The sequence below is a fragment of the Nannobrachium achirus genome, assembly GCF_963921795.1.
Source record: "Nannobrachium achirus genome assembly, chromosome: 13".
NCBI classification, from domain to species: domain Eukaryota; kingdom Metazoa; phylum Chordata; class Actinopteri; order Myctophiformes; family Myctophidae; genus Nannobrachium; species Nannobrachium achirus.
Genome location: NC_137833.1, coordinates 65,834,784 through 65,906,872, shown reverse-complemented (window position 1 = coordinate 65,906,872; position 72,089 = coordinate 65,834,784).

The window sequence follows — 72,089 nt, the reverse complement described above, 5'->3', positions numbered from 1 at the left end:
CCAGAAGAAAAAGAAATAGAGAATTCAAACTCTGCTTAGAGGATAATTTAGACCATTTTTGCCTAGCTAGGAAGTCCAGGAAGCTTTGCTTTTCTGCAGTGCACAAGTTAGGAGTATCTGTAACTCCAGAAGAAAAAGAGATAGAGAATTCAAACTCTGCTTAGAGGATAATGTAGACCATTTTGGCCTAGCTAGGAAGTCCAGGAAGCTTTGCTTTTCTGCAGTGCACAAGTTAGGAGTATGTGTAACTCCAGAAGGAAAAGAGATAGAGAATTCAAACTTTGCTTAGAGGATAATTTAGACCATTTTGGCCCAGCTAGGAAGTCATTGAGCTTTGCTTTTCTGCAGTGCGCAAGTTAGGAGTATGTGTAATTCCAGAAGAAAAAGAGATAGAGAATTCAAACTCTGCTTAGAGGATAATTTAGACCATTTTGGCCTAGCCAGGAAGTCCAGGAAACTTTGCTTTTCTGCAGTGCACAAAAGTCACTTTCAGAGTTAGGAGTATGTGTAACTCCAGAAGAAAAAGAGATAGAGAATTCAAACTTTGCTTAGAGGATAATTTAGACCATTTTTGCCTAGCTAGGAAGTCCAGGAAGCTTTGCTTTTCTGCAGTGCACAAGTTAGGAGTATGTGTAACTCCAGAAGAAAAAGAGATAGAAAATTCAAACTCTGCTTAGAGGATAATTTAGACCATTTTGGCCTAGCTCGGAAGTCCAGGAAGCTTTGCTTTTCTGCAGTGCACAAAAGTCAATTTCAGAGTTAGGAGTATGTGTAACTCCAGAAGGAAAAAAGATAGAGAATTCAAACTACGCATAGAGGATAATTTAAACCATTTTGGCCCAGCTAGGAAGTCCAGGAAGCTATGCTTTTCTGCAGTGCACAAAAGTCAATTTCAGAGTTAGGAGTATGTGTAACTCCAGAAGGAAAAGAGATAGAGAATTCAAACTACGCTTAGAGGATAATTTAGACCATTTTGGACCAGCTAGGAAGTCATCGAGCTTTGCTTTTCTGCAGTGCACAAGTTAGGAGTATGTGTAACTCCAGAAGAAAAAGAGATAGAGAATTCAAAATCTGCTTAGAGGATATTTAGACCATTTTGGCCTAGCTAGGAAGTCCAGGAAACATTGCTTTTCTGCAGTGCACAAAAGTCAATTTCAGAGTTAGGAGTATGTGTAACTCCAGAAGAAAAAGAGATAGAGAATTCAAACTCTGCTTTGAGGATAATTTAGACCATTTTGGCCTAGCTAGGAAGTCCAGGAAGCTTTGCTTTTCTGCAGTGCACAAGTTAGGAGTATCTGTAACTCCAGAAGAAAAAGAGATAGAGAATTCAAACTCTGCTTAGAGGATAATGTAGACCATTTTGGCCTAGCTAGGAAGTCCAGGAAGCTTTGCTTTTCTGCAGTGCACAAGTTAGGAGTATGTGTAACTCCAGAAGGAAAAGAGATAGAGAATTCAAACTCTGCTTAGAGGATAATTTAGACCATTTTTGCCTAGCTAGGAAGTCCAGGAAGCTTTGCTTTTCTGCAGTGCACAAGTTAGGAGTATGTGTAACTCCAGAAGAAAAAGAGATAGAAAATTCAAACTCTGCTTAGAGGATAATTTAGACCATTTTGGCCTAGCTAGGAAGTCCAGGAAGCTTTGCTTTTCTGCAGTGCACAAAAGTCAATTTCAGAGTTAGGAGTATGTGTAACTCCAGAAGAAAAAAAGATAGAGAATTCAAACTACGCATAGAGGATAATTTAAACCATTTTGGCCCAGCTAGGAAGTCCAGGAAGCTTTGCTTTTCTGCAGTGCACAAAAGTCAATTTCAGAGTTAGGAGTATGTGTAACTCCAGAAAAAAAGAGATAGAGAATTCAAACTACGCTTAGAGGATAATTTAGACCATTTTGGACCAGCTAGGAAGTCATCGAGCTTTGCTTTTCTGCAGTGCACAAGTTAGGAGTATGTGTAACTCCAGAAGAAAAAGAGATAGAGAATTCAAAATCTGCTTAGAGGATATTTAGACCATTTTGGCCTAGCTAGGAAGTCCAGGAAACTTTGCTTTTCTGCAGTGCACAAAAGTCAATTTCAGAGTTAGGAGTATGTGTAACTCCAGAAGAAAAAGAGATAGAGAATTCAAACTCTGCTTTGAGGATAATTTAGACCATTTTGGCCTAGCTAGGAAGTCCAGGAAGCTTTGCTTTTCTGCAGTGCACAAGTTAGGAGTATCTGTAACTCCAGAAGAAAAAGAGATAGAGAATTCAAACTCTGCTTAGAGGATAATGTAGACCATTTTGGCCTAGCTAGGAAGTCCAGGAAACTTTGCTTTTCTGCAGTGCACAAAAGTCACTTTCAGAGTTAGGAGTATGTGTAACTCCAGAAGAAAAAGAGATAGAGAATTCAAACTACGCTTAGAGGATAATTTAGACCATTTTGGCCTAGCTAGGAAGTCCAGGAAGCTTTGCTTTTCTGCAGTGCACAAGTTAGGAGTATGTGTAACTCCAGAAGAAAAAGAGATAGAGAATTCAAACTCTGCTTAGAGGATAATTTAGACAATTATGGCCTAGCTAGGAAGTCCAGGAAGCTTTGCTTTTATGCAGTGCACAAGTTAGGAGTATCTGTAACTCCAGAAGAAAAAGAGATAGAGAATTCAAACTCTGCTTAGAGGATAATGTAGACCATTTTGGCCTAGCTAGGAAGTCCAGGAAGCTTTGCTTTTCTGCAGTGCACAAGTTAGGAGTATCTGTAACTCCAGAAGAAAAAGAGATAGAGAATTCAAACTCTGCTTAGAGGATAATGTAGACCATTTTGGCCTAGCTAGGAAGTCCAGGAAACTTTGCTTTTCTGCAGTGCACAAAAGTCACTTTCAGAGTTAGGAGTATGTGTAACTCCAGAAGAAAAAGAGATAGAGAATTCAAACTACGCTTAGAGGATAATTTAGACCATTTTGGCCTAGCTAGGAAGTCCAGGAAGCTTTGCTTTTCTGCAGTGCACAAGTTAGGAGTATGTGTAACTCCAGAAGAAAAAGAGATAGAGAATTCAAACTCTGCTTAGAGGATAATTTAGACAATTTTGGCCTAGCTAGGAAGTCCAGGAAGCTTTGCTTTTCTGCAGTGCACAAGTTAGGAGTATCTGTAACTCCAGAAGAAAAAGAGATAGAGAATTCAAACTCTGCTTAGAGGATAATGTAGACCATTTTGGCCTAGCTAGGAAGTCCAGGAAACTTTGCTTTTCTGCAGTGCACAAAAGTCACTTTCAGAGTTAGGAGTATGTGTAACTCCAGAAGAAAAAGAGATAGAGAATTCAAACTCTGCTTAGAGGATAATTTAGACCATTTTTGCCTAGCTAGGAAGTCCAGGAAGCTTTGCTTTTCTGCAGTGCACAAGTTAGGAGTATCTGTAACTCCAGAAGAAAAAGAGATAGAGAATTCAAACTCTGCTTAGAGGATAATGTAGACCATTTTGGCCTAGCTAGGAAGTCCAGGAAGCTTTGCTTTTCTGCAGTGCACAAGTTAGGAGTATGTGTAACTCCAGAAGAAAAAGAGATAGAGAATTCAAACTACGCACAGAAGATAATTTAGACCATTTTGGCCCAGCTAGGAAGTCATTGAGCTTTGCTTTTCTGCAGTGCGCAAGTTAGGAGTATGTGTAATTCCAGAAGAAAAAGAGATAGAGTATTCAAACTCTGCTTAGAGGATAATTTAGACCATTTTGGCCTAGCTAGGATGTCCAGGAAACTTTGCTTTTCTGCAGTGCACAAAAGTCACTTTCAGAGTTAGGAGTATGTGTAACTCCAGAAGAAAAAGAGATAGAGAATTCAAACTCTGCTTAGAGGATAATTTAGACCATTTTTGCCTAGCTAGGAAGTCCAGGAAGCTTTGCTTTTCTGCAGTGCACAAGTTAGGAGTATGTGTAACTCCAGAACGAAAAGAGATAGAGAATTCAAACTTTGCTTAGAGGATAATTTAGACCATTTTGGCCCAGCTAGGAAGTCAGGGAGCTTTGCTTTTCTGCAGTGCACAAAAGTCACTTTCAGAGTTAGGAGTATGTGTAACTCAAGAAGAAAAAGAGATAGAGAATTCAAACTACGCATAGAGGATAATTTAAACCATTTTGGCCCAGCTAGGAAGTCCAGGAAGCTTTGCTTTTCTGCAGTGCACAAAAGTCAATTTCAGAGTTAGGAGTATGTGTAACTCCAGAAGGAAAAGAGATAGAGAATTCAAACTTTGCTTAGAGGATAATTTAGACCATTTTTGCCTAGCTAGGAAGTCCAGGAAGCTTTGCTTTTCTGCAGTGCACAAGTTAGGAGTATGTGTAACTCCAGAAGAAAAAGAGATAGAGAATTAAAACTCTGCTTAGAGGATAATGTAGACCATTTTGGCCTAGCTAGGAAGTCCAGGAAACTTTGCTTTTCTGCAGTGCACAAGTTAGGAGTATCTGTAACTCCAGAAGAAAAAGAGATAGAGAATTCAAACTCTGCTTAGAGGATAATGTAGACCATTTTGGCCTAGCTAGGAAGTACAGGAAACTTTGCTTTTCTGCAGTGCACAAAAGTCACTTTCAGAGTTAGGAGTATGTGTAACTCCAGAAGAAAAAGAGATAGAGAATTCAAACTACGCTTAGAGGATAATTTAGACCATTTTGGACCAGCTAGGAAGTCATCGAGCTTTGCTTTTCTGCAGTGCACAAGTTAGGAGTATGTGTAACTCCAGAAGAAAAAGAGATAGAGAATTCAAACTCTGCTTTGAGGATAATTTAGACCATTTTGGCCTAGCTAGGAAGTCCAGGAAGCTTTGCTTTTCTGCAGTGCACAAGTTAGGAGTATGTGTAACTCCAGAAGAAAAAGAGATAGAGAATTCAAACTCTGCTTAGAGGATAATTTAGACCATTTTGGCCTAGCTAGGAAGTCCAGGAAGCTTTGCTTTTCTGCAGTGCACAAGTTAGGAGTATCTGTAACTCCAGAAGAAAAAGAGATAGAGAATTCAAACTCTGCTTAGAGGATAATGTAGACCATTTTGGCCTAGCTAGGAAGTACAGGAAACTTTGCTTTTCTGCAGTGCACAAAAGTCACTTTCAGAGTTAGGAGTATGTGTAACTCCAGAAGAAAAAGAGATAGAGAATTCAAACTACGCTTAGAGGATAATTTAGACCATTTTGGCCTAGCTAGGAAGTCCAGGAAGCTTTGCTTTTCTGCAGTGCACAAGTTAGGAGTATGTGTAACTCCAGAAGAAAAAGAGATAGAGAATTCAAACTCTGCTTAGAGGATAATGTAGACCATTTTGGCCTAGCTAGGAAGTCCAGGAAACTTTGCTTTTCTGCAGTGCACAAAAGTCACTTTCAGAGTTAGGAGTATGTGTAACTCCAGAAGAAAAAGAGATAGAGAATTCAAACTCTGCTTAGAGGATAATTTAGACCATTTTTGCCTAGCTAGGAAGTCCAGGAAGCTTTGCTTTTCTGCAGTGCACAAGTTAGGAGTATCTGTAACTCCAGAAGAAAAAGAGATAGAGAATTCAAACTCTGCTTAGAGGATAATGTAGACCATTTTGGCCTAGCTAGGAAGTCCAGGAAGCTTTGCTTTTCTGCAGTGCACAAGTTAGGAGTATGTGTAACTCCAGAAGGAAAAGAGATAGAGAATTCAAACTACGCACAGAGGATAATTTAGACCATTTTGGCCCAGCTAGGAAGTCATTGAGCTTTGCTTTTCTGCAGTGCGCAAGTTAGGAGTATGTGTAATTCCAGAAGAAAAAGAGATAGAGAATTCAAACTCTGCTTAGAGGATAATTTAGACCATTTTGGCCTAGCCAGGAAGTCCAGGAAACTTTGTTTTTCTGCAGTGCACAAAAGTCACTTTCAGAGTTAGGAGTATGTGTAACTCCAGAAGAAAAAGAGATAGAGAATTCAAACTTTGCTTAGAGGATAATTTAGACCATTTTTGCCTAGCTAGGAAGTCCAGGAAGCTTTGCTTTTCTGCAGTGCACAAGTTAGGAGTATGTGTAACTCCAGAAGAAAAAGAGATAGAGAATTAAAACTCTGCTTAGAGGATAATGTAGACCATTTTGGCCTAGCTAGGAAGTCCAGGAAACTTTGCTTTTCTGCAGTGCACAAAAGTCACTTTCAGAGTTAGGAGTATGTGTAACTCCAGAAGAAAAAGAGATAGAGAATTCAAACTACGCTTAGAGGATAATTTAGACCATTTTGGCCTAGCTAGGAAGTCCAGGAAGCTTTGCTTTTCTGCAGTGCACAAGTTAGGAGTATGTGTAACTCCAGAAGAAAAAGAGATAGAGAATTCAAACTCTGCTTAGAGGATAATTTAGACAATTTTGGCCTAGCTAGGAAGTCCAGGAAGCTTTGCTTTTCTGCAGTGCACAAGTTAGGAGTATCTGTAACTCCAGAAGAAAAAGAGATAGAGAATTCAAACTCTGCTTAGAGGATAATGTAGACCATTTTGGCCTGGCTAGGAAGTCCAGGAAGCTTTGCTTTTCTGCAGTGCACAAGTTAGGAGTATCTGTAACTCCAGAAGAAAAAGAGATAGAGAATTCAAACTCTGCTTAGAGGATAATGTAGACCATTTTGGCCTAGCTAGGAAGTCCAGGAAACTTTGCTTTTCTGCAGTGCACAAAAGTCACTTTCAGAGTTAGGAGTATGTGTAACTCCAGACGAAAAAGAGATAGAGAATTCAAACTACGCTTAGAGGATAATTTAGACCATTTTGGCCTAGCTAGGAAGTCCAGGAAGCTTTGCTTTTCTGCAGTGCACAAGTTAGGAGTATGTGTAACTCCAGAAGAAAAAGAGATAGAGAATTCAAACTCTGCTTAGAGGATAATTTAGACAATTTTGGCCTAGCTAGGAAGTCCAGGAAGCTTTGCTTTTCTGCAGTGCACAAGTTAGGAGTATCTGTAACTCCAGAAGAAAAAGAGATAGAGAATTCAAACTCTGCTTAGAGGATAATGTAGACCATTTTGGCCTAGCTAGGAAGTCCAGGAAACTTTGCTTTTCTGCAGTGCACAAAAGTCACTTTCAGAGTTAGGAGTATGTGTAACTCCAGAAGAAAAAGAGATAGAGAATTCAAACTCTGCTTAGAGAATAATTTAGACCATTTTTGCCTAGCTAGGAAGTCCAGGAAGCTTTGCTTTTCTGCAGTGCACAAGTTAGGAGTATCTGTAACTCCAGAAGAAAAAGAGATAGAGAATTCAAACTCTGCTTAGAGGATAATGTAGACCATTTTGGCCTAGCTAGGAAGTCCAGGAAGCTTTGCTTTTCTGCAGTGCACAAGTTAGGAGTATGTGTAACTCCAGAAGAAAAAGAGATAGAGAATTCAAACTACGCACAGAAGATAATTTAGACCATTTTGGCCCAGCTAGGAAGTCATTGAGCTTTGCTTTTCTGCAGTGCGCAAGTTAGGAGTATGTGTAATTCCAGAAGAAAAAGAGATAGAGTATTCAAACTCTGCTTAGAGGATAATTTAGACCATTTTGGCCTAGCTAGGATGTCCAGGAAACTTTGCTTTTCTGCAGTGCACAAAAGTCACTTTCAGAGTTAGGAGTATGTGTAACTCCAGAAGAAAAAGAGATAGAGAATTCAAACTCTGCTTAGAGGATAATTTAGACCATTTTTGCCTAGCTAGGAAGTCCAGGAAGCTTTGCTTTTCTGCAGTGCACAAGTTAGGAGTATCTGTAACTCCAGAAGAAAAAGAGATAGAGAATTCAAACTCTGCTTAGAGGATAATGTAGACCATTTTGGCCTAGCTAGGAAGTCCAGGAAGCTTTGCTTTTCTGCAGTGCACAAGTTAGGAGTATGTGTAACTCCAGAACGAAAAGAGATAGAGAATTCAAACTACGCACAGAGGATAATTTAGACCATTTTGGCCTAGCTAGGATGTCCAGGAAACTTTGCTTTTCTGCAGTGCACAAAAGTCACTTTCAGAGTTAGGAGTATGTGTAACTCCAGAAGAAAAAGAGATAAAGAATTCAAACTCTGCTTAGAGAATAATTTAGACCATTTTTGCCTAGCTAGGAAGTCCAGGAAGCTTTGCTTTTCTGCAGTGCACAAGTTAGGAGTATCTGTAACTCCAGAAGAAAAAGAGATAGAGAATTCAAACTCTGCTTAGAGGATAATGTAGACCATTTTGGCCTAGCTAGGAAGTCCAGGAAGCTTTGCTTTTCTGCAGTGCACAAGTTAGGAGTATGTGTAACTCCAGAAGAAAAAGAGATAGAGAATTCAAACTGCGCACAGAAGATAATTTAGACCATTTTGGCCCAGCTAGGAAGTCATTGAGCTTTGCTTTTCTGCAGTGCGCAAGTTAGGAGTATGTGTAATTCCAGAAGAAAAAGAGATAGAGTATTCAAACTCTGCTTAGAGGATAATTTAGACCATTTTGGCCTAGCTAGGATGTCCAGGAAACTTTGCTTTTCTGCAGTGCACAAAAGTCACTTTCAGAGTTAGGAGTATGTGTAACTCCAGAAGAAAAAGAGATAGAGAATTCAAACTCTGCTTAGAGGATAATTTAGACCATTTTTGCCTAGCTAGGAAGTCCAGGAAGCTTTGCTTTTCTGCAGTGCACAAGTTAGGAGTATCTGTAACTCCAGAAGAAAAAGAGATAGAGAATTCAAACTCTGCTTAGAGGATAATGTAGACCATTTTGGCCTAGCTAGGAAGTCCAGGAAGCTTTGCTTTTCTGCAGTGCACAAGTTAGGAGTATGTGTAACTCCAGAACGAAAAGAGATAGAGAATTCAAACTACGCACAGAGGATAATTTAGACCATTTTGGCCTAGCTAGGATGTCCAGGAAACTTTGCTTTTCTGCAGTGCACAAAAGTCACTTTCAGAGTTAGGAGTATGTGTAACTCAAGAAGAAAAAGAGATAGAGAATTCAAACTTTGCTTAGAGGATAATTTAGACCATTTTGGCCCAGCTAGGAAGTCAGGGAGCTTTGCTTTTCTGCAGTGCACAAAAGTCACTTTCAGAGTTAGGAGTATGTGTAACTCAAGAAGAAAAAGAGATAGAGAATTCAAACTACGCATAGAGGATAATTTAAACCATTTTGGCCCAGCTAGGAAGTCCAGGAAGCTTTGCTTTTCTGCAGTGCACAAAAGTCAATTTCAGAGTTAGGAGTATGTGTAACTCCAGAAGGAAAAGAGATAGAGAATTCAAACTACGCTTAGAGGATAATTTAGACAATTTTGGCCTAGCTAGGAAGTCCAGGAAGCTTTGCTTTTCTGCAGTGCACAAGTTAGGAGTATCTGTAACTCCAGAAGAAAAAGAGATAGAGAATTCAAAATCTGCTTAGAGGATATTTAGACCATTTTGGCCTAGCTAGGAAGTCCAGGAAACTTTGCTTTTCTGCAGTGCACAAAAGTCAATTTCAGAGTTAGGAGTATGTGTAACTCCAGAAGAAAAAGAGATAGAGAATTCAAACTCTGCTTTGAGGATAATTTAGACCATTTTGGCCTAGCTAGGAAGTCCAGGAAGCTTTGCTTTTCTGCAGTGCACAAGTTAGGAGTATGTGTAACTCCAGAAGAAAAAGAGATAGAGAATTCAAACTGCTTAGAGGATAATTTAGACAATTTTGGCCTAGCTAGGAAGTCCAGGAAGCTTTGCTTTTCTGCAGTGCACAAGTTAGGAGTATCTGTAACTCCAGAAGAAAAAGAGATAGAGAATTCAAACTCTGCTTAGAGGATAATGTAGACCATTTTGGCCTAGCTAGGAAGTCCAGGAAGCTTTGCTTTTCTGCAGTGCACAAGTTAGGAGTATGTGTAACTCCAGAAGGAAAAGAGATAGAGAATTCAAACTACGCACAGAGGATAATTTAGACCATTTTGGCCCAGCTAGGAAGTCATTGAGCTTTGCTTTTCTGCAGTGCGCAAGTTAGGAGTATGTGTAATTCCAGAAGAAAAAGAGATAGAGAATTCAAACTCTGCTTAGAGGATAATTTAGACCATTTTGGCCTAGCCAGGAAGTCCAGGAAACTTTGTTTTTCTGCAGTGCACAAAAGTCACTTTCAGAGTTAGGAGTATGTGTAACTCCAGAAGAAAAAGAGATAGAGAATTCAAACTTTGCTTAGAGGATAATTTAGACCATTTTTGCCTAGCTAGGAAGTCCAGGAAGCTTTGCTTTTCTGCAGTGCACAAGTTAGGAGTATGTGTAACTCCAGAAGAAAAAGAGATAGAGAATTAAAACTCTGCTTAGAGGATAATGTAGACCATTTTGGCCTAGCTAGGAAGTCCAGGAAACTTTGCTTTTCTGCAGTGCACAAAAGTCACTTTCAGAGTTAGGAGTATGTGTAACTCCAGAAGAAAAAGAGATAGAGAATTCAAACTACGCTTAGAGGATAATTTAGACCATTTTGGCCTAGCTAGGAAGTCCAGGAAGCTTTGCTTTTCTGCAGTGCACAAGTTAGGAGTATCTGTAACTCCAGAAGAAAAAGAGATAGAGAATTCAAACTCTGCTTAGAGGATAATGTAGACCATTTTGGCCTAGCTAGGAAGTCCATGAAGCTTTGCTTTTCTGCAGTGCACAAGTTAGGAGTATCTGTAACTCCAGAAGAAAAAGAGATAGAGAATTCAAACTCTGCTTAGAGGATAATGTAGACCATTTTGGCCTAGCTAGGAAGTCCAGGAAACTTTGCTTTTCTGCAGTGTACAAAAGTCACTTTCAGAGTTAGGAGTATGTGTAACTCCAGAAGAAAAAGAGATAGAGAATTCAAACTACGCTTAGAGGATAATTTAGACCATTTTGGCCTAGCTAGGAAGTCCAGGAAGCTTTGCTTTTCTGCAGTGCACAAGTTAGGAGTATGTGTAACTCCAGAAGAAAAAGAGATAGAGAATTCAAACTCTGCTTAGAGGATAATTTAGACCATTTTGGCCTTGCTAGGAAGTCCAGGAAACTTTGCTTTTCTGCAGTGCACAAAAGTCACTTTCAGAGTTAGGAGTATGTGTAACTCCAGAAGAAAAAGAGATAGAGAATTCAAACTCTGCTTAGAGGATAATGTAGACCATTTTGGCCTAGCTAGGAAGTCCAGAAACTTTGCTTTTCTGCAGTGCACAAAAGTCACTTTCAGAGTTAGGAGTATGTGTAACTCCAGAAGAAAAAGAGGTAGAGAATTCAAACTCTGCTTAGAGAATAATTTAGACCATTTTTGCCTAGCTAGGAAGTCCAGGAAGCTTTGCTTTTCTGCAGTGCACAAGTTAGGAGTATCTGTAACTCCAGAAGAAAAAGAGATAGAGAATTCAAACTCTGCTTAGAGGATAATGTAGACCATTTTGGCCTAGCTAGGAAGTCCAGGAAGCTTTGCTTTTCTGCAGTGCACAAGTTAGGAGTATGTGTAACTCCAGAAGAAAAAGAGATAGAGAATTCAAACTACGCACAGAAGATAATTTAGACCATTTTGGCCCAGCTAGGAAGTCATTGAGCTTTGCTTTTCTGCAGTGCGCAAGTTAGGAGTATGTGTAATTCCAGAAGAAAAAGAGATAGAGTATTCAAACTCTGCTTAGAGGATAATTTAGACCATTTTGGCCTAGCTAGGATGTCCAGGAAACTTTGCTTTTCTGCAGTGCACAAAAGTCACTTTCAGAGTTAGGAGTATGTGTAACTCCAGAAGAAAAAGAGATAGAGAATTCAAACTCTGCTTAGAGGATAATTTAGACCATTTTTGCCTAGCTAGGAAGTCCAGGAAGCTTTGCTTTTCTGCAGTGCACAAGTTAGGAGTATCTGTAACTCCAGAAGAAAAAGAGATAGAGAATTCAAACTCTGCTTAGAGGATAATGTAGACCATTTTGGCCTAGCTAGGAAGTCCAGGAAGCTTTGCTTTTCTGCAGTGCACAAGTTAGGAGTATGTGTAACTCCAGAACGAAAAGAGATAGAGAATTCAAACTACGCACAGAGGATAATTTAGACCATTTTGGCCTAGCTAGGATGTCCAGGAAACTTTGCTTTTCTGCAGTGCACAAAAGTCACTTTCAGAGTTAGGAGTATGTGTAACTCCAGAAGAAAAAGAGATAAAGAATTCAAACTCTGCTTAGAGGATAATTTTGACCATTTTGGCCTAGCTAGGAAGTCCAGGAAACTTTGCTTTTTTGCAGTGCACAAAAGTCACTTTCAGAGTTAGGAGTATGTGTAACTCAAGAAGAAAAAGAGATAGAGAATTCAAACTTTGCTTAGAGGATAATTTAGACCATTTTGGCCCAGCTAGGAAGTCAGGGAGCTTTGCTTTTCTGCAGTGCACAAAAGTCACTTTCAGAGTTAGGAGTATGTGTAACTCAAGAAGAAAAAGAGATAGAGAATTCAAACTACGCATAGAGGATAATTTAAACCATTTTGGCCCAGCTAGGAAGTCCAGGAAGCTTTGCTTTTCTGCAGTGCACAAAAGTCAATTTCAGAGTTAGGAGTATGTGTAACTCCAGAAGGAAAAGAGATAGAGAATTCAAACTACGCTTAGAGGATAATTTAGACCATTTTGGACCAGCTAGGAAGTCATCGAGCTTTGCTTTTCTGCAGTGCACAAGTTAGGAGTATGTGTAACTCCAGAAGAAAAAGAGATAGAGAATTCAAAATCTGCTTAGAGGATATTTAGACCATTTTGACCTAGCTAGGAAGTCCAGGAAACTTTGCTTTTCTGCAGTGCACAAAAGTCAATTTCAGAGTTAGGAGTATGTGTAACTCCAGAAGAAAAAGAGATAGAGAATTCAAACTACGCTTAGAGGATAATTTAGACCATTTTGGCCTAGCTAGGAAGTCCAGGAAGCTTTGCTTTTCTGCAGTGCACAAGTTAGGAGTATGTGTAACTCCAGAAGAAAAAGAGATAGAGAATTCAAACTCTGCTTAGAGGATAATTTAGACAATTTTGGCCTAGCTAGGAAGTCCAGGAAGCTTTGCTTTTCTGCAGTGCACAAGTTAGGAGTATCTGTAACTCCAGAAGAAAAAGAGATAGAGAATTCAAACTCTGCTTAGAGGATAATGTAGACCATTTTGGCCTGGCTAGGAAGTCCAGGAAGCTTTGCTTTTCTGCAGTGCACAAGTTAGGAGTATCTGTAACTCCAGAAGAAAAAGAGATAGAGAATTCAAACTCTGCTTAGAGGATAATGTAGACCATTTTGGCCTAGCTAGGAAGTCCAGGAAACTTTGCTTTTCTGCAGTGCACAAAAGTCACTTTCAGAGTTAGGAGTATGTGTAACTCCAGAAGAAAAAGAGATAGAGAATTCAAACTACGCTTAGAGGATAATTTAGACCATTTTGGCCTAGCTAGGAAGTCCAGGAAGCTTTGCTTTTCTGCAGTGCACAAGTTAGGAGTATGTGTAACTCCAGAAGAAAAAGAGATAGAGAATTCAAACTCTGCTTAGAGGATAATTTAGACAATTTTGGCCTAGCTAGGAAGTCCAGGAAGCTTTGCTTTTCTGCAGTGCACAAGTTAGGAGTATCTGTAACTCCAGAAGAAAAAGAGATAGAGAATTCAAACTCTGCTTAGAGGATAATGTAGACCATTTTGGCCTAGCTAGGAAGTCCAGGAAACTTTGCTTTTCTGCAGTGCACAAAAGTCACTTTCAGAGTTAGGAGTATGTGTAACTCCAGAAGAAAAAGAGATAGAGAATTCAAACTCTGCTTAGAGAATAATTTAGACCATTTTTGCCTAGCTAGGAAGTCCAGGAAGCTTTGCTTTTCTGCAGTGCACAAGTTAGGAGTATCTGTAACTCCAGAAGAAAAAGAGATAGAGAATTCAAACTCTGCTTAGAGGATAATGTAGACCATTTTGGCCTAGCTAGGAAGTCCAGGAAGCTTTGCTTTTCTGCAGTGCACAAGTTAGGAGTATGTGTAACTCCAGAAGAAAAAGAGATAGAGAATTCAAACTACGCACAGAAGATAATTTAGACCATTTTGGCCCAGCTAGGAAGTCATTGAGCTTTGCTTTTCTGCAGTGCGCAAGTTAGGAGTATGTGTAATTCCAGAAGAAAAAGAGATAGAGTATTCAAACTCTGCTTAGAGGATAATTTAGACCATTTTGGCCTAGCTAGGATGTCCAGGAAACTTTGCTTTTCTGCAGTGCACAAAAGTCACTTTCAGAGTTAGGAGTATGTGTAACTCCAGAAGAAAAAGAGATAGAGAATTCAAACTCTGCTTAGAGGATAATTTAGACCATTTTTGCCTAGCTAGGAAGTCCAGGAAGCTTTGCTTTTCTGCAGTGCACAAGTTAGGAGTATCTGTAACTCCAGAAGAAAAAGAGATAGAGAATTCAAACTCTGCTTAGAGGATAATGTAGACCATTTTGGCCTAGCTAGGAAGTCCAGGAAGCTTTGCTTTTCTGCAGTGCACAAGTTAGGAGTATGTGTAACTCCAGAACGAAAAGAGATAGAGAATTCAAACTACGCACAGAGGATAATTTAGACCATTTTGGCCTAGCTAGGATGTCCAGGAAACTTTGCTTTTCTGCAGTGCACAAAAGTCACTTTCAGAGTTAGGAGTATGTGTAACTCCAGAAGAAAAAGAGATAAAGAATTCAAACTCTGCTTAGAGAATAATTTAGACCATTTTTGCCTAGCTAGGAAGTCCAGGAAGCTTTGCTTTTCTGCAGTGCACAAGTTAGGAGTATCTGTAACTCCAGAAGAAAAAGAGATAGAGAATTCAAACTCTGCTTAGAGGATAATGTAGACCATTTTGGCCTAGCTAGGAAGTCCAGGAAGCTTTGCTTTTCTGCAGTGCACAAGTTAGGAGTATGTGTAACTCCAGAAGAAAAAGAGATAGAGAATTCAAACTGCGCACAGAAGATAATTTAGACCATTTTGGCCCAGCTAGGAAGTCATTGAGCTTTGCTTTTCTGCAGTGCGCAAGTTAGGAGTATGTGTAATTCCAGAAGAAAAAGAGATAGAGTATTCAAACTCTGCTTAGAGGATAATTTAGACCATTTTGGCCTAGCTAGGATGTCCAGGAAACTTTGCTTTTCTGCAGTGCACAAAAGTCACTTTCAGAGTTAGGAGTATGTGTAACTCCAGAAGAAAAAGAGATAGAGAATTCAAACTCTGCTTAGAGGATAATTTAGACAATTTTGGCCTAGCTAGGAAGTCCAGGAAGCTTTGCTTTTCTGCAGTGCACAAGTTAGGAGTATCTGTAACTCCAGAAGAAAAAGAGATAGAGAATTCAAACTCTGCTTAGAGGATAATTTAGACCATTTTTGCCTAGCTAGGAAGTCCAGGAAGCTTTGCTTTTCTGCAGTGCACAAGTTAGGAGTATCTGTAACTCCAGAAGAAAAAGAGATAGAGAATTCAAACTCTGCTTAGAGGATAATGTAGACCATTTTGGCCTAGCTAGGAAGTCCAGGAAGCTTTGCTTTTCTGCAGTGCACAAGTTAGGAGTATGTGTAACTCCAGAAGAAAAAGAGATAGAGAATTCAAACTACGCACAGAAGATAATTTAGACCATTTTGGCCCAGCTAGGAAGTCATTGAGCTTTGCTTTTCTGCAGTGCGCAAGTTAGGAGTATGTGTAATTCCAGAAGAAAAAGAGATAGAGTATTCAAACTCTGCTTAGAGGATAATTTAGACCATTTTGGCCTAGCTAGGATGTCCAGGAAACTTTGCTTTTCTGCAGTGCACAAAAGTCACTTTCAGAGTTAGGAGTATGTGTAACTCCAGAAGAAAAAGAGATAGAGAATTCAAACTCTGCTTAGAGGATAATTTAGACCATTTTTGCCTAGCTAGGAAGTCCAGGAAGCTTTGCTTTTCTGCAGTGCACAAGTTAGGAGTATCTGTAACTCCAGAAGAAAAAGAGATAGAGAATTCAAACTCTGCTTAGAGGATAATGTAGACCATTTTGGCCTAGCTAGGAAGTCCAGGAAGCTTTGCTTTTCTGCAGTGCACAAGTTAGGAGTATGTGTAACTCCAGAACGAAAAGAGATAGAGAATTCAAACTACGCACAGAGGATAATTTAGACCATTTTGGCCTAGCTAGGATGTCCAGGAAACTTTGCTTTTCTGCAGTGCACAAAAGTCACTTTCAGAGTTAGGAGTATGTGTAACTCCAGAAGAAAAAGAGATAAAGAATTCAAACTCTGCTTAGAGAATAATTTAGACCATTTTTGCCTAGCTAGGAAGTCCAGGAAGCTTTGCTTTTCTGCAGTGCACAAGTTAGGAGTATCTGTAACTCCAGAAGAAAAAGAGATAGAGAATTCAAACTCTGCTTAGAGGATAATGTAGACCATTTTGGCCTAGCTAGGAAGTCCAGGAAGCTTTGCTTTTCTGCAGTGCACAAGTTAGGAGTATGTGTAACTCCAGAAGAAAAAGAGATAGAGAATTCAAACTGCGCACAGAAGATAATTTAGACCATTTTGGCCCAGCTAGGAAGTCATTGAGCTTTGCTTTTCTGCAGTGCGCAAGTTAGGAGTATGTGTAATTCCAGAAGAAAAAGAGATAGAGTATTCAAACTCTGCTTAGAGGATAATTTAGACCATTTTGGCCTAGCTAGGATGTCCAGGAAACTTTGCTTTTCTGCAGTGCACAAAAGTCACTTTCAGAGTTAGGAGTATGTGTAACTCCAGAAGAAAAAGAGATAGAGAATTCAAACTCTGCTTAGAGGATAATTTAGACCATTTTTGCCTAGCTAGGAAGTCCAGGAAGCTTTGCTTTTCTGCAGTGCACAAGTTAGGAGTATCTGTAACTCCAGAAGAAAAAGAGATAGAGAATTCAAACTCTGCTTAGAGGATAATGTAGACCATTTTGGCCTAGCTAGGAAGTCCAGGAAGCTTTGCTTTTCTGCAGTGCACAAGTTAGGAGTATGTGTAACTCCAGAACGAAAAGAGATAGAGAATTCAAACTACGCACAGAGGATAATTTAGACCATTTTGGCCTAGCTAGGATGTCCAGGAAACTTTGCTTTTCTGCAGTGCACAAAAGTCACTTTCAGAGTTAGGAGTATGTGTAACTCAAGAAGAAAAAGAGATAGAGAATTCAAACTTTGCTTAGAGGATAATTTAGACCATTTTGGCCCAGCTAGGAAGTCAGGGAGCTTTGCTTTTCTGCAGTGCACAAAAGTCACTTTCAGAGTTAGGAGTATGTGTAACTCAAGAAGAAAAAGAGATAGAGAATTCAAACTACGCATAGAGGATAATTTAAACCATTTTGGCCCAGCTAGGAAGTCCAGGAAGCTTTGCTTTTCTGCAGTGCACAAAAGTCAATTTCAGAGTTAGGAGTATGTGTAACTCCAGAAGGAAAAGAGATAGAGAATTCAAACTACGCTTAGAGGATAATTTAGACAATTTTGGCCTAGCTAGGAAGTCCAGGAAGCTTTGCTTTTCTGCAGTGCACAAGTTAGGAGTATCTGTAACTCCAGAAGAAAAAGAGATAGAGAATTCAAAATCTGCTTAGAGGATATTTAGACCATTTTGGCCTAGCTAGGAAGTCCAGGAAACTTTGCTTTTCTGCAGTGCACAAAAGTCAATTTCAGAGTTAGGAGTATGTGTAACTCCAGAAGAAAAAGAGATAGAGAATTCAAACTCTGCTTTGAGGATAATTTAGACCATTTTGGCCTAGCTAGGAAGTCCAGGAAGCTTTGCTTTTCTGCAGTGCACAAGTTAGGAGTATGTGTAACTCCAGAAGAAAAAGAGATAGAGAATTCAAACTGCTTAGAGGATAATTTAGACAATTTTGGCCTAGCTAGGAAGTCCAGGAAGCTTTGCTTTTCTGCAGTGCACAAGTTAGGAGTATCTGTAACTCCAGAAGAAAAAGAGATAGAGAATTCAAACTCTGCTTAGAGGATAATGTAGACCATTTTGGCCTAGCTAGGAAGTCCAGGAAGCTTTGCTTTTCTGCAGTGCACAAGTTAGGAGTATGTGTAACTCCAGAAGAAAAAGAGATAGAGAATTCAAACTACGCACAGAAGATAATTTAGACCATTTTGGCCCAGCTAGGAAGTCATTGAGCTTTGCTTTTCTGCAGTGCGCAAGTTAGGAGTATGTGTAATTCCAGAAGAAAAAGAGATAGAGTATTCAAACTCTGCTTAGAGGATAATTTAGACCATTTTGGCCTAGCTAGGATGTCCAGGAAACTTTGCTTTTCTGCAGTGCACAAAAGTCACTTTCAGAGTTAGGAGTATGTGTAACTCCAGAAGAAAAAGAGATAGAGAATTCAAACTCTGCTTAGAGGATAATTTAGACCATTTTTGCCTAGCTAGGAAGTCCAGGAAGCTTTGCTTTTCTGCAGTGCACAAGTTAGGAGTATCTGTAACTCCAGAAGAAAAAGAGATAGAGAATTCAAACTCTGCTTAGAGGATAATGTAGACCATTTTGGCCTAGCTAGGAAGTCCAGGAAGCTTTGCTTTTCTGCAGTGCACAAGTTAGGAGTATGTGTAACTCCAGAACGAAAAGAGATAGAGAATTCAAACTACGCACAGAGGATAATTTAGACCATTTTGGCCTAGCTAGGATGTCCAGGAAACTTTGCTTTTCTGCAGTGCACAAAAGTCACTTTCAGAGTTAGGAGTATGTGTAACTCCAGAAGAAAAAGAGATAAAGAATTCAAACTCTGCTTAGAGAATAATTTAGACCATTTTTGCCTAGCTAGGAAGTCCAGGAAGCTTTGCTTTTCTGCAGTGCACAAGTTAGGAGTATCTGTAACTCCAGAAGAAAAAGAGATAGAGAATTCAAACTCTGCTTAGAGGATAATGTAGACCATTTTGGCCTAGCTAGGAAGTCCAGGAAGCTTTGCTTTTCTGCAGTGCACAAGTTAGGAGTATGTGTAACTCCAGAAGAAAAAGAGATAGAGAATTCAAACTGCGCACAGAAGATAATTTAGACCATTTTGGCCCAGCTAGGAAGTCATTGAGCTTTGCTTTTCTGCAGTGCGCAAGTTAGGAGTATGTGTAATTCCAGAAGAAAAAGAGATAGAGTATTCAAACTCTGCTTAGAGGATAATTTAGACCATTTTGGCCTAGCTAGGATGTCCAGGAAACTTTGCTTTTCTGCAGTGCACAAAAGTCACTTTCAGAGTTAGGAGTATGTGTAACTCCAGAAGAAAAAGAGATAGAGAATTCAAACTCTGCTTAGAGGATAATTTAGACCATTTTTGCCTAGCTAGGAAGTCCAGGAAGCTTTGCTTTTCTGCAGTGCACAAGTTAGGAGTATCTGTAACTCCAGAAGAAAAAGAGATAGAGAATTCAAACTCTGCTTAGAGGATAATGTAGACCATTTTGGCCTAGCTAGGAAGTCCAGGAAGCTTTGCTTTTCTGCAGTGCACAAGTTAGGAGTATGTGTAACTCCAGAACGAAAAGAGATAGAGAATTCAAACTACGCACAGAGGATAATTTAGACCATTTTGGCCTAGCTAGGATGTCCAGGAAACTTTGCTTTTCTGCAGTGCACAAAAGTCACTTTCAGAGTTAGGAGTATGTGTAACTCAAGAAGAAAAAGAGATAGAGAATTCAAACTTTGCTTAGAGGATAATTTAGACCATTTTGGCCCAGCTAGGAAGTCAGGGAGCTTTGCTTTTCTGCAGTGCACAAAAGTCACTTTCAGAGTTAGGAGTATGTGTAACTCAAGAAGAAAAAGAGATAGAGAATTCAAACTACGCATAGAGGATAATTTAAACCATTTTGGCCCAGCTAGGAAGTCCAGGAAGCTTTGCTTTTCTGCAGTGCACAAAAGTCAATTTCAGAGTTAGGAGTATGTGTAACTCCAGAAGGAAAAGAGATAGAGAATTCAAACTACGCTTAGAGGATAATTTAGACAATTTTGGCCTAGCTAGGAAGTCCAGGAAGCTTTGCTTTTCTGCAGTGCACAAGTTAGGAGTATCTGTAACTCCAGAAGAAAAAGAGATAGAGAATTCAAAATCTGCTTAGAGGATATTTAGACCATTTTGGCCTAGCTAGGAAGTCCAGGAAACTTTGCTTTTCTGCAGTGCACAAAAGTCAATTTCAGAGTTAGGAGTATGTGTAACTCCAGAAGAAAAAGAGATAGAGAATTCAAACTCTGCTTTGAGGATAATTTAGACCATTTTGGCCTAGCTAGGAAGTCCAGGAAGCTTTGCTTTTCTGCAGTGCACAAGTTAGGAGTATGTGTAACTCCAGAAGAAAAAGAGATAGAGAATTCAAACTGCTTAGAGGATAATTTAGACAATTTTGGCCTAGCTAGGAAGTCCAGGAAGCTTTGCTTTTCTGCAGTGCACAAGTTAGGAGTATCTGTAACTCCAGAAGAAAAAGAGATAGAGAATTCAAACTCTGCTTAGAGGATAATGTAGACCATTTTGGCCTAGCTAGGAAGTCCAGGAAGCTTTGCTTTTCTGCAGTGCACAAGTAGGGAGTATGTGTAACTCCAGAAGGAAAAGAGATAGAGAATTCAAACTACGCACAGAGGATAATTTAGACCATTTTGGCCCAGCTAGGAAGTCATTGAGCTTTGCTTTTCTGCAGTGCGCAAGTTAGGAGTATGTGTAATTCCAGAAGAAAAAGAGATAGAGAATTCAAACTCTGCTTAGAGGATAATTTAGACCATTTTGGCCTAGCCAGGAAGTCCAGGAAACTTTGTTTTTCTGCAGTGCACAAAAGTCACTTTCAGAGTTAGGAGTATGTGTAACTCCAGAAGAAAAAGAGATAGAGAATTCAAACTTTGCTTAGAGGATAATTTAGACCATTTTTGCCTAGCTAGGAAGTCCAGGAAGCTTTGCTTTTCTGCAGTGCACAAGTTAGGAGTATGTGTAACTCCAGAAGAAAAAGAGATAGAGAATTAAAACTCTGCTTAGAGGATAATGTAGACCATTTTGGCCTAGCTAGGAAGTCCAGGAAACTTTGCTTTTCTGCAGTGCACAAAAGTCACTTTCAGAGTTAGGAGTATGTGTAACTCCAGAAGAAAAAGAGATAGAGAATTCAAACTACGCTTAGAGGATAATTTAGACCATTTTGGCCTAGCTAGGAAGTCCAGGAAGCTTTGCTTTTCTGCAGTGCACAAGTTAGGAGTATCTGTAACTCCAGAAGAAAAAGAGATAGAGAATTCAAACTCTGCTTAGAGGATAATGTAGACCATTTTGGCCTAGCTAGGAAGTCCATGAAGCTTTGCTTTTCTGCAGTGCACAAGTTAGGAGTATCTGTAACTCCAGAAGAAAAAGAGATAGAGAATTCAAACTCTGCTTAGAGGATAATGTAGACCATTTTGGCCTAGCTAGGAAGTCCAGGAAACTTTGCTTTTCTGCAGTGTACAAAAGTCACTTTCAGAGTTAGGAGTATGTGTAACTCCAGAAGAAAAAGAGATAGAGAATTCAAACTACGCTTAGAGGATAATTTAGACCATTTTGGCCTAGCTAGGAAGTCCAGGAAGCTTTGCTTTTCTGCAGTGCACAAGTTAGGAGTATGTGTAACTCCAGAAGAAAAAGAGATAGAGAATTCAAACTCTGCTTAGAGGATAATTTAGACCATTTTGGCCTTGCTAGGAAGTCCAGGAAACTTTGCTTTTCTGCAGTGCACAAAAGTCACTTTCAGAGTTAGGAGTATGTGTAACTCCAGAAGAAAAAGAGATAGAGAATTCAAACTCTGCTTAGAGGATAATGTAGACCATTTTGGCCTAGCTAGGAAGTCCAGAAACTTTGCTTTTCTGCAGTGCACAAAAGTCACTTTCAGAGTTAGGAGTATGTGTAACTCCAGAAGAAAAAGAGGTAGAGAATTCAAACTCTGCTTAGAGAATAATTTAGACCATTTTTGCCTAGCTAGGAAGTCCAGGAAGCTTTGCTTTTCTGCAGTGCACAAGTTAGGAGTATCTGTAACTCCAGAAGAAAAAGAGATAGAGAATTCAAACTCTGCTTAGAGGATAATGTAGACCATTTTGGCCTAGCTAGGAAGTCCAGGAAGCTTTGCTTTTCTGCAGTGCACAAGTTAGGAGTATGTGTAACTCCAGAAGAAAAAGAGATAGAGAATTCAAACTACGCACAGAAGATAATTTAGACCATTTTGGCCCAGCTAGGAAGTCATTGAGCTTTGCTTTTCTGCAGTGCGCAAGTTAGGAGTATGTGTAATTCCAGAAGAAAAAGAGATAGAGTATTCAAACTCTGCTTAGAGGATAATTTAGACCATTTTGGCCTAGCTAGGATGTCCAGGAAACTTTGCTTTTCTGCAGTGCACAAAAGTCACTTTCAGAGTTAGGAGTATGTGTAACTCCAGAAGAAAAAGAGATAGAGAATTCAAACTCTGCTTAGAGGATAATTTAGACCATTTTTGCCTAGCTAGGAAGTCCAGGAAGCTTTGCTTTTCTGCAGTGCACAAGTTAGGAGTATCTGTAACTCCAGAAGAAAAAGAGATAGAGAATTCAAACTCTGCTTAGAGGATAATGTAGACCATTTTGGCCTAGCTAGGAAGTCCAGGAAGCTTTGCTTTTCTGCAGTGCACAAGTTAGGAGTATGTGTAACTCCAGAACGAAAAGAGATAGAGAATTCAAACTACGCACAGAGGATAATTTAGACCATTTTGGCCTAGCTAGGATGTCCAGGAAACTTTGCTTTTCTGCAGTGCACAAAAGTCACTTTCAGAGTTAGGAGTATGTGTAACTCCAGAAGAAAAAGAGATAAAGAATTCAAACTCTGCTTAGAGGATAATTTTGACCATTTTGGCCTAGCTAGGAAGTCCAGGAAACTTTGCTTTTTTGCAGTGCACAAAAGTCACTTTCAGAGTTAGGAGTATGTGTAACTCAAGAAGAAAAAGAGATAGAGAATTCAAACTTTGCTTAGAGGATAATTTAGACCATTTTGGCCCAGCTAGGAAGTCAGGGAGCTTTGCTTTTCTGCAGTGCACAAAAGTCACTTTCAGAGTTAGGAGTATGTGTAACTCAAGAAGAAAAAGAGATAGAGAATTCAAACTACGCATAGAGGATAATTTAAACCATTTTGGCCCAGCTAGGAAGTCCAGGAAGCTTTGCTTTTCTGCGGTGCACAAAAGTCAATTTCAGAGTTAGGAGTATGTGTAACTCCAGAAGGAAAAGAGATAGAGAATTCAAACTACGCTTAGAGGATAATTTAGACCATTTTGGACCAGCTAGGAAGTCCAGGAAGCTTTGCTTTTCTGCAGTGCACAAGTTAGGAGTATGTGTAACTCCAGAAGAAAAAGAGATAGAGAATTCAAAATCTGCTTAGAGGATATTTAGACCATTTTGGCCTAGCTAGGAAGTCCAGGAAACTTTGCTTTTCTGCAGTGCACAAAAGTCAATTTCAGAGTTAGGAGTATGTGTAACTCCAGAAGAAAAAGAGATAGAGAATTCAAACTCTGCTTTGAGGATAATTTAGACCATTTTGGCCTAGCTAGGAAGTCCAGGAAGCTTTGCTTTTCTGCAGTGCACAAGTTAGGAGTATGTGTAACTCCAGAAGAAAAAGAGATAGAGAATTCAAACTCTGCTTAGAGGATAATTTAGACAATTTTGGCCTAGCTAGGAAGTCCAGGAAGCTTTGCTTTTCTGCAGTGCACAAGTTAGGAGTATCTGTAACTCCAGAAGAAAAAGAGATAGAGAATTCAAACTCTGCTTAGAGGATAATGTAGACCATTTTGGCCTAGCTAGGAAGTACAGGAAACTTTGCTTTTCTGCAGTGCACAAAAGTCACTTTCAGAGTTAGGAGTATGTGTAACTCCAGAAGAAAAAGAGATAGAGAATTCAAACTACGCTTAGAGGATAATTTAGACCATTTTGGCCTAGCTAGGAAGTCCAGGAAGCTTTGCTTTTCTGCAGTGCACAAGTTAGGAGTATGTGTAACTCCAGAAGAAAAAGAGATAGAGAATTCAAACTCTGCTTAGAGGATAATGTAGACCATTTTGGCCTAGCTAGGAAGTCCAGGAAACTTTGCTTTTCTGCAGTGCACAAAAGTCACTTTCAGAGTTAGGAGTATGTGTAACTCCAGAAGAAAAAGAGATAGAGAATTCAAACTCTGCTTAGAGGATAATTTAGACCATTTTTGCCTAGCTAGGAAGTCCAGGAAGCTTTGCTTTTCTGCAGTGCACAAGTTAGGAGTATCTGTAACTCCAGAAGAAAAAGAGATAGAGAATTCAAACTCTGCTTAGAGGATAATGTAGACCATTTTGGCCTAGCTAGGAAGTCCAGGAAGCTTTGCTTTTCTGCAGTGCACAAGTTAGGAGTATGTGTAACTCCAGAAGGAAAAGAGATAGAGAATTCAAACTACGCACAGAGGATAATTTAGACCATTTTGGCCCAGCTAGGAAGTCATTGAGCTTTGCTTTTCTGCAGTGCGCAAGTTAGGAGTATGTGTAATTCCAGAAGAAAAAGAGATAGAGAATTCAAACTCTGCTTAGAGGATAATTTAGACCATTTTGGCCTAGCCAGGAAGTCCAGGAAACTTTGTTTTTCTGCAGTGCACAAAAGTCACTTTCAGAGTTAGGAGTATGTGTAACTCCAGAAGAAAAAGAGATAGAGAATTCAAACTTTGCTTAGAGGATAATTTAGACCATTTTTGCCTAGCTAGGAAGTCCAGGAAGCTTTGCTTTTCTGCAGTGCACAAGTTAGGAGTATGTGTAACTCCAGAAGAAAAAGAGATAGAGAATTAAAACTCTGCTTAGAGGATAATTTAGACTATTTTGGCCTAGCTAGGAAGTCCAGGAAACTTTGCTTTTTTGCAGTGCACAAAAGTCACTTTCAGAGTTAGGAGTATGTGTAACTCCAGAAGAAAAAGAGATGGAGAATTCAAACTACGCTTAGAGGATAATTTAGACCATTTTGGCCCAGCTAGGAAGTCAGGGAGCTTTGATTTTCTGCAGTGTACAAAAGTCACTTTCAGAGTTAGGAGTATGTTTAACTCCAGAAGAAAAAGAGATAGAGGATTCAAACTACGCTTAGAACATAATTTAGACCATTTTTGCCTAGCTAGGAAGTCCAGGAAGCTTTGCACAAGTTAGGAGTATCTGTAACTCCAGGAGAAAAAGAGATAAAGAATTCAAACTCTGCTTAGAGGATAATTTAGACCATTTTGGCCTAGCTAGGAAGTCCAGGAAACTTTGCTTTTTTGCAGTGCACAAAAGTCACTTTCAGAGTTAGGAGTATGTGTAACTCAAGAAGAAAAAGAGATAGAGGATTCAAACTACGCTTAGAGCATAATTTAGACCATTTTGGCCCAGCTAGGAAGTCAGGGAGCCTATATTTTCTGCAGTGTACAAAAGTCACTTTCAGAGTTAGGAGTATGTGTAACTCCAGAAGGAAAAGAGATAGAGAATTCAAACTACACACAGAAGATAATTTAGACCATTTTGGCCCAGCTAGGAAGTCATTGAGCTTTGCTTTTCTGCAGTGCATAAGTTAGGAGTATGTGTAATTCCAGAAGAAAAAGAGATAGAGAATTCAAACTCTGCTTAGAGGATAATTTAGACCATTTTGGCCTAGCCAGGAAGTCCAGGAAACTTTGTTTTTCTGCAGTGCACAAAAGTCACTTTCAGAGTTAGGAGTATGTGTAACTCCAGAAGAAAAAGAGATAGAGAATTCAAACTTTGCTTAGAGGATAATTTAGACCATTTTTGCCTAGCTAGGAAGTCCAGGAAGCTTTGCTTTTCTGCAATGCACAAGTTAGGAGTATGTGTAACTCCAGAAGAAAAGAGATAGAAAATTCAAACTCTGCTTAGAGGATAATTTAGACCATTTTGGCCTAGCTAGGAAGTCCAGGAAACTTTGCTTTTTTGCAGTGCACAAAAGTCACTTTCAGAGTTAGGAGTATGTGTAACTCCAGAAGAAAAAGAGATAGAGAATTCAAACTACGCTTAGAGGATAATTTAGACCATTTTGGCCCAGCTAGGAAGTCAGGGAGCTTTGCTTTTCTGCAGTGCACAAAAGTCACTTTCAGAGTTAGGAGTATGTGTAACTCAAGAAGAAAAAGAGATAGAGGATTCAAACTACGCTTAGAGCATAATTTAGACCATTTTGGCCCAGCCAGGAAGTCAGGGAGCTTTGATTTTCTGCAGTGTACAAAAGTCACTTTCAGAGTTAGGAGTATGTTTAACTCCAGAAGAAAAAGAGATAGAGGATTCAAACTACGCTTAGAGCATAATTTAGACCATTTTGGCCCAGCTAGGAAGTCAGGGAGCTTTGATTTTCTGCAGTGTACAAAAGTCACTTTCAGAGTTAGGAGTATGTTTAACTCCAGAAGGAAAAGAGATAGAGAATTCAAACTACGCATAGAGGATAATTTAGACCATTGTGGCCCAGCTAGGAAGTCATCGAGCTTTGCTTTTCTGCAGTGCACAAGTTAGGAGTATGTGTAATTCCAGAAGAAAAAGAGATAGAGAATTCAAACTCTGCTTAGAGGATAATTTAGACCATTTTGGCCTAGCTAGGAAGTCCAGGAAGCTTTGTTTTTCTGCAGTGCACAAAAGTCACTTTCAGAGTTAGGAGTATGTGTAACTCCAGAAGAAAAAGAGATAGAGAATTCAAACTCTGCTTAGAGGATAATTTAGACCATTTTTGCCTAGCTAGGATGTCCAGGAAGCTTTGCTTTTCTACAGTGCACAAGTTAGGAGTATGTGTAACTCCAGAAGAAAAAGAGATAGAGAATTCAAACTCTGCTTAGAGGATAATTTAGACCATTTTGGCCTTGCTAGGAAGTCCAGGAAACTTTGCTTTTCTGCAGTGCACAAAAGTCACTTTCAGAGTTAGGAGTATGTGTAACTCCAGAAGAAAAAGAGATAGAGAATTCAAACTCTGCTTAGAGGATAATGTAGACCATTTTGGCCTAGCTAGGAAGTCCAGAAACTTTGCTTTTCTGCAGTGCACAAAAGTCACTTTCAGAGTTAGGAGTATGTGTAACTCCAGAAGAAAAAGAGGTAGAGAATTCAAACTCAAACTAAAAAAATTATATTACATTATTTTAATTTATATTTTAATTTTTTTTTTTTAATTTTTTTTCAATTTATTTTTTAATTTTGATTTATATGATTTTAATTTATTTATTTTATAAAATAAATGAATACTTTAATTTAAAAAAGATATAATTAAATTAAATTGAATCATTAAGACCATTTATATCATATAAGAAATATTATTTAATATAATAAAATATTATAAAGTTCTTAGATATATTTTTAAAAAATTATATTATTTTAATTTATTTTTCAATTTATTTTTTTAATTTTGATTTATATGATTTTAATTAATTTATTTTATAAAATAAATATTATTTAAATAATTATGTAATTAAATTAAATTGAATAAATTTAATTTAATTGAATTAAATTAAATTGAATCATTAAGACCATTTATATCATATAAGAAATATTATTTAATATAATAAAATATTATAAAGTTCTTAGATATATTTTTAAACAAATATATTATTTTAATTTATTTTAATGTATTTTTTAATTTATTTTTCAATTTATTTTTTTAATTTTAATTTATATGATTTTAATGTATTTATTTTATAAAATAAATTAATACTTTAATTTAAAAAATTATATAATTAAATTAAATTGAATACATTTAATTTAATTAAATTAAATTAAATTGAATCATTAAGACCATTTATAAGAAATATTATTTAATATAGTAAAATATTATAAAGTTCTTAGATATATTTTTAAAAAATTATATTATTTTAATTTATTTTTTAATAAATTTTTTTAATTTATTTTTCAATTTATTTTTTATTTTTGATTTATATGATTTTAATTAATTTATTTTATAAAATAAATTAATACTTTAATTTAAAAAATTATATAATTAAATTAAATTGAATAAATTAAATTAAATTAAATTAAATTAAATTAAATTGAATCATTAAGACCATTTATATCATATAAGAAATATTATTTAATATAGTAAAATATTATAATTATCTATATACCGATAGATAGATAGGTCGATATATAGATAAGGGTACTCCCTTATCTATATATCGATAGATAGATAGATAGGTCGATATATAGATAAGGGTACTCCCTTATCTATATATCTAGATAGATAGGTCGATATATAGATAAGGGTAGTCCCTTATCTATATATCGATAGATAGATAGGTCGATATATAGATAAGGGAGTACCCTTATCTATATATCGACCTTATCTATATATCGACCTATCTATCTAGATATATAGATAAGGGAGTACCCTTATCTATATATCGACCTATCTATCTATCGATATATAGATAAGGGAGTATCCTTATCTATATATCGACCTATCTATCTATCGATATATAGATAAGGGAGTACCCTTATCTATATATCGACCTATCTATCTATTGATATATAGATAAGGGAGTACCCTTATCTATATATCGACCAGGGAGTACCCTTATCTATATATCGACCTATCTATCTAGATATATAGATAAGGGAGTACCCTTATCTATATATCGACCTATCTATCTATCGATATATAGTTAAGGGAGTACCTTTATCTATATATCGACCTATCTATCTAGATATATAGATAAGGGAGTACCCTTATCTATATATCGACCTATCTATCTATCGATATATAGATAAGGGAGTACCCTTATCTATATATCGACCTATCTATCTATCGATATATAGATAAGGGAGTACCCTTATCTATATATCGACCTATCTATGTATCGATATATAGATAAGGGAGTACCCTTATCTATATATCGACCTATCTATCTAGATATATAGATAAGGGAGTACCCTTATCTATATATCGACCTATCTATCTAGATATATAGATAAGGGAGTACCCTTATCTATATATCGACCTATCTATCTATCGATATATAGATAAGGGAGTACCCTTATCTATATATCAACCTATCTATCTAGATATATATATAAGGGAGTACCCTTATCTATATATCGACCTATCTATCTATCGATATATAGATAAGGGAGTACCCTTATCTATATATCGACCTATCTATCTATCGATATATAGATAAGGGACTACCCTTATCTATATATCGACCTATCTATCTAGATATATAGATAAGGGAGTACCCTTATCTATATATCGACCTATCTATCTATCGATATATAGATAAGGGAGTACCCTTATCTATATATCGACCTATCTATCTAGATATATAGACCAGTAAGACTCCCTAATCGGGAGATAAGCGACCGTTGGTCGCTTATCTCCACAAATAGGCCAAAAGTTTGTTTTACCAATTATCAAGACATACGGGCAGTTGACAGTTTGCCATGGTTACTCATTGAAGTTGAATCTCCATATATGGAGATAACCTACGCATCACACTAAGTCTGACCTCACCAGCCCATATTTGGGCATGAGCAACTTATGTCTCCATATATGGAGATATGATGACATCAGGGGCGCTGGAAGTGGGGTGCTGAGGGAGCTGCAGCTCCCCTGGTGGTGGGGAGGGGAAAAAAAAGAAAAGAAAAAAAAAAAAAAAAACGTTTTTTCTTTTTTTTTTCTTTTTTTTTTTTTAAATAAGCCTATATATACACACACACACAGAGCTATATTAAAACAATAATGTATTTGACTTTGGGGAATAAAATATGTTGAAAAAAGGTATTTGATTATCACATGGTGACCTAATCACATGGTCACCTTGCCACTTCCGGTCAGAAGGGAAGTCAAATTTAAATCCCGCTTTGATGGCACACCAAAGTCTATTTATTTGAGAACTAGAAACTGTCTATAGGCTCATTGTTGCAAACTAACACCGTTGTATATGGGGAACAAAAAACTGTAGAAAACTGTTACAAAAATAATACCCGATTTTGTAGTGTGTGCGTGAGTGACTGTGTGTGTGCATGCGTGCTGTGTGTTGCACTGTGTGCTAAAATAACTAGTAACTATATAGCTCCTTGTTACACCGTTGTGCGGGGAATAAGCACCCGAAACTGTAATAAAAATAACCCAAAACCGGATAAAAAACGTGAATTTTTCGGCCGCACGCATGAACTCCTCCAGGCTCAGCTCCCCTTGGGATTTGGGAGTTCCAGCGCCCCTGGATGACATCACACAGTCCTCAGCCGATGATGTGGCGTGATGTCATACAATACACAAACGAGCCCTACAGTATAAAGGGGCAATTCTTGCCAGGAAAGAAGCATTTCTTCGACTCAGACCTTATCGCCAGGGTTGGCTTATAGCAGCTGTCGGTAGGACCATATATGGATTCTGTTAGTGTGGATCTCCTAACAGGGCATCATCTGGGATACAATCCCTTTTATGCCCATATATGGAGATCCCTAACAGAATCTTCATGCCCATATATGGAGATCCCTAACAGAATCCCTTTTATGCCCATATATGGAGATCCCTAACAGCATCCCTTTTATGCCCATATATGGAGATCACTAACAGAATCGCTTGTATGCCCATATATGGAGATCCCTAACAGAATCCCTTTTATGCCCATATATGGAGATCCCTAACAGAATCCCTTTTATGCCCATATATTATGGAGAAATCCCTGCTCTGAGTATCTGACATCAGTGTGATGTCACCTGTTTATGCCCATATATGGAGATCCCTGCTCTGCGTATCTGGTTGCTATGGTAAACAGTTGGTTGCTAGGGTAAAAAAAACATGGTTGCTATGGTAAACAGTTGGTTGCTAGGGTAAACAGTTGGTTGCTAGGGTAAAACCATGGTTGCTAAGGTGGTTGCTAACGTACACTAACAAACCAGCAACAACAGACTGTTGCCACAGCAACGTACACAAAGGTTTGTGTACACATGTGGTGTGATGTCATACTGATGCGGAGATATGAGCAGGGCAAAGGTGTGACGTGTGACGTGTGACCGACGGACGGACGGACGGACGGACGGACGGACGGACGGCCGGTGGAGGTTTTCATAGTAAACTGCTCCCTGACGGTCGCAATAACCCTTATCTATATATCGACCTATCTATCTATCGATATATAGATAAAGGAGTACCCTTATCTATATATCGACCTATCTATCTATCGATATATATCTATATATCGACCTATCTATCTATCGATATATAGATAAGGGAGTACCCTTATCTAGATATCGACCTATCATTCTATCGATATATAGATAAGGGAGTAAGTACCCTTATCTATATATCGACCTATCTATCTAGATATATAGACCAGTAAGACTCCCTAATCGGGAGATAAGCGACCGTTGGTCGCTTATCTCCACAAATAGCCCATCTAGTTTGCCCATCTAGTTTGCCTGTGTCCATTTATGCCCATATATCTGATGACATTGGGACAATGATCTCCATATATGGGCATAAAACTTATGTTAATTAGTAAAGCCTGGGGATCTCCATATATGGGCATGAGGGGTACCCTAAAAGGGCATCATCTGGGAATAGCAAATATAGTTATCCTAGAAAGTGAAAATCTTACATCAAAGGCCATAACTACCTACCTACCACCATACTGCATTCCTCATTAAACTACCTACCAGTAAGATGCCTATAGGGAGAAAAGCAAAGGGCGAGGTTGCACCATTTCTTGGTCTTCTGGCCAGTGATGTATATCGGACCATTTAACCATATATGGAGACATCTGGTACCCAAAGATATTCACAGATATGGGCTTAATATTGATGACATAAGGGATCTCCATATATGGGCGTAAAAGGGATTTGGTTCCCCTGGCATCACAGGGATCTCCATATATGGGCATAAAATGGATTTGGTTACCCTGGCAACACGGGGATCTCCATATCTCCATATATGGGCATAAAAGGGATTTGGTTCCCCTGGCATCACAGGGATCTCCATATATGGGCATAAAAGGGATTTGGTTCCCCTGACATTACAGTGATGTCAGTGGCTGGTTCTACAGAGGGGATCTCCATTTATGGGCATAAAAGGGAATGTATGTATGATGATGTCAGATATACTAGACGTCATAGGACTTTCACATAACGAATAACTGAGTAAGCATGTAAACCCGTAAAATCTATATTTGGGCATGGCTGATTTATGACCTCATCATGATGACACGAGCAAACACAGCTGAATTGTATAAATGATCAGTGCAGAAACCAACAGAAGTATTTGACCAAGACTCTTCGATTTAAACATCAACAAAGGTGTGACGTTTGTTGATGGTCACAAAGGTGTGACGGACGGACGGACGGACGGCCGGTGGAGGTTTTCATAGTAAACTGCTCCCTGACGGTCGCAATAAGGGAGTACCCTTATCTATATATCGACCTATCTATCTAGATATATAGATGAGGGAGTACCCTTATCTATATATCGACCTTTCTATCTATCGATATATAGATAAGGGAGTACCCTTATCTATATATCGACCTATCTATCTAGATATATAGATAAGGGAGTACCCTTATCTATATATCGACCTATCTATCTATCGATATATAGATAAGGGAGTAAGTATCCTTATCTATATATCGACCTATCTATCTAGATATATAGATAAGGGAGTACCCTTATCTATATATCGACCTATCTATCTTGTACCCTTATCTATATATCGACCTATCTATCTATCGATATATAGATAAGGGAGTACCCTTATCTATATATCGACCTATCTATCTATCGATATATAGATAAGGGAGTACCCTTATCTATATATCGATCTATCTATCTATCGATATATAGATAAGGGTACTCCCTTATCTATATATCGATCTATCTATCTATTGATATATGGATAAGGGAGTACCCTTATCTATATATCGACCTATCTATCTATCGATATATAGATAAGGGAGTACCCTTATCTATATATCGACCTATCTATCTAGATATATAGATAAGGGAGTACCCTTATCTATATATCGACCTATCTATCTAGATATATAGATAAGGGAGTACCCTTATCTATATATCGACCTATCTATCTATCGATATATAGATAAGGGAGTACCCTTATCTATATATCGACCTATCTATCTATCGATATATAGATAAGGGAGTACCCTTATCTATATATCGATCTATCTATCTATCAATATATGGATAAGGGAGTACCCTTATCTATATATCGACCTATCTATCTATCGATATATAGATAAGGGACTACCCTTATCTATATATCGACCTATCTATCTATCGATATATAGATAAGGGAGTACCCTTATCTATATATCGACCTATCTATCTATCGATATATAGATAAGGGAGTACCCTTATCTATATATCGACCTATCTATCTAGATATATAGATAAGGGAGTATCCTTATCTATATATCGACCTATCTATCTAGATATATAGATAAGGGAGTACCCTTATCTATATATCGACCTATCTATCTATCGATATATAGATAAGGGAGTACCCTTATCTATATATCGACCTATCTATCTATCGATATATAGATAAGGGAGTACCCTTATCTATATATCGATCTATCTATCTATTGATATATGGATAAGGGAGTACCCTTATCTATATATCGACCTATCTATCTATCGATATATAGATAAGGGAGTACCCTTATCTATATATCGACCTATCTATCTATCGATATATAGATAAGGGAGTACCCTTATCTATATATCGATCTATCTATCTATCGATATATAGATAAGGGTACTCCCTTATCTATATATCGATCTATCTATCTATTGATATATGGATAAGGGAGTACCCTTATCTATATATCGACCTATCTATCTAGATATATAGACCAGTAAGACTCCCTAATCGGGAGATAAGCGACCGTTGGTCGCTTATCTCCACAAATAGGCCAAAAGTTTGTTTTACCAATTATCAAGACATACGGGCAGTTGACAGTTTGCCATGGTTACTCATTGAAGTTGAATCTCCATATATGGAGACATAAGTTGCTCATACCATAGCAACCATGTTTTTTACAGGGCCTGGGATTGATGACATCAGAAATCTCCATATATGGGCATGAAAGGGATTTTGTTTCTGGAAATATGTCTGTGGGGTGCCACATTTGGAATAAAACACTTACATCACACATCTGGATATCCATACAGCCCATCTAGTTTGCCTGTGTCCATTTATGCCCATATATCTGATGACATTGGGACAATGATCTCCATATATGGGCATAAAACTTATGTTAATTAGTAAAGCCTGGGGATCTCCATATATGGGCATGAGGGGTACCCTAAAAGGGCATCATCTGGGAATAGCAAATATAGTTATCCTAGAAAGTGAAAATCTTACATCAAAGGCCATAACTACCTACCTACCACCATACTGCATTCCTCATTAAACTACCTACCAGTAAGATGCCTATAGGGAGAAAAGCAAAGGGCGAGGTTGCACCATTTCTTGGTCTTCTGGCCAGTGATGTATATCGGACCATTTAACCATATATGGAGACATCTGGTACCCAAAGATATTCACAGATATGGGCTTAATATTGATGACATAAGGGATCTCCATATATGGGCGTAAAAGGGATTTGGTTCCCCTGGCATCACAGGGATCTCCATATATGGGCATAAAATGGATTTGGTTACCCTGGCAACACGGGGATCTCCATATCTCCATATATGGGCATAAAAGGGATTTGGTTCCCCTGGCATCACAGGGATCTCCATATATGGGCATAAAAGGGATTTGGTTCCCCTGACATTACAGTGATGTCAGTGGCTGGTTCTACAGAGGGGATCTCCATTTATGGGCATAAAAGGGAATGTATGTATGATGATGTCAGATATACTAGACGTCATAGGACTTTCACATAACGAATAACTGAGTAAGCATGTAAACCCGTAAAATCTATATTTGGGCATGGCTGATTTATGACCTCATCATGATGACACGAGCAAACACAGCTGAATTGTATAAATGATCAGTGCAGAAACCAACAGAAGTATTTGACCAAGACTCTTCGATTTAAACATCAACAAAGGTGTGACGTTTGTTGATGGTCACAAAGGTGTGACGGACGGACGGACGGACGGCCGGTGGAGGTTTTCATAGTAAACTGCTCCCTGACGGTCGCAATAAGGGAGTACCCTTATCTATATATCGACCTATCTATCTAGATATATAGATGAGGGAGTACCCTTATCTATATATCGACCTTTCTATCTATCGATATATAGATAAGGGAGTACCCTTATCTATATATCGACCTATCTATCTAGATATATAGATAAGGGAGTACCCTTATCTATATATCGACCTATCTATCTATCGATATATAGATAAGGGAGTAAGTATCCTTATCTATATATCGACCTATCTATCTAGATATATAGATAAGGGAGTACCCTTATCTATATATCGACCTATCTATCTTGTACCCTTATCTATATATCGACCTATCTATCTATCGATATATAGATAAGGGAGTACCCTTATCTATATATCGATCTATCTATCTATCGATATATAGATAAGGGTACTCCCTTATCTATATATCGATCTATCTATCTATTGATATATGGATAAGGGAGTACCCTTATCTATATATCGACCTATCTATCTAGATATATAGATAAGGGAGTACCCTTATCTATATATCGACCTATCTATCTATCGATATATAGATAAGGGAGTACCCTTATCTATATATCGACCTATCTATCTAGATATATAGATAAGGGAGTACCCTTATCTATATATCGACCTATCTATCTATCGATATATAGATAAGGGAGTACCCTTATCTATATATCGATCTATCTATCTATTGATATATGGATAAGGGACTACCCTTATCTATATATCGACCTATCTATCTATCGATATATAGATAAGGGACTACCCTTATCTATATATCGACCTATCTATCTATCGATATATAGATAAGGGAGTACCCTTATCTATATATCGACCTATCTATCTAGATATATAGATAAGGGAGTATCCTTATCTATATATCGACCTATCTATCTAGATATATAGATAAGGGAGTACCCTTATCTATATATCGACCTATCTATCTATCGATATATAGATAAGGGAGTACCCTTATCTATATATCGACCTATCTATCTATCGATATATAGATAAGGGAGTACCCTTATCTATATATCGATCTATCTATCTATCGATATATGGATAAGGGAGTACCCTTATCTATATATCGACCTATCTATCTATCGATATATAGATAAGGGAGTACCCTTATCTATATATCGACCTATCTATCTATCGATATATAGATAAGGGAGTACCCTTATCTATATATCGATCTATCTATCTATCGATATATAGATAAGGGTACTCCCTTATCTATATATCGATCTATCTATCTATTGATATATGGATAAGGGAGTACCCTTATCTATATATCGACCTATCTATCTATCGATATATAGATAAGGGAGTACCCTTATCTATATATCGACCTATCTATCTATCGATATATAGATAAGGGAGTACCCTTATCTATATATCGATCTATCTATCTATCGATATATAGATAAGGGAGTACCCTTATCTATATATCGACCTATCTATCTATCGATATATAGATAAGGGAGTACCCTTATCTATATATCGACCTATCTATCTAGATATATAGATAAGGGAGTACCCTTATCTATATATCGACCTATCTATCTATCGATATATAGATAAGGGAGTACCCTTATCTATATATCGACCTATCTATCTAGATATATAGATAAGGGAGTACCCTTATCTATATATCGACCTATCTATCTAGATATATAGATAAGGGAGTACCCTTATCTATATATCGACCTATCTATCTATCGATATATAGATAAGGGAGTACCCTTATCTATATATCGACCTATCTATCTATCGATATATAGATAAGGGAGTACCCTTATCTATATATCGACCTATCTATCTATTGATATATGGATAAGGGAGTACCCTTATCTATATATCGACCTATCTATCTAGATATATCGACCTATCTATCTATCGATATATAGATAAGGGAGTACCCTTATCTATATATCGACCTATCTATCTATCGATATATAGATAAGGGAGTACCCTTATCTATATATCGATCTATCTATCTATTGATATATGGATAAGGGAGTACCCTTATCTATATATCGACCTATCTATCTATCGATATATAGATAAGGGACTACCCTTATCTATATATCGACCTATCTATCTATCGATATATAGATAAGGGAGTACCCTTATCTATATATCGACCTATCTATCTATCGATATATAGATAAGGGAGTACCCTTATCTATATATCGACCTATCTATCTAGATATATAGATAAGGGAGTATCCTTATCTATATATCGACCTATCTATCTAGATATATAGATAAGGGAGTACCCTTATCTATATATCGACCTATCTATCTATCGATATATAGATAAGGGAGTACCCTTATCTATATATCGACCTATCTATCTATCGATATATAGATAAGGGAGTACCCTTATCTATATATCGATCTATCTATCTATCGATATATGGATAAGGGAGTACCCTTATCTATATATCGACCTATCTATCTATCGATATATAGATAAGGGAGTACCCTTATCTATATATCGACCTATCTATCTATCGATATATAGATAAGGGAGTACCCTTATCTATATATCGATCTATCTATCTATCGATATATGGATAAGGGAGTACCCTTATCTATATATCGACCTATCTATCTATCGATATATAGATAAGGGAGTACCCTTATCTATATATCGACCTATCTATCTATCGATATATAGATAAGGGAGTACCCTTATCTATATATCGATCTATCTATCTATCGATATATAGATAAGGGTACTCCCTTATCTATATATCGATCTATCTATCTATTGATATATGGATAAGGGAGTACCCTTATCTATATATCGACCTATCTATCTATCGATATATAGATAAGGGAGTACCCTTATCTATATATCGACCTATCTATCTATCGATATATAGATAAGGGAGTACCCTTATCTATATATCGATCTATCTATCTATCGATATATAGATAAGGGAGTACCCTTATCTATATATCGACCTATCTATCTATCGATATATAGATAAGGGAGTACCCTTATCTATATATCGACCTATCTATCTAGATATATAGATAAGGGAGTACCCTTATCTATATATCGACCTATCTATCTATCGATATATAGATAAGGGAGTACCCTTATCTATATATCGACCTATCTATCTAGATATATAGATAAGGGAGTACCCTTATCTATATATCGACCTATCTATCTAGATATATAGATAAGGGAGTACCCTTATCTATATATCGACCTATCTATCTATCGATATATAGATAAGGGAGTACCCTTATCTATATATCGACCTATCTATCTATCGATATATAGATAAGGGAGTACCCTTATCTATATATCGACCTATCTATCTATCGATATATAGATAAGGGAGTACCCTTATCTATATATCGACCTATCTATCTAGATATATAGATAAGGGAGTATCCTTATCTATATATCGACCTATCTATCTAGATATATAGATAAGGGAGTACCCTTATCTATATATCGACCTATCTATCTATCGATATATAGATAAGGGAGTACCCTTATCTATATATCGACCTATCTATCTATCGATATATAGATAAGGGAGTACCCTTATCTATATATCGATCTATCTATCTATTGATATATGGATAAGGGAGTACCCTTATCTATATATCGACCTATCTATCTATCGATATATAGATAAGGGAGTACCCTTATCTATATATCGACCTATCTATCTATCGATATATAGATAAGGGAGTACCCTTATCTATATATCGATCTATCTATCTATCGATATATAGATAAGGGTACTCCCTTATCTATATATCGATCTATCTATCTATTGATATATGGATAAGGGAGTACCCTTATCTATATATCGACCTATCTATCTAGATATATAGACCAGTAAGACTCCCTAATCGGGAGATAAGCGACCGTTGGTCGCTTATCTCCACAAATAGGCCAAAAGTTTGTTTTACCAATTATCAAGACATACGGGCAGTTGACAGTTTGCCATGGTTACTCATTGAAGTTGAATCTCCATATATGGAGACATAAGTTGCTCATACCATAGCAACCATGTTTTTTACAGGGCCTGGGATTGATGACATCAGAAATCTCCATATATGGGCATGAAAGGGATTTTGTTTCTGGAAATATGTCTGTGGGGTGCCACATTTGGAATAAAACACTTACATCACACATCTGGATATCCATACAGCCCATCTAGTTTGCCTGTGTCCATTTATGCCCATATATCTGATGACATTGGGACAATGATCTCCATATATGGGCATAAAACTTATGTTAATTAGTAAAGCCTGGGGATCTCCATATATGGGCATGAGGGGTACCCTAAAAGGGCATCATCTGGGAATAGCAAATATAGTTATCCTAGAAAGTGAAAATCTTACATCAAAGGCCATAACTACCTACCTACCACCATACTGCATTCCTCATTAAACTACCTACCAGTAAGATGCCTATAGGGAGAAAAGCAAAGGGCGAGGTTGCACCATTTCTTGGTCTTCTGGCCAGTGATGTATATCGGACCATTTAACCATATATGGAGACATCTGGTACCCAAAGATATTCACAGATATGGGCTTAATATTGATGACATAAGGGATCTCCATATATGGGCGTAAAAGGGATTTGGTTCCCCTGGCATCACAGGGATCTCCATATATGGGCATAAAATGGATTTGGTTACCCTGGCAACACGGGGATCTCCATATCTCCATATATGGGCATAAAAGGGATTTGGTTCCCCTGGCATCACAGGGATCTCCATATATGGGCATAAAAGGGATTTGGTTCCCCTGACATTACAGTGATGTCAGTGGCTGGTTCTACAGAGGGGATCTCCATTTATGGGCATAAAAGGGAATGTATGTATGATGATGTCAGATATACTAGACGTCATAGGACTTTCACATAACGAATAACTGAGTAAGCATGTAAACCCGTAAAATCTATATTTGGGCATGGCTGATTTATGACCTCATCATGATGACACGAGCAAACACAGCTGAATTGTATAAATGATCAGTGCAGAAACCAACAGAAGTATTTGACCAAGACTCTTCGATTTAAACATCAACAAAGGTGTGACGTTTGTTGATGGTCACAAAGGTGTGACGGACGGACGGACGGACGGCCGGTGGAGGTTTTCATAGTAAACTGCTCCCTGACGGTCGCAATAAGGGAGTACCCTTATCTATATATCGACCTATCTATCTAGATATATAGATGAGGGAGTACCCTTATCTATATATCGACCTTTCTATCTATCGATATATAGATAAGGGAGTACCCTTATCTATATATCGACCTATCTATCTAGATATATAGATAAGGGAGTACCCTTATCTATATATCGACCTATCTATCTATCGATATATAGATAAGGGAGTAAGTATCCTTATCTATATATCGACCTATCTATCTAGATATATAGATAAGGGAGTACCCTTATCTATATATCGACCTATCTATCTTGTACCCTTATCTATATATCGACCTATCTATCTATCGATATATAGATAAGGGAGTACCCTTATCTATATATCGATCTATCTATCTATCGATATATAGATAAGGGTACTCCCTTATCTATATATCGATCTATCTATCTATTGATATATGGATAAGGGAGTACCCTTATCTATATATCGACCTATCTATCTAGATATATAGATAAGGGAGTACCCTTATCTATATATCGACCTATCTATCTATCGATATATAGATAAGGGAGTACCCTTATCTATATATCGACCTATCTATCTAGATATATAGATAAGGGAGTACCCTTATCTATATATCGACCTATCTATCTAGATATATAGATAAGGGAGTACCCTTATCTATATATCGACCTATCTATCTATCGATATATAGATAAGGGAGTACCCTTATCTATATATCGACCTATCTATCTATCGATATATAGATAAGGGAGTACCCTTATCTATATATCGATCTATCTATCTATTGATATATGGATAAGGGACTACCCTTATCTATATATCGACCTATCTATCTATCGATATATAGATAAGGGACTACCCTTATCTATATATCGACCTATCTATCTATCGATATATAGATAAGGGAGTACCCTTATCTATATATCGACCTATCTATCTAGATATATAGATAAGGGAGTATCCTTATCTATATATCGACCTATCTATCTAGATATATAGATAAGGGAGTACCCTTATCTATATATCGACCTATCTATCTATCGATATATAGATAAGGGAGTACCCTTATCTATATAGCGACCTATCTATCTATCGATATATAGATAAGGGAGTACCCTTATCTATATATCGATCTATCTATCTATCGATATATGGATAAGGGAGTACCCTTATCTATATATCGACCTATCTATCTATCGATATATAGATAAGGGAGTACCCTTATCTATATATCGACCTATCTATCTATCGATATATAGATAAGGGAGTACCCTTATCTATATATCGATCTATCTATCTATCGATATATAGATAAGGGTACTCCCTTATCTATATATCGATCTATCTATCTATTGATATATGGATAAGGGAGTACCCTTATCTATATATCGACCTATCTATCTATCGATATATAGATAAGGGAGTACCCTTATCTATATATCGACCTATCTATCTATCGATATATAGATAAGGGAGTACCCTTATCTATATATCGATCTATCTATCTATCGATATATAGATAAGGGAGTACCCTTATCTATATATCGACCTATCTATCTATCGATATATAGATAAGGGAGTACCCTTATCTATATATCGACCTATCTATCTAGATATATAGATAAGGGAGTACCCTTATCTATATATCGACCTATCTATCTATCGATATATAGATAAGGGAGTACCCTTATCTATATATCGACCTATCTATCTAGATATATAGATAAGGGAGTACCCTTATCTATATATCGACCTATCTATCTAGATATATAGATAAGGGAGTACCCTTATCTATATATCGACCTATCTATCTATCGATATATAGATAAGGGAGTACCCTTATCTATATATCGACCTATCTATCTATCGATATATAGATAAGGGAGTACCCTTATCTATATATCGACCTATCTATCTATTGATATATGGATAAGGGAGTACCCTTATCTATATATCGACCTATCTATCTAGATATATCGACCTATCTATCTATCGATATATAGATAAGGGAGTACCCTTATCTATATATCGACCTATCTATCTATCGATATATAGATAAGGGAGTACCCTTATCTATATATCGATCTATCTATCTATTGATATATGGATAAGGGAGTACCCTTATCTATATATCGACCTATCTATCTATCGATATATAGATAAGGGACTACCCTTATCTATATATCGACCTATCTATCTATCGATATATAGATAAGGGAGTACCCTTATCTATATATCGACCTATCTATCTATCGATATATAGATAAGGGAGTACCCTTATCTATATATCGACCTATCTATCTAGATATATAGATAAGGGAGTATCCTTATCTATATATCGACCTATCTATCTAGATATATAGATAAGGGAGTACCCTTATCTATATATCGACCTATCTATCTATCGATATATAGATAAGGGAGTACCCTTATCTATATATCGACCTATCTATCTATCGATATATAGATAAGGGAGTACCCTTATCTATATATCGATCTATCTATCTATCGATATATGGATAAGGGAGTACCCTTATCTATATATCGACCTATCTATCTATCGATATATAGATAAGGGAGTACCCTTATCTATATATCGACCTATCTATCTATCGATATATAGATAAGGGAGTACCCTTATCTATATATCGATCTATCTATCTATCGATATATAGATAAGGGTACTCCCTTATCTATATATCGATCTATCTATCTATTGATATATGGATAAGGGAGTACCCTTATCTATATATCGACCTATCTATCTATCGATATATAGATAAGGGAGTACCCTTATCTATATATCGATCTATCTATCTATCGATATATAGATAAGGGAGTACCCTTATCTATATATCGACCTATCTATCTATCGATATATAGATAAGGGAGTACCCTTATCTATATATCGACCTATCTATCTAGATATATAGATAAGGGAGTACCCTTATCTATATATCGACCTATCTATCTATCGATATATAGATAAGGGAGTACCCTTATCTATATATCGACCTATCTATCTAGATATATAGATAAGGGAGTACCCTTATCTATATATCGACCTATCTATCTAGATATATAGATAAGGGAGTACCCTTATCTATATATCGACCTATCTATCTATCGATATATAGATAAGGGAGTACCCTTATCAATATATCGACCTATCTATCTATCGATATATAGATAAGGGAGTACCCTTATCTATATATCGACCTATCTATCTATTGATATATGGATAAGGGAGTACCCTTATCTATATATCGACCTATCTATCTAGATATATAGATAAGGGAGTACCCTTATCTATATATCGACCTATCTATCTATCGATATATAGATAAGGGAGTACCCTTATCTATATATCGACCTATCTATCTATCGATATATAGATAAGGGAGTACCCTTATCTATATATCGATCTATCTATCTATCGATATATAGATAAGGGTACTCCCTTATCTATATATCGATCTATCTATCTATTGATATATGGATAAGGGTACTCCCTTATCTATATATCGATCTATCTATCTATTGATATATGGATAAGGGAGTACCCTTATCTATATATCGACCTATCTATCTATCGATATATAGATAAGGGAGTACCCTTTTCTATATATCGACCTATCTATCTATCGATATATAGATAAGGGAGTACCCTTATCTAGATATCGACCTATCTATCTATCGATAAATAGATAAGGGAGTACCCTTATCTATATATCGACCTATCTATCTAGATATATAGATAAGGGAGTACCCTTATCTATATATTAACCTATCTATCTATAGATATATAGATAAGGGAGTACCCTTATTTATATATCGACCTATCTATCTATCGATATATAGATAAGGGAGTACCCTTATCTAGATATCGACCTATCTATCTATCGATATATAGATAAGGGAGTACCCTTATCTAGATATCGACCTATCATTCTATCGATATATAGATAAGGGAGTACCCTTATCTATATATCGACCTATCTATCTAGATATATAGATAAGGGAGTACCCTTATCTATATATCGACCTATCTATCTATCGATATATAGATAAGGGAGTACCCTTATCTATATATCGACCTATCTATCTAGATATATAGATAAGGGAGTACCCTTATCTATATATCGACCTATCTATCTATCGATATATAGATAAGGGAGTACCCTTATCTATATATCGACCTATCTATCTATCGATATATAGATAAGGGAGTACCCTTATCTATATATCGACCTATCTATCTATCGATATATAGATAAGGGAGTACCCTTATCTATATATCGACCTATCTATCTATCGATATATAGATAAGGGAGTACCCTTATCTATATATCGACCTATCTATCTAGATATATAGATAAGGGAGTACCCTTATCTATATATCGACCTATCTATCTATCGATATATAGATAAGGGAGTACCCTTATCTATATATCGACCTATCTATCTATCGATATATATATAAGGGAGTACCCTTATCTATATATCGACTTATCTATCGATATATAGATAAGGGAGTACCCTTATCTATATATCGACCTATCTATCTATCGATATATAGATAAGGGAGTACCCTTATCTATATATCGACCTATCTATCTATCGATATATAGATAAGGGAGTACCCTTATCTATATATCGACCTATCTATCTATCGATATATAGATAAGGGAGTACCCTTATCTATATATCGACCTATCTATCTCGATATATAGATAAGGGGTACCCTTATCTATATATCGACCTATCTATCTATCGATATATAGATAAGGGAGTACCCTTATCTATATATCGACCTATCTATCTATCGATATATAGATAAGGGAGTACCCTTATCTATTTATCGACCATCTAGATATATAGATAAGGGAGTACCCTTATCTATATATTGACCTATCTATCTATCGATATATAGATAATATATAGGCTCAGGTGGCACTGCACACCAAACATTTGGTCTGAAGGCTGCAGAACTCAATGACTGTCTGATGCGTTAAAATGTAAATTATTTCTGTTAGATTGCATTGTTCCCTTTGTTGAAGATTCGGTCATGTTTATATTTGTATATATATGAAGTGTAAAGTATTGTTCTTGTAATGTTTGGGTTATTCATTCCTATAGTGCTGTTTGGGTGATGTTGTGCTTGTATTGTTTATGCTACCTAGTTATCCCCTAGTTTGTTTATGCTAAGTTAATTTATGCCCTAGTTATTTATGCCTAGTTATGTATGCCTAAGTTTTGTTTGTTCCTGATATTTTGTTTCCATTTCTGTTTAGTTAAACCATCGTCATCACCACCATCATGTCATGTTCCCCCATAAAGTACATGGAGTCAATAAAACTCATTTTACCAACACTACCAGTCTGGTCCTGATGCTCTGACCGGCATCCTGGGGAGGAGTTATGAGTATAGTTGTGAACAATCTATTGAGCTATTTTACATGGTCCTTCGAGCACGGAAACTCCGCCACCAGGTATGGACCAGATTCATTCACCAGCCCCCTGTCAGCCACAGCCATGGCCCCCATCTCCCTGCCAGCCACAGCCTGGGCCCCCAGCCACCACTCAGCCGCAGCAGTGGCCCCCAGCCTCTTTGCAGCCGCAGGCATGGGCCCCAGCTGCCACTTTGCTTCAGCAGCGGCCCCCAGCCTCCTTGCAGCTTCAGCAGTGGCCCCCAGCCTCCTCGCAGCTTCAGCAGTGGCCTCCAGCCTCCCCTCAGCTTCAGCAGTGGCCTCCAGCCCCCCCTCAGATTCAGCAGTGGCCTCCAGCCCCCCCGCAGCAGTGGCCGTCAGCTCCCTCGCAGTCGCAGCAGTGGCCTTTAGCCTCCTCCCAACCATGGCCAACAGCCTCTGAGCTGCAGCAGTGGCCTCCAGCACCCCTTCCAGTGCTTCCACAGTCATACTCTGCCCACCAGCCGGCTTCCCAGCAGTACACCTTCCACCAGCCGGCTTCCCAGCAGTACACCTTCCACCAGCCGGCTTCCCAGCAGTACACCTTCCACCAGCCGGCTTCCCAGCAGTACACCCTTCCCCAGCCGGCCCCCCAGCCTTCCTACCTGCCGGCCCCCCAGCAGCAGCAGCCTTACCTGCCGGCCCCCCAGCAGCAGCAGCCTTACCTGCCGGCCCCCCAGCCTTCCTACCTGCCGGCCCCCCAGCAGCAGCCTTACCTGCCGGCCCCCCAGCCTTCCTACCTGCCGGCCCCCCAGCAGCAGCAGCCTTACCTGCCGGCCCCCCAGCCTTCCTACCTGCCGGCCCCCCAGCAGCAACCTTACCTGCCGGCCCCCCAGCCTTCCTACCAGCCGGCTCCCCAGCTGAGTAACCAGCCGGCTCCCCAGATGTTTAACCAGCCGGGTCCGCAGTTTCTATCTATATATCGACCTATCTATCTATCGATATATAGATAAGGGAGTACCCTTATCTATATATCGACCTATCTATCTATCGATATATAGATAAGGGAGTACCCTTATCTATATATCGACCTATCTATCTAGATATATAGATAAGGGAGTACCCTTATCTATATATCGACCTATCTATCTATCGATATATAGATAAGGGAGTACCCTTATCTATATATCGACCTATCTATCTATCGATACATAAGGGAGTACCCTTATCTATATATCGACTTATCTATCGATATATAGATAAGGGAGTACCCTTATCTATATATCAACCTATCTATCTATCGATATATAGATAAGGGAGTACCCTTATCTATATATCGACCTATCTATCTAGATATATAGATAAGGGAGTACCCTTATCTATATATCGACCTATCTATCTATCGATATATAGATAAGGGAGTACCCTTATCTATATATCGACCTATCTATCTATCGATATATATATAAGGGAGTACCCTTATCTATATATCGACTTATCTATCGATATATAGATAAGGGAGTACCCTTATCTATATATCGACCTATCTATCTATCGATATATAGATAAGGGAGTACCCTTATCTATATATCAACCTATCTATCTATCGATATATAGATAAGGGAGTACCCTTATCTATATATCGACCTATCTATCTATCGATATATAGATAAGGGAGTACCCTTATCTATATATCGACCTATCTATCTCGATATATAGATAAGGGGTACCCTTATCTATATATCGACCTATCTATCTATCGATATATAGATAAGGGAGTACCCTTATCTATATATCGACCTATCTATCTATCGATATATAGATAAGGGAGTACCCTTATCTATTTATCGACCATCTAGATATATAGATAAGGGAGTACCCTTATCTATATATTGACCTATCTATCTATCGATATATAGATAATATATAGGCTCAGGTGGCACTGCACACCAAACATTTGGTCTGAAGGCTGCAGAACTCAATGACTGTCTGATGCGTTAAAATGTAAATTATTTCTGTTAGATTGCATTGTTCCCTTTGTTGAAGATTCGGTCATGTTTATATTTGTATATATATGAAGTGTAAAGTATTGTTCTTGTAATGTTTGGGTTATTCATTCCTATAGTGCTGTTTGGGTGATGTTGTGCTTGTATTGTTTATGCTACCTAGTTATCCCCTAGTTTGTTTATGCTAAGTTAATTTATGCCCTAGTTATTTATGCCTAGTTATGTATGCCTAAGTTTTGTTTGTTCCTGATATTTTGTTTCCATTTCTGTTTAGTTAAACCATCGTCATCACCACCATCATGTCATGTTCCCCCATAAAGTACATGGAGTCAATAAAACTCATTTTACCAACACTACCAGTCTGGTCCTGATGCTCTGACCGGCATCCTGGGGAGGAGTTATGAGTATAGTTGTGAACAATCTATTGAGCTATTTTACATGGTCCTTCGAGCACGGAAACTCCGCCACCAGGTATGGACCAGATTCATTCACCAGCCCCCTGTCAGCCACAGCCATGGCCCCCATCTCCCTGCCAGCCACAGCCTGGGCCCCCAGCCACCACTCAGCTGCAGCAGTGGCCCCCAGCCTCTTTGCAGCCGCAGGCATGGGCCCCAGCTGCCACTTTGCTTCAGCAGCGGCCCCCAGCCTCCTTGCAGCTTCAGCAGTGGCCCCCAGCCTCCTCGCAGCTTCAGCAGTGGCCTCCAGCCTCCCCTCAGCTTCAGCAGTGGCCTCCAGCCCCCCCTCAGATTCAGCAGTGGCCTCCAGCCCCCCCGCAGCAGTGGCCGTCAGCTCCCTCGCAGTCGCAGCAGTGGCCTTTAGCCTCCTCCCAACCATGGCCAACAGCCTCTGAGCTGCAGCAGTGGCCTCCAGCACCCCTTCCAGTGCTTCCACAGTCATACTCTGCCCACCAGCCGGCTTCCCAGCAGTACACCTTCCACCAGCCGGCTTCCCAGCAGTACACCTTCCACCAGCCGGCTTCCCAGCAGTACACCTTCCACCAGCCGGCTTCCCAGCAGTACACCCTTCCCCAGCCGGCCCCCCAGCCTTCCTACCTGCCGGCCCCCCAGCAGCAGCAGCCTTACCTGCCGGCCCCCCAGCAGCAGCAGCCTTACCTGCCGGCCCCCCAGCAGCAGCAGCCTTACCTGCTGGCCCCTCAGCCTTCCTACCTGCCGGCCCCCCAGCAGCAGCCTTACCTGCCGGCCCCCCAGCCTTCCTACCTGCCGGCCCCCCAGCAGCAGCAGCCTTACCTGCCGGCCCCCCAGCCTTCCTACCTGCCGGCCCCCCAGCAGCAACCTTACCTGCCGGCCCCCCAGCCTTCCTACCAGCCGGCTCCCCAGCTGAGTAACCAGCCGGCTCCCCAGATGTTTAACCAGCCGGGTCCGCAGTTGTCGCCTCCCCCAGCACCTGAACCTACCCCACCGGCGCCAGCACCAGAGCCCCCCCTCCAGGCGCCACCACCAGAGCCCCCCCTCCAGGCGCCACCACCAAAGCCCCCGCACCATCCGGCACCACCACCAGAGCCCCCCCACCAGGCAACACCACCTAAGCCAAATTTCCAGCCAGCGCCACTACCAGAGCCCCCCCTCCAGGCGCCACCACCTCAGAACCAGTATTCGAAACCACCTCTGTCGCCGCAGCGCATTCAAACGCACCCAGCACCAGCCACATCTCTGACGCAGGTCCCGGCACACCTGGAACTGCCCCTGCCGGAGTTGTGTTCCCCAGTTTCCCTCCAGGCTCCCCATCGACACAGGTTCCCTTACTGGCCATACCCGCCCGGTCGCCCTCCAGACCCCCTCCCCAAGAGTTCGAGGCCACCAGAGTGGCGCCACTGGTCAGGCCGACCACCAGACTCGTCCCACCCTTCATCCCTCCCTTCATGGGGTGGCTGAGGACGAACACTGCCCTTTCAGGTTATAGCCAGCCCCGAAATTGAGAGACAATGGATTTTGTTTATTCATCAAATAACTATTTGATTGGGGTGGCTGTACAAAATCCCCACACACTCTGGCCAGGAGTGGGTGGGGTTAGACTATGTTGCTCTGATCATTGCACTCATTGGTGGGTGTGGTCTGTAATTAGCCAAAGTCAGACCACCTGTGGAGAGCCTATATAGGCTCAGGTGGCACTGCACACCAAACATTTGGTCTGAAGGCTGCAGAACTCAATGACTGTCTGATGCATTAAAATGTAAGTTATTTCTGTTAGATTGCATTGTTCCCTTTGTTGAAGATCCGGTCATGTTTATATTTGTATATATATGAAGTGTAAAGTATTGTTCTTGTAATGTTTGGGTTATTTATTCCTATAGTGCTGTTTGGGTGATGTTGTGCTTGTATTGTTTATGCTACCTAGTTATCCCCTAGTTTGTTTATGCTAAGTTAATTTATGCCCTAGTTATTTATGCCTAGTTATGTATGCCTAAGTTTTGTTTGTTCCTGATATTTTGTTTCCATTTCTGTTTAGTTAAACCATCGTCATCATCACCACCATCATGTCATGTTCCCCCATAAAGTACATAAAACTCATTTTACCAACACTACCAGTCTGGTCATGATGCTCTGACCGGCATCCTGGGGAGGAGTTATGAGTATAGTTGTGAACAATCTATTGAGCTATTTTACAGTACTCCCTTATCTATATATCGATAGATAGATAGGTCGATATATAGATAAGGGTACTCCCTTATCTATATATCTAGATAGATAGGTCTATATATAGATAAGGGTACTCCCTTATCTATATATCGATAGATAGATAGGTCGATATATAGATAAGGGTAATCCCTTATCTATATATCGATAGATAGATAGGTCGATATATAGATAAGGGTACTCCCTTATCTATATATCTAGATAGATAGGTCGATATATAGATAAGGGTACTCCCTTATCTATATATCGATAGATAGATAGGTCGATATATAGATAAGGGTACTCCCTTATCTATATATCGATAGATAGATAGGTCGATATATAGATAAGGGTACTCCCTTATCTATATATCTAGATGGTCGATAAATAGATAAGGGTACTCCCTTATCTATATATCGATAGATAGATAGGTGGATATATAGATAAGGGTACTCCCTTATCTATATATCGATAGATAGATAGGTGGATATATAGATAAGGGTACTCCCTTATCTATATATCTAGATAGATAGGTCGATATATAGATAAGGGTACTCCCTTATCTATATATCTAGATAGATAGGTCGATATATAGATAAGGGTACTCCCTTATCTATATATCGATAGATAGATAGGTCGATATATAGATAAGGGTACTCCCTTATCTATATATCGATAGATAGATAGGTCGATATATAGATAAGGGTACTCCCTTATCTATATATCTAGATAGATAGGTCGATATATAGATAAGGGTACTCCCTTATCTATATATCTAGATAGATAGGTGGATATATAGATAAGGGTACTCCCTTATCCATATATCGATAGATAGATAGGTGGATATATAGATAAGGGTACTCCTTTATCTATATATCAATAGATAGATAGGTCGATATACCCTTATCTATATATCGATAGATAGATAGGTCGATATATAGATAAGGGTACTCCCTTATCTATATATCGATAGATAGATAGGTCGATATATAGATAAGGGTACTCCCTTATCTATATATCGATAGATAGATAGGTGGATATATAGATAAGGGTACTCCCTTATCTATATATCGATAGATAGATAGGTGGATATATAGATAAGGGTACTCCCTTATCTATATATCTAGATAGATAGGTCGATATATAGATAAGGGTACTCCCTTATCTATATATCTAGATAGATAGGTCGATATATAGATAAGGGTACTCCCTTATCTATATATCGATAGATAGATAGGTTGATATATAGATAAGGGTATATATCGATAGATAGATAGGTCGATATATAGATAAGGGTACTCCCTTATCTATATATCTAGATAGATAGGTCGATATATAGATAAGGGTACTCCCTTATCTATATATCGATAGATAGATAGGTCGATATATAGATAAGGGTACTCCCTTATCTATATATCGAAAGATAGATAGGTCGATATATAGATAAGGGTACTCCCTTATCTATATATCGATAGATAGATAGGTCGATATATAGATAAGGTTACTCCCTTATCTATATATCGATAGATAGATAGGTCGATATATAGATAAGGGTACTCCCTTATCTATATATTATCTACATAATATATAGATAAGGGTACTCCCTTATCTATCTATCGATCTATATATCGATAGATAGATAGGTCGATATATAGATAAGGGTACTCCCTTATCTATATATCTAGATAGATAGGTCGATATATAGATAAGGGTACTCCCTTATCTATATATCTAGATAGATAGGTCGATATATAGATAAGGGTACTCCCTTATCTATATATCGATAGATAGATAGGTGGATATATAGATAAGGGTACTCCCTTATCTATATATCGATAGATAGATAGGTGGATATATAGATAAGGGTACTCCCTTATCTATATATCTAGATAGATAGGTGGATATATAGATAAGGGTACTCCCTTATCTATATAGCGATAGATAGATAGGTGGATATATAGATAAGGGTACTCCTTTATCTATATATCGATAGATAGATAGGTCGATATATAGATAAGGGTACTCCCTTATCTATATATCGATAGATAGATAGGTCGATATATAGATAAGGGTACTCCCTTATCTATATATCGATAGATAGATAGGTCGATATATAGATAAGGGTACTCCCTTATCTATATATCGATAGATAGATAGGTGGATATATAGATAAGGGTACTCCCTTATCTATATATCGATAGATAGATAGGTGGATATATAGATAAGGGTACTCCCTTATCTATATATCTAGATAGATAGGTGGATATATAGATAAGGGTACACCCTTATCTATATATCTAGATAGATAGGTGGATATATAGATAAGGGTACTCCCTTATCTATATATCGATAGATAGATAGGTGGATATATAGATAAGGGTACTCCTTTATCTATATATCGATAGATAGATAGGTCGATATATAGATAAGGGTGGATATATAGATAAGGCTACTCCCTTATCTATATATCGATAGATAGATAGGTGGATATATAGATAAGGGTACTCCCTTATCTATATATCTAGATAGATAGGTCGATATATAGATAAGGGTACTCCCTTATCTATATATCTAGATAGATAGGTCGATATATAGATAAGGGTACTCCCTTATCTATATATCGATAGATAGATAGGTCGATATAGATAAGGGTACTCCCTTATCTATATATCGATAGATAGATAGGTCGTTATATAGATAAGGGTACTCCCTTATCTATATATCTAGATAGATAGGTCGATATATAGATAAGGGTACTCCCTTATCTATATATCTAGATAGATAGGTCGATATATAGATAAGGGTACTCCCTTATCTATATATCGATAGATAGATAGGTCGATATATAGATAAGGGTACTCCCTTATTTATATATCGATAGATAGATAGGTCGATATATAGATAAGGGTACTCCCTTATCTATATATCGAAAGATAGATAGGTCGATATATAGATAAGGGTTCTCCCTTATAGATAGATATGTCGATATATAGATAAGGGTACTCCCTTATATATATATATCGATAGATAGATAGGTCGATATATAGATAAGGGTACTCCCTTATCTATATATTATCAACATAATATATAGATAAGGGTACTCCCTTATCTATCTATCGATCTATATATCGATAGATAGATAGGTCGATATATAGATAAGGGTACTCCCTTATCTATATATCTAGATAGATAGGTCGATATATAGATAAGGGTACTCCCTTATCTATATATCTAGATAGATAGGTCGATATATAGATAAGGGTACTCCCTTATCTATATATCGATAGATAGATAGGTGGATATATAGATAAGGGTACTCCCTTATCTATATATCGATAGATAGATAGGTGGATATATAGATAAGGGTACTCCCTTATCTATATATCTAGATAGATAGGTGGATATATAGATAAGGGTACACCCTTATCTATATATCTAGATAGATAGGTGGATATATAGATAAGGGTACTCCCTTATCTATATATCGATAGATAGATAGGTGGATATATAGATAAGGATACTCCTTTAGCTATATATCGATAGATAGATAGGTGGATATATAGATAAGGCTACTCCCTTATCTATATATCGATAGATAGATAGGTGGATATATAGATAAGGGTACTCCCTTATCTATATATCTAGATAGATAGGTCGATATATAGATAAGGGTACTCCCTTATCTATATATCTAGATAGATAGGTCGATATATAGATAAGGGTACTCCCTTATCTATATATCGATAGATAGATAGGTCGATATATAGATAAGGGTACTCCCTTATCTATATATCGATAGATAGATAGCGATATATAGATAAGGGTACTCCCTTATCTATATATCTAGATAGATAGGTCGATATATAGATAAGGGTACTCCCTTATCTATATATCGATAGATAGGTCGATATATAGATAAGGGTACTCCCTTATCTATATATCGATAGATAGATAGGTCGATATATAGATAAGGGTACTCCCTTATCTATATATCGATAGATAGATAGGTCGATATATAGATAAGGGTACTCCCTTATCTATATATCGATAGATAGGTCGATATATAGATAAGGGTACTCCCTTATCTATATATCGATAGATAGATAGGTCGATATATAGATAAGGGTACTCCCTTATCTATATATCGATAGATAGATAGGTCGATATATAGATAAGGGTACTCCCTTATCTATATATCGATAGATAGATAGGTCGATATATAAATAAGGGTAGTCCCTTATCTATATATCGATAGATAGATAGGTCGATATATAGTTACAGAGTAGGTGGGGTGCTGAGGTGCTCACCACCGCGAAGAATAGACTTTCAACAACGCAAAACTACTTTGGTTTGGTGAGTTGTGAAGTAGTTTTGTATATTTTGACTCAAGTTGAGCGCTCGTTAACTAATGATATATTACTTTGGTTAAGTCAGAACATTGATCATGAATAACAGGAATTTGTAGTGAATTAATGCATCAGTTCATCATAAATAATTATTTTTATCAATTGGCCCCTTATGGGAAAGAGTTACCCGATTGAGATAGATTTTGAAATATACTTTCATATCTTATTATTATTTTCTTTTTCGTTTTTCAGGTTACCAAACACAAATTGATGACAATAAAGTTGTGAGTAACAACACTGGAAATATAACATGCATGTATTCAAACAAGATATAACAATATACATAAAATATAATGCCTTTATATATTGTCTCTGTTGGGTGGAATCCTCATACTGTATGTCCAATACTTCTCAGGATTCAAATTCTAAAACAGCAAAAGTAGCAGATCTACAAGCTGAAGTTTCAAGCTCACAGATGGGCTACTTTTGACGCTGTATAGTAATGATCAAGTAGGGCATTAACTTACGAAAAAATTAAAATACTAAAATATGGAGACAAGAGGTTTCTGCCCGACAGCGACTGAGGTCCCGACCCCCCAGTTTGGGAACCACTGTGCACAACTCACACAACAATGTTGTGCTGTAACTGAGCTGTTTGTACAGGCTGTGTGTGCACATAGCAACCACACATTTCACACTGTAACTGTAAAACCACAGTGAGTGAGCCATGTTCACAGGGAAATCATCAACCAAATGGACCCGTGTTTATGTTCACTCTGTCATCACAATACAGACACAAGCTTTATCTTGCTCTGACACCGTTTTTGTGAAAAGTAGAATGAGAATAAATAGTGTACAGTAGAATATAATATAAAAATAAATGTCAACCGGGTTGTCATTAGACTGTGCAGGCTGATCCTGATGAGGGCCTATGTGTCAATCAACCACTCTAACATGTCAATCAACCACTCTAACAAGAACCAGAATACCAGGAGGGCACAGGTAAAATGACCAATGTTACCTCTTTGTGATATATATATTTTTTGTCTTCTTTTCTTTTCCTTGTTTCCAAATAAGGGAATTAATGTTTATATATCGTAGTACATCATGTCAGTTGAGTTGTGATGTGCTATGCTTTCATCTTCATCGGTTGTTAATTTTGCATTATGGGTGTCATACTGGCTTGTGTTGCATAATGTTCTTCTGTGCAGTGTGGTGCTGTTGCATTATTTTTGCATGTTATGTTGTTGAAATGTTGCACTGTATTGCGTTGTTTTGTGTTATTTGTTTGTGTTGTGTTGCATTTTGCTGTCATCATGTGCTGTGTGATACATATAGCTGGAATCGAACCTCGGTCTCCCCTTGGAGGAGCAAGTTACGGCTGGGTCTTTTGCAGGGTTGCTTGCTAGTTGCTACAATATTAGATTGCACTGTGCACTGTGTTTGGACACATTGTTTAGTTTACATTTCACTGTGTTGTATTAAGTTTCAGAATCAATCTGATGATGGTACAGTGACTTACGCCAGTGCAAAGACCCCTTCTGCCTCGGTTGGACACTAGCAGCCCTACCACCAACCTCTTCACCACAGAATATGTAGTGTACTAGCTACTCCACCTACCTGGGTCAAAACTTATTCTCATGTGACATTGCTTTGCATGATATTTTGTGCCCAACATTTGTATCAGTGTAAAATGCTTTTTGTCCACCAGGGTGTGTAGTAAACCAACTAAAGGTGAATGATAGTTGCATTCAAGTGTCATTAGTCATAGGTGAAATGCTCCTGGCTAGTGAGTGGGGGGTGTAACCCCAAGATGATGTATAAAATCACATAAACTGTTGTAAATATTTCTTGGTGGGTTTCAGTATATTTCTAATGCAGGTTATTCAGTAGCATTCTGATGTAGTTTATGTTACTCGCAACCACAAAGTTGCAGGGGGGGGGCAGGGAACATTGATCCTTTTTAATAATAATAATAATGGATTGCATTTTCATAGCGCTTTTCTAAGCAAGTTGCGAACTCAAAGCGCTTACAATGTTCCATTCATTCAAACATTGGGAGGTGAAGTGGCGTACAGTCAACGCCCTCGCCCCACATTCACACACCAATGGTGGCAACTGACAAGCTAACACCATTGGAGGCAACGCGGTTGAGCGGGGAACATAGAACCTTTTTAGGGTAGGGTGGGTGGGGAACATAGAACCTGGGGTACATAGAACCTTTTTTAGGGTAGGGTGGGTGGGGAACATAGAACCTCGGGTACATAGAACCTTTTTTTGGGGGAAGTGGGGAACATAGCCTTTTTTAGGGTTGGGTGGGTGGGGAACATAGAACCTGGGGTACATAGAACCTTTTTTGGGGGGAAGTGGGGAACATAGCCTTTTTTAGGGTAGGGTGGGTGGGGGGGGGGGGGGGGGGGACATAGAACCTGGGGAACTTAGGGAGAACCCCGTTTTGAACCATCAAGGTCCATTATTTATCCGCATTTGAGCCACAAACAACCATTTGATGAGATTTATTCTCTCAGACCCAAAACGTCTAATATTTTTTTCGTTGGATAAGATCTTTATCATAATTTCCTGATGTGGGGGGACTGCCCATAAGTCCTACGGTACATCTCATTAGTAATTCATCTCATTAGTCCTAATTTGGCTGGTTTGGGTTAGGTTTAGGCATAGTTTTACTAAGGTTAGGGTTAGGTTTAGGCATTGTTTTACTAAGGTTAGTGTTAGGGTTTGGGTTAGGTTTAGGTTTAGGCATAGTTTTACTGAGGTTAGGGTTAGGGTAAGGTTTAGGCATAGTATTTTCACCAGGTTAACATTCACCAGATTCTGACTAATGGGATGTGATGTGGTGCTATAAGACTGATAACTGGTAAATCAAAAAAGTCTTCTACATTCTCTAATTGTGTAGACTTCTTCAGTGACGTGCTGGGCCCCTGATTCAGCCCGATTGAGATTTAATGGCCGGCCGGGAATGGACCGGCTGTTCGGGTGTTGTCCCGCTTTTCCCAATGGCCAGCAAGTCCCTGATCATGGAGTTATTTAAAGTGTTTAACACAAGCTCAAACTGTTTCTCTGCATGCTGTTGTTACTTATAAAATAGAACTGTTGTTCAATTGTATTTTAATCTTCATACATATGACTCAGCTTGCAATATGTTAACATTTCAGCTTAAACTGTCTCAAAATGCCTGCTTCATGAAATCCATACTGCATAATGTGCATAATAATCACAAAGTGCCTTTCCGGGAAATATGATAATCTGAACATTGTTGGTGATTTATCACTCACTACTCATACAAGCATTGCACTGCTTTGATAGTGGTGCTTAGTGTCTGGATTTATTAGCCATACAATATCACTGCATGAGGGTAATGTTTTTAGTTTTAGTTTTTTAGTTTTTTTTGTTATAGTGCATATAACTTTATTATTGTTCCCTTCCCGACATCATCATCATATTCATAGATTTCATCCAGTATTGCCCTCACAGGTAAGAATCCTGGTATAACTTCATATACATAATCTTTGATTTGGTTCAACCCAGCATTCATAAAAAACCTGTTATACAGCCATATCCCATTACTTTGAACCTTTGGAGTTAAAAAGACAGGATGATTTAATATCATATCCATGTTTGTGCACTCATATGTGATATGAGGCAGGAACTTGGTCCAAGCTTCGAACACCTCTTTATAAAAGTAAGGCACATCTTGATACATCTGTCTCCATTGTCTACATTGTCTCTGTTGGGTGGAATCCTCATACTGTATGTCCAATACTTCTCAGTTCTCAGGATTCAAATTCAAAAACAGCAAAGGTAGCAGATGTACAAGCTCAAGTTTCAAGCTTGCAGATGTGCTACTTTTGATGCTTTTGAGTGACGCTGTATAATGCTATCAACACAACTTCACATTTTTCCCAATCAGGCCTGTGACCTACAGTGAGTTTGACACCCTGCTGTGATGTCACAACCTGTGAATGTACATACAGTAGCATCCCTGAGCAAAACAATGCACCCTTTATTTCTGTTTATACAATAAAATAGAACTGTTGTTCAATTGTATTTTAGTCTTCATACATATGACTCAGCATGCAATATGTTAACATTTCAGCTTAAATTGTCTCAAAATGCCTGCTTCATGAAATCCCTACTGCATAATGTGCATACTAATCACAAAGTGCCTTTCCAGGGAAATGATAATCTGAACATTTTTGGCGATGAATCACTCTCCACTCATACATATACAAGCATTGCACTGCTTTGATAGTGGTGCTTAGTGTCTGGATTTATTAGCCGGACAATATCACTGCATGAGGGTAATGTTTTATTTTGACAGCGGCCCCACTTTGGGTACGGGAGAGCGGTGTACTGCAGCTGCCAATTCAATCCCAATGAGAGGCATCGTGAAATAACATAATTTCAGTGGTTGACTACTGAGGCCGTAGCGATTCTTTTTGTGTTCTAATAAATGTCCCATGTGTTTAATTTGGCCTTTTTAAATTGGCATATCTGTCATCTTGACTACCCTACCTACAATATATTTTAATATACTTCGTCGGTGAGTCAAAAGTGCTAGCATTGGACATTTTAAGTTTAAGTGGCCACATGGTACACAAGTCATGGACGCATCCCTTGAGGTTTTTAATACCCGGATACGCTTGTCTCTCATGTATAATTAGGCTATTTACTTTTGGAAAAGTATTGCATCTTGCTTCTTCCAAACAAAGTCTTGCAAGTTATTTTTTGGTTAATACTAACCTGGAGAATTCACTCTGTAGTTGGATCTTCAAAGTTGGCGCTCGTAAATGCATAGAAGGTGATGTCACTCAAAAGCGACAGGTTCTCTATCTGCCGTCTCCCCTCTGCTCTGTTAACATTAAGAGTAATCCATTCAAGTGGCAATTAAATGTGACACACATCATTTATTTAGAAAACAAGAAGATATAGATCAACATCATAGGTGGTGTGGGCGTTTGAAAAAAGTGTCAAAACGTTTTCAGTTGCTGTTAGTAGGCTGCCAGCCCATTTCCCACCTGATGTTGTGTGGTAGTCCTGAGTTATCCAGACCGTACCCAATACACTCTAAAAACTGCTGGGTCAAAAACAACTCAACTTGGGTTATTTTTGATCGAACTCACGGGTCAAATAGGGACCGATGCCCAGTTTGGTTATTTTAACGCAAGAAATTTGGTTATGAATGTTGACCCATAATTTGGGTCAAATAAATAACCAAATTATTTGTTTAAAATGACCCAAGATTGTAGTCAATATAACCCAAGTTTTGGGTTGAGTGGGCTAAATGAATACAACCTACATATGCATGGTCTGGAGAATGACAATGCCAATATTATCTGACATTAACATAATATCAGAAAGGTTTCAGGGTTTCTTCTCAGATAATTTGTTCAAAGTTTAGTAGGCCTAATATCAACATAAAAGTGCATATTTAAATATATATGCAACAATGCTGATAATAATACTATAATCAGAATAGTTTAGAGAAGATAAACACAATAATCTCAAAATTACCATGAGTTCTTCTCTTTCAGGCCAGCTGGGAGAGGGAGCTCAACCCTAAGCTAGCAGCCAAGCACTTACGGTTAGGGTTTAGGCTCAAATACTGACAAATCAAATTCAGACATATGACAGTCAGCTTGCCGAGACAGACACATGGATATGACATATTTAGCATTTTTAGCTCCCAACAGCTTAGAAAATGTCTCTGGAAACCTAGAAAAATGCTTTTCCCAGCATGCTTTGCAAACAGGTTTATGGTGCCTGTCCCCTGATTGGCCCAAAGCTAGACCACTGACCCAAGTATATGGGTTACCACTAACCCCAAAAAACGGGTCACCCCCAGATAAATATGACCTAACTCGAACAACCCTGGAATGGGGTCAAAATAATATCCCAATAACTCAAGGAAGGGTTGTGGCTCTGAGAAATAACCCCGAAATTTGACCTAACACAAATGACCCATGATTTGGGTCAAGAAATGACCCATGAGTTTTTAGTGTGTAACTGCCAGCTTGCATAACGTCTTCAGACTAGGATGTAAGTCTAAGATGTTGAAAGTGTGTTTATTTGACAGGGACAGTACTCATTAATGGACATGTCAGTTTTCACTTCAATGTAAATGAGCCAGAGTTAGCCACAGGCTAATTTTCATCTGTAGTCCCTGGACCTTAGTGGTGATCAACCCCCCAATCGAACCCTTGATGCTGAGTGCCAAGCAGGGAGGCATTGGGTCCCATTTTTATAGTCTTTGGTATGACCTGGCCGGAGAATTGAACCCCCGACCTCGCAGTCTCCCGGACACTCTAACCACAAGGCCACTGAGCTGGTACAGGTCATCAGTGGGTACAGTGGGTACGGGTAATTGTCCATCATGTCCTGTGAAGAGAATGGTACGATCTCCCACCATACAGCACATCCTAATCCCACCAGCCGGGCCTTTCCCCTTGGGCTCAACCCTCTTCCAGGAAAAGGTCTCTGGGTTCAATTTCCACAGGTCATTATCATTCAACAGATCATTATTGAACATTCCTCCCTCACAACTGATAAATATGTACAGCTCTCCATTGTAGGCAATTGCTGCATGTTGTATTTGATTTTGGAAGCCTATTCTATCATAGAAGAGGCTGTGCAGAAGGTGTTCTCAGCCGGTCAATGTCCAACCAGCGGTTGGTCTCTGTGTCAAATACTCTAATGTAGATCGCCCCTGCCCAGTCGCCCCCAAACACAAACATCTTCGTCCCGATGATGGTGGCAGAGTGCATTGATGAACAAGGTGGTTTCAAGCCTCTGGTTTTAATTAAAGACCAGACCATACTCACCATGTCCGCATACATAGGCGATGTCTTCTATAAGCACAGCTGTGTGGCCAGGTTGCATGGAGGGAACCTCAAGGGGAGCTTCTCCTTGTCCAGTCGAGACTGGTGGCACCTTCACCCAGCGCAAAGTCACTGTGTTGAAGACGTGCACCTCGATCTGACCGTGCTGGTTGACCGTTTCAATTTCAAAGCAGTACACCTTGTTCTCCACCACCACAGCAGTACGGCGGGATCTGTGTGCTCCTCCATTCAGGTGCAGGGTCCAGTGTAACATCGAGCCGACAACTAAATTACAGATGAATTGGATCGGAAGCAGTGGATTAAAGGTAAAAGACCCGTCTATGTTTTACTGCACAATCATTTTAAAGGACATTTATGTGGCTGTGATGATACTGTGATGTCACTGAGCGATGGTGTCATTATGCAGATTAGCTATTTGTTACTCAAACTAACGCTTTTGTTATAGGGTTTGTTTTGTGATTACTATGACGTCAGTACTATGACGTCAGTACTATCAGTGACATCAGTCGTCCATATTTGGGCACAGATTCCTGGAAGTATACAGAAGATAATAGACGGGCAAAATGTAGTAAAACTGACAAACCTACAGCAAAATAACACAACATACCCAGTCATCACAATGGAGTTACAGGACCTGCATGGAGGCTCTGGTAATACAGAAAATGACTAGAACTGCACTCTGTCGAAGTGCCAACTTGCATCTCATGCACAAGTTGGCCATACATGGCCTACTTGAGCACCATCACCACTGGTGAATCGCCAGTGGTGATGCCAGTGACATCACCACTGGCATCACCAGGAATGCTGGTCCCTCATTGGCTGTTAATGATGACGTTGCCAGAAATCCTGGTCCCTGATTGGCCTAAAGGCTTAAACACCGACATACATACAGGTACATACATACATACATACATACATACATACATACATACATACATACATACATGTCCTCCTGATGATCGGTTCATCTGCAACCTTCTGTGGGAGGATAGATAGATAGATAGATAGATAGATAGATAGATAGATAGATAGATAGATAGATAGATAGATAGATAGATAGATAGATAGATATTTTCGTGTTGTGCACCAAAAAGGTGCCCAGCCCACATGGACTTACAGGACACATCATCATAAATCATTTCATCGGTACCATCCACTATACAGGTATACATTTAAAAAATAAAATACAAACAAACAGACAAATAGACTGTTTTTCAAACGTTGCTTCAAATCTGCCAAAAAGAAAATACCTTTACTAAAACATAATTCAAGTCTTTTATAATCGTCCAACCAAAAAAAGTCAAGACAAATAGATGTCATTTTACCAAATAATCTATGTCTTAATTCATCATATAATTAATTAATTATTTTCCTCCAAATCACACAAAAAACAAACTCTGTTTAATGGAAATGGAGTTTAGATTGTACCTTGAGCTAATGTTTCTTTCTTCATGAACTGAGATAATTCAAGTGTTTTCTTGTTTTGTTTTTAAACCAAATATTCTATATAAAAAAATAAAAAATAAAAAACGTGGGCCTTTTTTATGTCTGCCTAGCTAACCTTGTGGATGTTTAAGGGATCAAGTAGATGATCTTCTCACAGTCATTTTCTGTGACGAAGAGGAAACACAAGTTCTCTTCTCTCATGGGGGTCCTAACACACACACACACACACACACACACACACACACACACACACACACACACACACACACACACACACACACACACACACACATATATATATATATATATATATATATAATTTTTTTTAAGGCTTTAGAAATACATATAAAACATAGGCTATATTTAATTGTAGGAAGTCATGACTCCACAAGTGGGTCCCAAAACAGTGAGGTATAACTGACTGATGTTTCCTGCATGTGTAGATAGATAGATAGATAGATAGATAGATAGATAGATAGATACCTTTATTATCCCAAGGGGGAAAATCAGTTGCCCAGAGGCAGCACAGCAGTATAAGGTTATTTACAAAGTTGAGAAGTATGAAAAAGAGAAAAAGAAAAAACAAGAACAGAGTACAGGAGTATACAGAGTACACTAAGTACAGTAAGAGGAAGGAACATCAAGAAATGTGATTGATTGAAGAATTTATTAGAAGATTGCAATAGAAACAAATACAGTTTCATAACAGTACAAATAACTGGTACAAGGTCAACTAAAGGGAGATCCTAGAAAGCCGAGGCTTATTTCCACAGGAACCACACTTTAAGTATCTCATATAACATTGAAAGACAGAAGGATAGAACCTAGTACTTTATCTAGGATAATATCAATTTCAAAAGCAGAAAAAGCATAACATGACATAACATGACAAAGGCAGAGAAAAAAGGGTGGGGGGAGCATGGGGGCTTAGTCTATTTACAAGTCACGGGTAGCAGCCGCCTGAAGGTGACTTGTCATACCGATTTTGAAGGAGGCTAGGGATTTGCTCTCCTTTAAGGCTTGTGGGAGGGCGTTCCACATGTTGATGGTGTAGCAGGAGAACGAGTTAGAGCCTTGTTTAGTGTTAAATCTACGTTGATGATGATTAGTGGAGCTGCCTCTGGTGTTGTGATCATGAACATCCTTGACCTTTAAGAAGTAGTTTGTCAGGTGGGTATCTTGGAGGTGTAGTGTATCTTGTACACCAGGCCCATTGCAAGATGCTGTACTCTGTCAGCTACTTTGAGCCACCCCACGCTTTCGTGGTGATGATTGGTACGGTGGGCCTGAGGAGGAAGACCAAGCACGACCCTAATTAGTTTGTTCTGGGCTGTTTGGGGCAGCTGGGGCATCGCCTTGATACCAGACAAGGACTCCGTAATCAATGAGGGGCCCAATAAGAGCACCTCCTAGTGTCTTTCGAGATTTAATATTGCTCAGCGGGGCAACCCTTTGCAAGAAACAAATTCGTTGGTTGACTTCATTGATTACCTTGGTAGTCATTTTTTCACTGGATAGGTTAGCCTCCAGGATGCAACCCAGGTAGCAGATGTGTTTTTTTCTTTCTATCACAGTGTCACCTACTTTAATTGTGAAGTTCTCAACTTGGCTAAGTTTCTGACTAGATCCAAAGAGGATACATTCAGTTTTTCCTTAGTGAGTTGAGAGTCTGTTGTCATTGAGCCAGGTGCAGATCATGTTTAGTTCACAGTTAAGTGCCTTTTCAACCTGCAATATGTCTCTGCCTGAGACTAGGAGAGCTGAGTCATCCGCAAACAGAAACAGATTGCAGTCACAAGCAGATGACATGTCGTTTACGTATATTAAGAACAACAGTGGTCCTAGTATACTCCCTTGAGGTACTCCACAGTTTACTGGGAGGGGGGGGACAGGGTTCCGTTGACTTCCACCATCTGTTCCCTCCCCACCAAGTAAGAGTGCATCCATCTCACTGCTGTGCTGTCAATTGATTGATTGATTGATTGATTGAAGACTTTATTAGAAGTTTGCATAGGAAAAGGTACAGTTTCACTGGTACAAGGTCTACTAAAAGGAGATCCATGAAAAGACTACGCTTATTTCCACAGGAAACCATTAAAGTATCTCATATAACATTGAATGACAGACGAATAGAACACAGTACTATGCAGTAGATATGTAAAGAAAAATAAAATGAGAGAACAAAAAAGGGAAAACAGTAAGTCTAAACAAACAGTATATACAAAGAAGGGGCAGGGGAGGGTAGGGTTGGGCTAGGTTAGTTTTTTTTACCAGTTGCGAACGGCTGCTGCCTATAAGTGGTTTTTCAGGGCAATTTTAAAGGATGCTAGTGATCCACACTCCTTTATGGCCTTCGGTAAGGCTTTCCACATTTTGGTGGTATAGCAGAAAAAATAGTTTGACCCTTTGTTGGTTTTGACTCTGGGTTGAAAGTGATCTGTGGCGCTGCCTCTGGTGTTGTAATTATGGACATCCTTAATGTTTATAAAGTATTTTGACAGGTACTTGGGTATCATAGTGGTGTAGTGTATCTTGTACACCAGGCCCATTGCAAGTTGCTGTACTCTGTCATCTACTCTGAGCCACCCCACTCTTAACTGGTGAGTAGCGGTGAGGTGAGTCTGATAGGGAAGGTTAAGCAGGACCCTAATTAGTTTATTTTGGGCTGTTTGGAGTTTAGTTTTTAGGGCTTGTGGGGCGTCACAATACCATACGTGGACTCCGTAGTCAAAGAGGGGCTGGATTATTGCACCAGCTATGGTCTTCAGTGTGTTGAAATTGACCATTGGGGCGATCCTCTGTAGGAATCGAATTCGTTGATTTTATTTATTACTTTAGAAGTCATCTTTTCGCTGGAAAGATTAGCTTCAAGGATACAGTCCTTTGAGTCCATCCTATAACTTTCAAGACCAATAGCTTTGAGTTTATCAATCAGAATAGAATGATCAACGGTGTCAAATGCCTTCTGGAGGTCCAGCATGACCATGCCGCAATATTTGACCATATGCCGCAATATTTGCCATCAAAGGGAACAAATAATATATAAATAATATATATAAATATATATACATAAAGTGTCCTAAAGCACAACCTAAAGCACAACTATCTAATACAGAGCCCAAATGTGACCATAACAGTCAATGCTAGTTAGTGCAACAAGTATCTCAACATCATGTCAAACACAAGCAGAAAAAAAAGGAGAAAAAAAAGAATACTAACACAACTTAATAGTGCAGTGTCCAAAGATCAGAGCGATAAAAACAATGTGTAACGTGTAAAAACGTGTAATAAATGTTGTATGACATTGATTGGACTCTAGCCAATGGAACGTGAGAGACAGTGGTGGTCGGTCAGGGCCAGCAAGGCCTTCTCTGCAGGCCCTGCACTTGCCTGAAAAAGAAATTTATATTTCATAATATATATATTTTTTTTTCTACAATCATATTGTATTTGTTTTGCTGCCATCATTGTCTCTCACTCACTCAGTGAGCCTAGTCTGTGCTGCTTCCACTCCCTGCAGGTCTAAAGACACAGCTTGTTTTTTTTAACCAATCAGGTTTTTTTGTTGTGTTGTCTCCAGGTAGAATTCTCCACCTTGAGCCTTCAGAAATGTCATTGAATCCAGCCTCTGTACAAGTTAATGGGGCTGATATTTAGATTGTCAGGTTCTTTAACCAATCAGATCTCGAGTTTGCCATGCTGGGCATATTCTTTCAGGTAGCAGAGTATTCTAGCTGGCCCTGGTGATGTTCCTTTGCTTGCCTCAGAAAGCCAGGCTTTTATTTTGACAGTCTATAGATCCCATCCCTGCAAATAATTGTCCAATCAGAAGCCAACCTCTCATAGCAACCCCCTCATACACCAACACGGCGTTCTGTCATCAGCGCGTCATAGCCGGGGGCGGAGTCAAGCGTGGGGGAAAATATTACACCAACCCCCATTAGTAGAATGGGGTTTTCCGTGTTTTTCAAATCTGATTTTTTAATAGTATAGCGATGTTTTAGTTAATTGCAATGTCTTACATTGATTCCTTGGTTGCCAATGGACAAACAATGATGCATTTAAAATTAAACAGCATTGGGATTAAATATTGTCTGATATTATTAAGGACTGGTCGCATCATCAAAGACCATGGGTTATCTAGACTATCCGTCTGGTATTAGACACTGTTACATTTTCTATATGATAAATTAAACTTATCGTATCAAAAAACGAAAAGCATTAATTAATCAATGATGGTTCTAGAGCACATTAAATGAATTCCAGTTGTCTACAGCCATTAACAGCTTGTTATCATGCTAGGATTTACACACTGACACGACGCAACACAACACAATCCTATCCTAGTTTCAAACCTGCAGAAAATACATTTAAACTGGTGTCGATCCTGCCATATATGCAAAGATCAGGTCTCTATCCTACTTGAACTCACTACGACGTGTTCTATAACTAGACCAGGTCACCTGGTTGTGCCAGACCCGCAATGAAAACTAGTATGGCACTGAACTAACACATGAACACACAGGATTTTATAGTCTCAGCAACAAAGCGTAGTGAGCTTGTAGATCGGCTGTTTTCACTAGTATGGCACTGAACTAACACATGAACACACAGGATTTTATAGTCTCAGCAACAAAGCGTAGTGAGCTTGTAGATCGGCTGTTTTGACTAGTATGGCATTGAACTAACACATGAACACACAGGATTTTATAGGCTGAGCAGCTGGAAATGTTTGTGAGCTTGTAGATGGGCTGTTTTCACTAGTATGGCTGTGGGGCAAATGTTTTGCAGCACTGAACTAACACATGAACACACAGGAATTTATAGTCTCAGCAGCTCGTCAGCCAACTCAACTCAGCTGGTCCCGTACAGGTGACGGCACTCAAGGCAATCAGCCGAGCAAGGGAAGACACAGGCACACTGAGGAAAAGAGGGACAGGCACACTGAGGAAAAGAGGGACCGACAGACCGACAGACCGACCGACAGACCGACCGACAAAGCCTTTTGTAGGCCGACCCCCTGGGTCTGGCAAACATCATTGACGACTTGTTTTTTTTTAATATTATAGTAGGCTAAGTTTAATTGATCATATATTGTAATTGTGTCTCTACTAGGTGATTAAAGACATAATGTAAACAGGTTTTGTAGCATAGAGGGAAGAGGGGGACGACGGGTGCTTATTGTGCAACTTTGACGCATGCACGGGGGATAATCTGAGTCTGATTATAAACCACTTAATTACATTGATTCCTTACTGCAAATGGACAAAAAAACTATCTGCAGTAGCATCGGGATTAATTATTGTCCTTATAGGACTGGTTGGATCAATGCCATGGTTATCTGACTGATTTAATCACCTGGTAAGAGACACACTTTCAAATTTTCATGAACATGATCAATTACACTTATCACAATATTAAAAAACAAAGGCCATATAATTCAGCAATGATGTTCATGGAACACGGGAAGGACACAGGAGGAGGATGCCATTATAAGTGTATTAGGCAATGGGAATGGATTTAGCCTATATAGCACAGGCAAATCCATATTCACGTTTCAAATCTATTGACGACTAATGGGCCTGGCTGTTGGTTTTATATTGTGGCACGTTTAATTTAATATTAGTGTCTCTACCAGGATTGAACACTGCATGTGCAAACATGTTTTTTGTAACACAGGGAGTAGAGTAGATGGAGAGAAAAACAGATCTCCGATCTCATCTCATGCTTGTGTAACTTGGAGCCTCCAGAAACGACAGATCTCCACCTCAGTCAGTGCTTGTGTAATTTGCGGGGAATATTCTGACTCTGATTACAAACCACTTGAACTCCGACTTCTATATCCTATATGCCAGCACTGCATAGATTGGCAAAAATAGATTTGGTGTAGTAGACTGAATATGTGGTCAACTTAAAGAGTAAAATTGTGTCCCGTTTTATTCCAGAGGTTTTGAAGAGGGAGGAGTAGTAGTTTAGACGAGGTGGCGAGGTAAAGTATAGCTCCGTGCAGCACAGCCGTGTGTGTGTGTGTGTGTGTGTGTGTGTGTGTGTGTGTGTGTGTGTGTGTGTGTGTGCGTGCATGCGCTGCAGTGTGTAACTCAGTCAGTCGAGCATCTTCCACATAATCTGTTGGGTGCTTTTGTGTTGTTGTACAAGAAGATATGACTGGCTGTGACTTCAGTGTGTTATTGTTTTAATTTGGGCTATGTTTGCGCATCAGGCAGCACTGTCATGCAACTACGCAATATTGGCAGATGATGCAGATTGTGGTGGATTTACAGTATTTACTGTACTGTATTTTAATTGTAACTCTTAAAAGTATTAAGCGTTGTGTTGAATCAGGTTATTCCACTCTGTGTTGTTGTTGTTGCCTGGTTATGTCGAACTCAAATGACACTGTATAATAACGTGAATTTGTGCAGAATTCTAAACATTGAACTTGGGAGGATTGATTTCTAGTGAAGGCCTAGCTATAAAATGCACAGACCGCCACTGGTGAGAGATGCTGCTCGGTCCTCCTGTCACTGTGACTGTAACCCAGCTCTCATGTGCCGCTCTGATGGGCGGCACATGAAAGATTCAGAATCAGAACCCATCTGACACTTCTACACTCACACATGGCTGATGATCAAACAATCAACCTCGTCACAGTGATAACAACAACCTTAACTTGATGGAATAGCGGAGATCATGTTTCAGCGCGGATGTTTTCGGCTTTAGAAATGCTGTTCTGCACCGGCTGTGTTGAGGGAGGGTCGCCCTTATGGTAAGTGGAAGCCTAGCCCTGAAACGTGACGGTCGCTGATATCAGTGATACCATGACGTACGACCGACCGTCATGGATGAGGATTCACCTCGGCTGGAGGACGCGAATTGAACAGCGTCTACAAACTACACAAACATTCAAATTTCACAAATAAAGTGCTTAATAAAGTCACAACGCATTGTGAATCTTGGCCGGTATTGTATAAATGTTGGCCGGCATTGTGCTCTTTAATAAGAGCACATTATCATTGCGTTTATCGTGCGCTTGCCCAGGCCTTACGGCCTGGGCATAAATATAACGATTGCATTCACCACGGCTTCGTAACTTCGCGGGCACTCGCGCCTGCGGCGCTCGGGCGCGAAGAGCAGGACCAAGGACCGCTGGCCTTCGCGCCGCTTGCAATGTCGTGGACAATAACTGAATGTCGTGGACAATAACTGAATGTCGTGGACAATAACTGTGACATCTAACCATAACATGAGCGCTCCCTTCCTAGACACGCTTGGTAATCTGCTAGACGCTTGTGGAAGCCAAGGAAGGCAATGACCTTTTTCCTTGTTGGTTCGTGAGAAAGAAGTCAAGTCAAAAAATTATGCTCCATAATTCACTCATAATTCATTAACAACAAGGTAGACATTGCGTGACATTTTTGTTTAGTCTTCGGTGCTTGTTGCATTACATAAGCCACCGTGGGGCTACGTTTCCACACGGACCATTACTTCGCTTGCGCCGAAATGTAGTTTTCTCCCCGATTCATTTCGTTCCGTCTACGTCCACGACAAAACTACAAATCCCTAACAGCCAATCGCGTCACGCTCACCAACGTTCTGTCAGTGTGGCGTGATTATGAATCCCACTGGGAAATATGGATAAACACGCCCCGGACTCATTTTTGAAGCTTGTGATTGGCTGAACCGGACGTAGGGAGCGCTCCGTTGTAGTCACTTGGACCGCGCGAGGTGCACCAAAACCCAATTATCATTGCGTTTATCGTGCGCATAAATATAACGATTGCATTCACCACGGCTTCGTAACTCAAGCGGCCGGCCCTGGCCCGCTCTTCGTGGGCACTCGTGCCTGCGGCGCTCGGCCGCGAAGAGCAGGACCATGGTCCGCTGGCCTTCGCGCCGCTTGCAATGTCGTGGACAATAACTGAAAACGAGCGCTCTATGCCGTTTCCATCCATCTTTCCCAGTGGGATCCATAATCAGGCGATACTGAAGGGTCAGGGTGAGGAGATGGAGAAGGCACTGTAGAGCTGGAAGGAGCTGGGTCAGGGTGAAGCAGTGTGGCAGGAGGCAGATAGATGGAAGAAGCTGCATAGAGAGATGAGAATAAGATAACATGAAGCCAAAATCTATAAAAACATGTACTTTTTCCAATGTTTTCCGAGTTCAATATGAATTCATATACTCATAAGCCCCATGTGTTTTTAATCAATAAATACAGCAGATAATTGTTATGGTTTTAGGCTCATTAAAAATAGATACTTGAGAAAGTATGCCCCACAGAGAGGGGCATTTGCTGCCCATGTGACCAAGAAAGACTACAGTGCAGTGTCTATAGTGCAACTTCACACCATTTCATTTAATGCCCATGTTTTATCATTTAAAAAAGCCAAAAAGTAACAATTATTTGGCCTGTGAAACTCAAATACTGTGTTTAGAGTCTCACATGAAGGTAATGCTTTTTATTTTGAGCAAAGGAAGTCCAGAATCAATGACTTAAATGAAAACATTTTGGCTTATTCAGGAGCAAAGGAGTCAGTCTGTGTGTATGCATATATTATAACTTAAGATGACACTGACCTGCATTTATTCTCCTCAACAATACGAAGCAGGCTCTTGTCCTCACAGGAAAAGCTGGAGGAAGATAGACATTTATAACATTATTAATAGACACTTTATCTGCTACACTTCGACATGTAGACATGCAGAAGGAGCTGGGATCGGAACCGCCGACCTTTAGTCTCACAATGTCTAGACACTTACTGTGTATCGGAACCTCTGTGTTCTTCTGATCGCTCAGACACAGTTTGTCTTCACTTTTAAGGCCTCAGAATGGGGTCCCTCCCCCACCCGCATTCATGAGCAGGGCGTATACAGTGGCAAGTCGTCCAAGGTGTCAAGACAGATAGCTGCGTACAATTACAATGTTTCTGTGTGTGCACAGTTGCATGCTGGGCGCTTGAGTCCAGGCCGTCCGGCCCACCCGGGCGCGGAGGCGGGCTCGGGCGGAAATGGAACGCCACGGGGAGAATTGGACCGCGACGCGGCGCGTTCCAAATTCCGGGCAAAGGGCCCTCTGCCGGGCGGACGGGGAGGCGCCGGCGGACGCGGCCGGCGTTTTCCGGACCCCGGGGGAAGGGCCTCCGGGGCCCGGAAAAGGCGAGGCGCGCGCGGCCCCCGGGGGGCCGCGCCAGGGCCGGGGGGCCAAACCTCAAAGAACGGGCAGGGTCTAGCTTCTCCTCCAACCTGTTCAACCTTCTGTCTAACCATAGCACACCCCTCCCTCACAGATTTTCTGTGACTCCCGCCTCCCTGCTCTCCTCATTGGCCCAAAACGTTAGAAAAGGTTCAACTGCTCCAAACAGGTCCCCTTCCATTGGCTAAAGTTCCACAGCTTTGTCCCGCCTCGCTCCCATTG